This window comes from Equus quagga, chromosome 6 (assembly GCF_021613505.1).
Source record: "Equus quagga isolate Etosha38 chromosome 6, UCLA_HA_Equagga_1.0, whole genome shotgun sequence".
Lineage (NCBI taxonomy): Eukaryota > Metazoa > Chordata > Mammalia > Perissodactyla > Equidae > Equus > Equus quagga.
In genome coordinates, this window is record NC_060272.1 from 59622816 (window position 1) to 59674014 (window position 51199).

At 38.0% G+C, this 51199-nt stretch overlaps 1 protein-coding gene across 1 annotated transcript; it reads left to right on the top strand.

The window, feature by feature from the left end:
- The first annotated feature begins 12148 nt into the window (after positions 1–12148).
- On the top strand, positions 12149–38524 carry ITM2B (integral membrane protein 2B). Its single transcript, XM_046664090.1, has 6 exons — positions 12149–12417; positions 32463–32591; positions 34047–34253; positions 35762–35872; positions 36337–36487; positions 37606–38524. The coding sequence occupies exons 1-6, from the start codon at positions 12301–12303 to the stop codon at positions 37689–37691; spliced, it is 801 nt and encodes a 266-aa protein (XP_046520046.1). The 5' UTR covers positions 12149–12300; the 3' UTR covers positions 37692–38524.
- Positions 38525–51199: the final 12675 nt, after the last annotated feature.

Below are 51199 nucleotides of genomic sequence, written 5' to 3' on the forward strand. Positions count from 1 at the left end.
TTTTAATCACTTATCAAGTGCAATTTGGAATGTTGACATTGGTTTAACTCTTTATTTGGAAGAGCCACTTAAAAAAAATCAGAGAGAAATAAAAGAAGTATATTCTTATATTATCTTATAATATAAGAGAGGCAATGTAGCATAATGTATAAGACCATTCTGGGATTAGTTTGTCTGGGATCAAATCCTGGCTCTGCCAATTACTAGCAAATTACCAACAGACAACTTGTCATCTGTTAAATGGGGGTGATAATAGTAACCACCTCGTTAGAAGTATTATGAGGGTTAAATGAGCTAACATATGTAAAATACTTAGCCCGGTGCCCAGCCAACAGTAAATGCTGTTTAAGTGTTAGCCATTCCTAGCAGTTACATATTTTCACATATTCTCTATTTTGTTGCTTTCTTTTCTTTTCTTTTTGCATTAAGACATACACATTTTCTTTATTTTTATACTTAGTATCATTCAGGATTCTTTCCAGTACAATGACAAAAACTCAATAAAAATTGATTCAAAAAGGAACTAGCTTAACAAACTTAACAGTTCTGAGTAGGGCAGGAACTGAAGTTTGCCAGTATGTCATTTCAAGAACGTCATCAAAGACACAGGTTCTATCCAGCTCTTAGATTTGCTAGTATTGGTAGCAAAGTGGCTAAGTAATCTCAAGCATTATATCCAGATATGGGAAAGTCTAGAGGAAGAAGACAGGCCGTCTCCTCTTTCGATTATCTCATAGAAGCAAGAAAGTTTTTCTTCACAGACTTAAGTTCACTGGCAAAACCTGGGTATGTACCCCATTCAGAACTAAATCCCTTGCAATAGGATTGCAGTGGAATGGATGTTGGACCATCAACCACAATGTTCATTGAACACATTTTGTTTCTGGTAATATATCCCGTTTCATCAATAGTTCTGATTTCTTCTCTGACCCAGGTGTTCTATGCTTTCCAGGTGATTGGTTACTTTTAAACTCTACTTTTGTTATTGTATTGCAGAAAAAGTGACGAAATTGTATGGTCTTTCATGTTTATTATGCATCTTTAAATCTCGTTCTAGTTTTCTCAAGGAGAAAATCTATTCATGTCTCTCTATGTTTGTTAATTCTACTTTATGTCATTGTTAAGCTATGCAATTAATTAATTGATCTGCCATTTTGATAGCTGGATTTTAATGTCTTCAATTACAAATGTTTCTATTTATTTCTTTCTGTATTCCTGTATTAGCTTTTGTTTTAACTATTTGTTTGCTTTATTTCTTGGGACATTTAGATTTAATGCTGTTAATATTTTATATGGTAATACAGTTTTTACCATCAGATAGAATTTTATCTCTCACTTGTACTGTTTTGGTTCCAAATCTATTTTGCCTAATACCATAACAGTAACTTTGCTTCTGCTTCTCACTCTCTCTCATTTATTTTTCTTTTGTTTTTGGACAAACATGTTGAAACTCAGACCGTTCCTTAATAGCCTTCTTATTTATCATTTTGATAATAATGATGGCAATAATAACTGTTAGGTAGAAAAAGCACAAAAATAGCTATTGATTATATTTTTATTGCTATTCTAATTTCCTGGAAATTTGAGGGTCTACGAGGCCTTGAAATTTGCATTTTTAAAAAATTCATCTTTTACAAACTAATTTGTACTTATTATGGAGTATCATCAACATAGTTATGGTTAATATCAGATTTTCTTTTTTTTTTCCTTTTTAAAGATTGGCCCTGAGCTGACATCTGCTGCCTATCTTCCTCATTTTTTTTTTTTTTTAAAGATTTTATTTTTTTTCCCCTTTTTCTCCCCAAAGCCCCCCGGTACATAGTTGTATATTCTTTGTTGTGGGTCCTTCTAGTTGTGGCACGTGGGACGCTGCCTCAGCGTGGTCCGATGAGCAGTGCCATGTCTGCGCCCAGGATTCGAACCAATGAAACACTGGGCCGCCTGCAGCGGAGAGCGCGAACTTAACCACTCGGCCACGGGGCCAGCCCCTATCTTCCTCATTTTTTTGTTTTTCCTTTCCAATGCCCCCCAGTACATAGTTGTATACCCTAGTTGTAGGTACTTCTAGTTCTTCTACATGGGATGCCACCTCAGCATGGCTTGATGAGTGGTGCTAGATCTGAGGCCAGGATCCGAAATGGCAAATGTTGGGCTGCCAAAGCGGAGTGTGTGAACTTAACCACTTGGCCACAGGGCCAGTCCCTGGTTAATATCAGATTTTCTAGGAATGAAGGTGACCAGTTGGATATAAGGATACTGCTTCAAGCTTTTGCAAAAGTGAATAAGTGAAAAACATATGGATTACCTCTGAACAACTATAAACTTTTAAACTTCTTTTAAATCCTTTTAAAATAAAGATCTCCTTTATTTGAAACTTTTATAGCATTTGTAATCTACAACATTTGAAAATCCTCTGTCTTGTAGAGTTTCTATTTGTTTCACTTGTGTGTTAGTCTTGTCTTCCCAACCATATTTGTCTGTGACTCCAAGGCAGGGATCTTATTTCATACTTCTTGTTTTTGCTACTGCAACTATACATAGAGTGAGTGCTCAGTAAGTAGTTATTAATTAGAGCTCTCCAAGAGCCCAGAGATGACTCCCAGAATGGCGTGGGTATTGCATATAACCATGTGTGTGGGACAGAATGGAGTGTATGCCCATAGGATGCTGGATAATGGCCCCAAAGATATCAGGTCCTAATCTCTAGAACCTATAAATACAACCTTATTTGGAAAAATGGTCTTTGTAGACGTGATTAAGTTAAGGGTCTTAAGATAGGGGGTTATCTGGTGGGCCCTAAATGCCATCACAAGTGTCTTTATAAGAGAGAGGCAGAAGGAGATTTCAGAGAGAGAGAGAGAGAAAGAAGAAGAAGGAGGAGGAAGAGAAGAGAAGGAACAGAGAAAGATTTAACAATGTTGGCCTTGAATTGAGTGATGAGGCCACAAACCAAGGAATGTTAGTAGCCACCAGGAGCAGGAAGAGGCAATGGATGGATTCTACCCTACAGTATCTGGAGGTAGCGTGGCCCTTCCAACACCTTGATTTCAGTCTGGTGACACTGGTTTAGGATGTCTGTCCTCCAGATGTGTGAGACAATAAATTTCTGTTGTTTTAAGCCATCAAATTTGTGATAATTTGTTTGAGCAACCATATGAAATGAATACAATGCCAATCAATAATACGTTTTCAATTATTGCGAGATTTAAGAATCCTACATCTAGGGACTCCTGGAGCCCCGTTTTTCCTCCAATTCTGATCTAATGGCACCATTACCAGTCAATCACATTATAAACTGTGTAAAGGAAATCACTCTGCAACACCTTTCAATGCATATGTTATCAGCCACATTGAGTAATTTCTCAAGGAGGCTCAATAATACGTTGCTGGGCAGGCATTTCCACCCACTGCCCCCACCAGTTTCATGTAGGTTGATCTCTAAGGACCTGTCCACCTCTCAAATTCTCTGATCTATCAGGAGACTATAGCCTTTAGTGGTGTCCTCTGTGATGACAGCAGGGTTCCTGGATATAGTAGTAAGAGCCAACTTTGATATCTAATGTGAAGCCAAAGGACAGTATGGAAGTGACCCAGAGGTAAAGTAGGATGCTTTCAAACCCACAAGAAAATTCTGCTAGCTTCTTAAATAAAATTGGCTTTAATAAAGTAGTTGAGAAGAATATGGAAACACTCCAGTTTCAATAAAACCTGAGTTGAACAAACGTCCTGCCTATAAAATGCCAATTGAACGCAATCTAAAACTGGAATGCAGCTATACAGGTAAGGCATGTCATTTCTCTGCCCACAGAGATTCCCCCTTGACAGAGTGTCTTTGTGTTTGGGTTACTTTAGAACCAGCTGGAGGCCCCATGGGCACTGGAGATAGATGCAAGACCTTCACTGGTTTTCAACCACTTTTTTTAGCGGGGGTGGGGTGGAGGGGTGTTCTTTGTTTTGTTTTTAAAACCAGGAAAGTAGTCTGCATTTCCAAGATCATTAGCTCCCTCTCAGGTCTCTTCTTTTCACGACCATATTGTTTTGTTTTGTTTTAACCTAGGAAAAAACTCAGCCACAAATGTAATGTTTATCCTTCGAAAATAGCAGCTGAAAAAAGCACAGGATGTGTAAGACTAAAAACACTCTTTTGGTTTCCTCTCCTTTTTTTTTTGTGACTTTCCTGAGGTTCCTCCCAGAGGGAGCCTGCTATAAGTAATATTCTTCAGTTTGGCTTAGTGGAAAGTTTCCCCAAATAAGAGTAGCATCCCTTTAGGAACATAACCTTGTCCGTTCTGTGCATTTGGGCACGGGGTTAACTTCAGTTTAGCAAGGATTCTCCACCATCTTGTCTTCCTCCTGACATCATGACTTCAAGTGTACTCGTCTTGCCTCCCTTCTCAGTTGTTTGAAAATACCACTTGATCATGGATACCAGAGCTTCTGAAATATTGGCTTTCCTTGGTGACTCTGTAAGAAAAACTTCTTGGAAATCTGTCTTCAACCAACTGAGCTGTTGACTTTCTTTTTGGGCGCATTCCATTAGACAACGGGATTTATTAGTTCAAGTTCTTGCCTCACAGAACTACTTGTTCTTAATGACATGTGTCCTTTCTTCCACTTCTCATACCCCTCCCCCTCTTTGCTCTATTCTCTCTTCATTTCTGTATTTTTACAGTCTTCTGCAACCACCCACCTACTTGCTATTAACAAGAGACCTTTCTCACCCCCATTACTTTGGATGTGACTTTCATAAAGTGTGTAGCTACTGTGGCAAACAGTTTTTTAAAAATTGAATTGAATTGCTTTGATTAAATGCCTTTAAGACTCTTTGTCTACAGGATACATATGTTTGTTTCTGTTATATGCACTCTAATTCTTCATAAAATTAACTCTGGTGTCTCAGAATGATGCTATTTCTTGGTAATGACTATAACGCGATGTTTTGCCTCCAAAGTATCACCTTTCTCTGCAAAATGTCTACTTTCAGAAAGCAATGCATTTCAAAGTTTAACAATTGACTAACTCAAAGAAAGGAAAAAACTAGTTATCGTGTGCACGGAACAGCATGCTCCATAGGTAATGTGACCCACAGTAATGAAAGACAATGCCCTGAAAGAGTCAAGGACAAATGGTCCTCTTCCGAATAGTACATAGCCCCACTGAAATATCACCCCCCTTTCAGTGACTGAAGGGGCTTTAACTGAGGCTAGACTACTTTAGGGATGTTCCTAAGTGTGTGGGCATTTCTTGAACTACTAGCAATGTTTGTTTCTTTTCTATTGACTAGAGGTTTATTTGCAGTTCCACGCAATTTGTTCTTTCAGGGAACATCTTATTGTGTTTTTTCCTTCAATTCTCCTATGCCTAAAGAAATGGCCCTGAGTGAGCACTTAGAAAAGGGAAGAAGATAGTGCTTTTTATCTCATTGCTGTTTTCACTGATGAAACCAAAGGGAGACCACTTCCTCGGTATATCTTTTAGCATCTTATCAGATTTTCTTTCATAAATTTTTTTCTCTCTGTGTGGTCTCTTAAAGCAAACGGCAGTTAAACATGCTGTTTCTGGTTTAGGTCAGGTACTTTCTCAAGATGGATTTTATAGGCCTTTTATGTAGTGTGATCAACCAGCCTCAAGAATATCCTAACGAGAAACTTCCATGTTTAGTATACTTAACATGCCTGAATTTCCCTTGGTCTTCAAAAGGTATATCCTGGCTCTGCTCTTACTTTATCTGTCTGAAACATCCTTTAAGGGAAATTACAAAAATAAAAAAGAGTTTTTTACATAAATATTTGGGTCTTGGTTCTCTGGAGTTTTAATAAATCAAACTCCTACCCCCTCCCCCTTTTCTTAAAATAAGCCAGAAGAAAACTAGATGAAAGATTATACAGAAACAGGCTCTTTAGATGCTTTCTGACTCAAAGTACAAACAATTTTTCTCTTGGGTCTAAGTTCTCTCTGTTATGCAATGATTCAAATCACAAGGAAGTTGATTACAGCAGATTCAAAGTAAAATTCCAAGTAGATTTCTCCTGTTTTGGTGGGCTTATTTGCATTTTCCATATTCCTTTGCAATTTGGTTAAAGTGGTCTGGGACCCAGGCAGATTTGCCCAGCATGGATTGGGAAATAAAATAACTCCTTTTGTATCTGAGTGCTTTGTAGGGAGCAGTCTGTAATGTGGAGGCTCTTAAATCACTTCTTTAAGACATCTTTTAGTCCCTGGCATGGGTCACATAGTATAGTTCGTTTCTTATACTTTTATTTCACCTGGAGTTCCTTTGATAACCTCCCAATTTGCTCTACATCTCACTAAAGAGAGACATATTTTTAACAGTCTCCTCTTTGGCATCAAGACAATCTTAAAAAATTTGTAAATAGAGAGTATTGGAGCAGAACCCAGGAGAAGGAGCTAGCTCATTTCACCAGCCCAAAGATCTTGGAATTATCACCAAGTTTGAGAAGCATAGCTCTCAAGGACGTGCTCTCCCCCTGCTTGCCCTGAGAGTGGTAGCAAGGAGTCTGATCTGGGCAAAACAGGTGCCGGTTGGTTCTAAGGGTTTACTTGTCAATAATTCATTGTAAGGCCTTTCCTAAGTCTTTGTATCCTCTAAGGGCTGGCATATGGGGGACAGTTTTAGCTAGCCATAGACTGTCATGGTGATTTAGGAAATGATCTCTGAGTCAATAGGAAATAGCCTTCCCACCAGTACTACAGCTGAGTTTGGGTTGGTCTACCCCCCAAAAGTCATGAAGACTAAGTGTGGAATAAAGCCCTTACTGTTTCTATTCCATTAATTATGCTGCTTTATAAATGTTTTTCTTGCCTAATAACTATTGCCAGATGCAATGTATCTTGGGGTTCCAGATGGAAAGGTCACTTTAGTGACCTTTGACCACAGTTCCATTGACCACAGTTCTGTAGGAGACCAAAATAGTTCGTTTTTCTTTGATTTCTGAATATTTTTGCTTAGCCAGCATAAGAAAAGTAATTTTGTTGTGGCTTTAAAAAATAAGTCTGTCTAAATAAGCATGACCTTCTCATTAGACTGAATTGCAATCTGTTCTTGGACTCGGCAGAAAATGAACTATCAGAGGACTTCTTGAAGTCTTTTTCCAGGACTTTGATTCCATTAGCTAGAACATTGTTTGAACACAAGGCAAAGTCCTCCAGCTATTAAGTCTGAGAACATGAGACTTCACATTTATGGTTTCCAAAAATGTGAGTTTCCCAAGCCAGCCAAGTCTGGTTTTTGATTTCCTGCCCAGCACTTTTTTTTCTATTTGACTTAGATTTAAATTGCACATTATGCCTTAGATGTAATTAATGAGTATATATGAAAGATAAGATATAGTATACGAAAATATTTGGAGATGTGGTTTATGAAACCATGGTTAAACTCTCTCAGTCATTCTCATAAAGGTCTAAACAAATTAATTTAAAAGTTATTGGCAGTTAAGTTTATGAAAATATTTCTAGGAGATAATGTATGTTACTGTGTCCCATTAATGAATGTATCTACACTTTAAACAATATTTTTAGAATTAGGGTTAGGTGATACTCTTTTATACCATTAAAGTGTCAGAAAGTTAAATAATTCACCAGAACTCACATAAGGTCAGCATGGTTTTTGTCCCAGCTGTGGGGAAAAGTTTAAAAAAGTAAGGAAAAAAATATTTAGCAATGACATGGAGACTTTTAATTAGATCCTGAGGTAATTAACACATTTTTAAAAATCAGTGTTAGATGGACTCTGCCTTCAGTTGCTCTATATGTGTCCTACTATTTGTATTAGATTTATCTGATTTTAGAAAAGTGTAAAAAAGAAGATGGTACTAACTCCATCTGGAAATTTAATCAAGCATCTAAGAAACTCACTGAAAAAATTTCTTAGTACTAGCTTCATATTCCTCTTTTGTTATAATAAAATTGGATTTGAAATGACAAACTACCAGCTTTCTCTGTATTAATTAGAGTAATGATTTTGATAAAGATTCAAGCAGGGCAAATTCTTATATTGAAGGCTGGCCAGGATAGAGTGGAGAGAGTGCACTGGGGACCCAAGGTTTGCTTGATGATAGAGGGCCTTGAAAAGCTTAGATTATAGAGATTATACGTATACACCCTGACATACATTTTGGGGTGAGAGGGCATGCATATATGCAGTCAAGAGAGAGAATTGTTAGTGTCTCCCCCCACAATCCGTGTTGCCAAAATAATGGTTATGACAACAGCAACACTTCTACGCCACTTGCCCAGGAGTCCTGAGCCTCCCTGGATGAAGAATGGTTCAACACTTGGTGAGATTTAACTGGAGTAGGGCAGACTTTTTATGATATTTGGTCAGCCTTTGTGCACACATCTTTTACCTTGTTTGACTTGTAAACACACTCTCTCTGTATTCTACATTATAAGTAATGTTGATTTATATGGTACCCTTTCTTCTAACATAAATAAAAGAGCATTAGAAACCGCTCTCATTATCCTCATTAAAAAAAGAGGGAAGCTGTTTCGACAGTCCTGAAAATTCTCTGTCTTTGGTGTTTTCTTGTTTCTCATTCACCCAGAATGCCAGATTAATCTTTACAGAGCGACTCTTTTTTTTTTTTAAACAAGTTATTTGCAGAAACTTTCAGCAATCCCCTCAGGAAAAATTCCGCACTACTTATTCTAACTCAACATGGAGATTTATGGCTCTGTCCTCCCCATCCAGCTGTTATTCCCCACAATTATTCGGCGTATACCCTCCGCCGGAGGCTGCTCTTCTCCTTGCTTAGTCCTCTCTTGAGGTCTTGATGTTCTTTTTCACACTGTTTCCTCCACTCAGGCTGTTCTTCCTCTTCCTGTCTCTTCATCCAAATCCTTTCCATTCCTTCAACTAAAATCCTGCCTCCTCTATGATACCTTACCAGGCCACTCCAGATCATCTTAGACTCCAGTATCATACTATAAACAATTGGTTTATTTATTATTACTGATAAAAATGAGCCATGGTGAGGTTTAAGCAAGACTGGGGTTCAGGTCTTCTAAACTGACTCTGTCCACTGGACTGTCTTTTGTCTTTTCTTTGTGTCTGTCTGCCATTTCTCTCACTCTTTTTTTTTTTGATTTTTCTCATCTTTTCTCTCTTTTTCTCTCCCTCTCTTTTAAACATGAAGAGATACATCCTAAGCATGGATGCACTTGGAAGCCATGCTTTGGACAAGGGAAACCAATGGATGGCAACCACAAGACTAAAGCACCAACGTGGAGCAGATCCAGTCTTTCCACAACCAAAGCAAAACAAAACAGAAATCCCAAATGCCACAATCAGTCAAATCAAAAGAACTGCATTTATTATTAGGACAATCCCCAAAGGGTTGGTACATTATACCCCAAGATCCTGTGAGAAAAAGAAAACCTACCCAAAAATTCATTCAGCCAGTTCACCAAGTGTAATAATGACATGGTATAAAACAAAATAATTGAAAAACACATACGGTATCAAGGTGGAGGTAAAAAATATAAACTTGGGAGATAAGAAATTTAGAAACAATAAAGGATACCTAAAGTTATGAAGAAGAGAGAAAAACAGTGCTTGCTTAAGTCTAAAGAGAGGCAAGTGGAAACTTTCACTTCTTGCCTAGAAGAAACACTTCTTTTACAAAGCTGAGACAAAGCCACAAGATGCCCAGCTTCAGCCACACATCGGGTTAAGAGGGAATGCATCAAAAGTACATTTCAAAGGACATATTCAGTGATATTGTTTCACCAAGGATCCCATATTTGCAAAAGTGTTTTTCCCATCATCCTGCTAAACCTCAAGAAATTTCTCTGAAGGAGAGAGAATGAACAGAAGGAATGCAGCTGTAAAGAACCTGAAAAAAAGTCCATCTTCAAGCACATCACACAAATCTAAAAGATCTAAGATTCTTGAATTTAGTTCCCTCACTCCATTTTTTCCTCTCTCCTGGTTAAGCAGAAAAATAAAATTAGAAATCAAGGTGAAATGTAAAGCTTAGGATCACTTTAAAAATAGTCTTCTTCCTCTCAAAATCAATGTGAAAAAGCAAAGCAAAGGTCTCCTAAGATTCCCTCTACATCCAGTAGTTAATGGTAACTGAGACTCTGTTTTTAACTTCTTTTGTTGAGTCATGACTCTCCTCCCCCACTCCTTAGTTTCAAGGGTCATTGGGAAACTTTTTATAAGTCACGAGACTGGATTTGCTATGTTTGGTTTTGATCCAGCTTCTTTATTATCTCTGCTGTTGTGCATGACACAGTTCTGTAGGCACACCAGATAAAATGGAGAAACAAAACCAGGAGGTTATTCCCGGACTGTTTGCCAGCTGATTTTGCTGGTACACAAAATAATGAATGGTCTTTTATTCTGAGTCTTTTAGAATAGAAATCCTGGGGGGCAGGGGGTTGTAATTTCCAGTTCTGTCAAACTCCTTTATCCTTCCTTTGCCTCAGTTTCCTAAGTTGTTTAATAGTCTTGTTCAAGAAGAATTTGTTTTCTTTTCTTCCCTAAATCTATCTGGTGCAAAATGCCTTGAGTATTTTTCCAGCATTCCATCATAACAAAAAGAGAAGCAGGAAGGATAGATGCATAATCATTTATATAATCTTGCGTCCAGAATTCCTTAGTGTTCAATTGTAGTGTCTCAGGAAATCTATGAAACTATACGAGTTCAGAGTCCACCCCACAGAGTTGACCCCTGGACAAGTAAGGCCCAGGGGGTTTAAATAAGTTGCTGGCTAGCTACAAGTCATATGACTGGCTAGGGTCAGAATTTACGAGAACTGGAATCCAACTCTTCCTATTCTCAACTGAACACAACTCATTTTCATTGGAATTTCAGAATGCCTTAGGAGACTCAAAGTCTGGACATGGATTCTATCTCAGTCCCCGATGGCCCTTGCAAATATACGATCTGAAAGATGCTGAGATCTTGAGCTGTTCCTCAGGGATTTGTGGTCTGATTCTATGGAGAGTCCTAGAGACCTAACTCCCTCCTTGAGCAGAGCCAAGACCCCAAGGACCTCAGACTCAACCTGCTTTCTTCAGGATTCACCCAGGGCAGAGCTGACACAGCTGAAACAGTCTAGAATACATCCACATCTCTGGTTGAACCAGGACAGAGTGGGGCGGGAGAAGGGTACAAAATCAACTATTTGTCCAAAGGGCTGTCTGTTGACAGTCATTAACCCAGCAACACTGCGGCTCAGTGTCCTCTCTCCCATTGGTTGTAAGTGAAATCTCTTCAAAATATGAGAATTTCACTTTATCCTTAATTATTTATTTATTTATTTTTGCACAAAACTGCTAAGGACTTATCATCGAGTACCTTGCTTTGAAATCACAAATCTGCCTGGTGTGCGTGTGGGTTTTGCCTAAATCTGCACAAGAATGGAACATTTTGTTTTAGGAATGTGAAATGTATGAAATGCAAATCTGCCAAGAGGCTTCCTCAGAAGTGCTCTGGGACTAGGCAGGGCAATGACCTTCCAAGGGAGGGTGAGAAGACAAGGCAAGTCTGAGCCAGGTAACGCCCTTGGTTGTGGTCCAGGGAAGATAAAGAAGTCAGACCACAAGGATAGAGCACATGAAACCTTCCTGTGCTCCACTAACTCGGTTCCATAATGAAGTGAGAAAATGGAGGTGTGGACGCCCCCAAATTCCAAGGCCTTTAGACTCGGTGGGGGCAACGGGCAGGGAGGGGCCTGCCTGGTGCTGCCAGAGGATAAGACAATGCAGGCGGCGAACCCAGGAAAGTTCACCTGATTTTGCTACACCTGCAACATTGAGGCCGGAGGTAAAGTGGTTGGAAGCGAATTCAAACTGGAAAATCCAGGTGGCTCACGGGGCCGACCGGCCCTCACCCGTAAGTGCCCCTCCCTACCCTTCCCGACCGGCGTCGGACCTGGGGCGAAGGCAGGGTCTAGCGCGGAGCCAGGCCCCGCCCCTCCCGTCTGCCCGCCTCCGGCCCCGCCTCGTTCCCCGCCCCCTCCCGGCTCCGCCAGTCCCGTCTGCCCGCCTCCGGCTCCGCCCCCGCCCCCGGCTCCACCAGTCCTGTCCGTCCGCCTCCGGCCCCGCCCAGCCCTCAGGGTGCGCGAGCCGCCTCCGCCCTCGCCCCGGAGCTGGGAGGCTGCGAGAGCGGTACCGCAGTCGCTGCCTCAGCCGCTGCGGAGCTGCGGATCCTCCTCAACCGTCGCTGAGCCGCGCCGGAGCCCGGCCGAGGAGGCTGCCGCCGCAGCCAGGACCCCGCAGCCCCCGCCTCCAGCCCGCCTCCGCTCCCCGAGGGCGCCCCAGGCCCCGCCATGGTGAAGGTTACGTTCAACTCGGCTCTGGCCCAGAAGGAGGCCAAGAAGGACGACCCCAAGAGCGGCGAGGAGGCGCTCATCATCCCCCCCGACGCCGTCGCCGTGGACTGCAAGGTCCGAGGGCCGGGGCGGTCGGGGAGGGGCGCTCGGGCCGGCCGGGGCAGCTGCGCGGGGCGGGGCGGCTGTGCGCGCCGACGGCCCCCGAGAGAGCCGAGCTCTCCCTTCCCTCGGGCTGCTCCCCTTTCTTGTCCGGCCTCAGCTGCTGCTTTGTAAGGAAGTGCGTGTGCAGGAAACGGTGCCAACGCGGGATCGGGGGCTTGGGAAGCCCGGAGAGAGCAGGATTGAAGAACTGTGCCGAGTTCACGGTCCCTGGTGCAGTCGAGGGAATGTGCAGGGGACCGAGACTGGGTTCGTTCGCCCTGGGGACCTGCGGTAACATGCAAAACAACGAAAACCGCCACAGACTTTGGCACTTCCTTCCCAGTATAAATAATGTGCCTAAAATGGCTGACATCATTACAAGCCTAAACCTCTGCGCTTCCTACTTTCGTTTCTGGGCTGAACAGCGCTTGGACTAAGTCCAGCTACTGTAAGCCTCTTAATTTTAAAAGCATTTTCTTCTTTACCTCCTTTTTCCACGGGCCTTCGGTTTCGGCAGGTGAACTTCACGGTGGGGTCTGGAGAGGAGGCGAGGGAGCGGGTGAGGGGAGAAAGCGAGGTGACGGTGCCTTCAGAGTAGGTTCTGGCTGTTGATTTTATAATTAAAACGAATATTCCCGGTAAAGATCAGTAATTACTGTGTGGAAGTTAGTGTAAAACTGACAATTGGCTTTTAAGTTATATCACATCTTTATGAGGCCACCTAACGCTAAGTGAAACTAACCGTAAGAAACTTGTCCCTTATAAAATTCTCTTTTATTTTGCAAAATCCTCCTTTTAGATCTAAGTAAAAATCAAGAGTGGAACCATAATTGTGCTAACTTTAGTGGCTTACAATAATATTCGTTTAAAATATGATTGTAATTGTCTCAAGTTAAAAAGGAAAGCCTCACAGCCTTTTTCTACCTGATCTTTTAGGCTGCACAAATTCAATCCTGTAGAAATTAACTGCAGAAGTTATTTACGTTGCTTAAGTTATTTTTTCGTTAGCATTTTTCAAGACCTATTATGTAGGGTAAACTTAGTTTTAACTTAAAAAAACCCAATAATTTGTGTGCAGCTATGAGAAATAAGCATTATTTTTTATATAGTGTAATGAAAATTACTGCTGAAAAATAGGCCACTATTCTACTATAAAAATGTTTGAGAGTATAATCTTAACCTACGTGCCTGTACTTATTTTTTGGAAATGTTCTAGTTCCCTTAAGGGCGTTATGCTAAGTGAAATAAGTCAGACGGAGAAAGACAAATACCGAATGATTTCAGACAAATCTAAACAAACATACAAACAAACCAAAAACAAATTTATAAACACAGAAAACAGATTGGTGGTTACCAGAGGGGAAAGAGCTTGGGGCTGGGCAAAAGGTTCACGTGAAGGGGGTCAATCGTATGGTGATGGATGGTAACTAGACTTTTGGTGGTCATCACTTTGTAATGTATACAGATGTTGAATTATAATGTTGTACACCTGAAACTTACATAATGTTGTATTCCAGTTTTACCTCAATTAAAAAAATAAAGGGAAAAAAAGCCTTACAGACATCAGGGGTTGATTTTTAAATGACTGCCTTGTCTTGAAAGAGAAACAGTAAACTGATTCCCTAAAGGGATTAAGAGTTTGGGTATTGGTATTGTTTTCCCGAATCCATTGCAAAAGTCTTGGTCTTAAAAGAAAATGTTTGGAATGCAGAAATGATAAGTCCAGTAGCAAATTATTATCTTAGATCTGTGTTTATCTAACATTCATTGTACCTAAAATAGATTGATAGTCAAGTGCCCAGTCACAGCAATCTCAAATACATTTATATATAGAGAGAGAGAGAGATTTAATCCTATTATATATCTTTTAAAAATCTGGTGAGCAAATATAACTCCCCCAGTTAAAAAGAGAGAGGGAGAAAGCATCGGATGATGTCACTGCAGACAGCTTTTCTCTGTTCCACTGTAGTGAAGGAGATTTGAAACTCAAGACAAAAAACAATTAATTTGCTAAGCAGCTTTAAAGCTGACTTTTGACATTTTCTGTCATTTCTGAAATGGTGACCCTGTTTTCAGATTTTCAGGATTTCTCCTATTTTCACTGTATTCAAATTTTGTGCTCATAGCAGTGGTTAAAAAGTAACCATTCATAGCTCTGTGCTTTGTTTTCCATTTCTATTTTCTCGGATCCCCATATCCAAAGAAAAATACTGGAGCTAAGCTGTGAGGGCCAGAGTCTTCCTTTGTAACCACACAGCAGTCATGGATGAATTGGCAGATACAAAATGACTAATTCTTTTTCGAGCTATAGGCTCAAAGACTTCTTTTCTTCAGTGAGTGACAAAATATTGCTCTACATTAAAAGTAGCATTCTTATAATTAGTCACTTAACGCTAAATGAAAAACTTAACGATAACAGACATTTCTGAAAGAACAACTGATCTCTTCATCTTAGAGCTTAGGCAGTGATTACATAATGTTCTCTGTCTCCTTGGGGTGACTGTATGTACGGTAACCACCGAGTTTGCCTGGCTTCTGCACAGAATCAGTCTTCGTGTGTTTGCCTGGGGCATTTCCTTGCCTAGTTGGTTGAGAGAATCAAGTAAAGCTAGTTATAGAGCAGAACTCCTGAACAGGAATTTTTAATACCTTTAACGCCTCTAGACCACAATATCCCAAAGACCAATGTTTTTCAAAATGTACCCTTAAGGGTCACCTGCCCTGGTATCATCTGGGATTCTGGTTTAAATGCAGATACTACTACCTTATGCCACAAGAATTCTGATCACTCCAGTCAGCTGGCTTATGTAACACGCATTCCAGCACTTTTACACTGCTCCTGTCTTGCTGTTTCTTTAGCGCTTTTCTCACTGCAGGGTGAGAACCCTCTGGAAGCAGTTCCATTGCCCCATTTTTCAGTCGTGTCTTTTCAGTAACTGTTAATCCCAACAGCCGTGTCTGTTGATTGTATTATCTCCCCTAGCTTGCTATTTATTACTCTTTTCCTACATTTTCCCCTTAACTATTTTCACCTTCCTCCACCTGTCCCAATTGGCACAAAGCTCTTATAGGTATAGACACAGCAAAGAGTATGACCTATGTTTTGTATAACAAATTTGAAATTATGTGCACGTTTTATGTTATAGGCAGCAATTCATTCACTTATGTTTGTGTCTATAACTTTGAACTTTGGGAAATTGTTTTATATGTGCAAATGACAAAGAAAATACTTAATGGACAGAGTTGGAAGTCCCAGTTTTGTCATTACATAACTGGTTGATCTTGGGCTTAAGTTTTGAGTTTTCTTTCTCTGTAAGATGAGAGGGTAGGACCAGATGGTCTGTAAGGGCTCTTCCAGTTTTAAAATTCTGTGAAGATGCTGGGATTGCATAATTGTATTTGGCAGGAATTAAATTGTCTTAATAGTGAAAGATAACAACTACCTCCTCACCCTAACCAGATCGTTGCCTTTCTCCCTCCCCATGTTTAGCATGTTGCATTCCTTCCTCATATTAAGTGGCAGTGGGTCAAAGAGAAAGGAGATGGATAGAGGTATTATGTAATAAGCCATATTTTCATTTTGGGTTACCTCACTGTACAACAGTAGTTGTCAACAACTCTTTTTGTTGTAATGCCTAATTGTGAAACACCTTTCCCAATATCAGACCTCAAAAAAGCTTAAGTTTGCTTCGTAGGTATCCCCACAGGCTGTTTGCTGATGTGTAGTGTTGCCTCTTCTCTATCCCAAGTTGTAGTTGTAGATGTTCATAAAAGGGAGAGAAAAGTCTGATGCTTGTAAGGGGGGAAGCTGGGGCAGGATGGAAGCGAGAGAAAGTGAAGGACCCCTAACCCAGTTTAAGTTCTGAGTTACCCATCACAAAATGGCTGTTTGGACCCTAGTTCTTTACACTTTCTGGCATTTCCTGTTTGCACAAACAGGACTGAAGGGTTTGGAATTTAGCTTAGTGGTGGTGGTGGTGGTGGTGGTGGTTTTTTGGAGGGGCAGAGAGAAAGAGGAAGATAAAATATATGATGACATTTACTGAAATGTGTTGATCTTTAGAGAAAGGATTGAGAGCTTGGTTCTCTTTAACGTAAGTGCATATCGTTACCTAGTTGTGTAATTTACTGTTTGGAAACGTTGGTCAGTAAAAACTTTACAGTCATTACATTTTGGTTCTCCATGAGGGTGTTGATATCTGAAATGAGGGCTTAGTACTGGGAGATGAATTAATTGTCCCTGTGCATACCAAGTGAGTTGGCAGGACCTCCTGTGTGCACATGCCCGGTGGGATGCAGAGGGTGGACAAGGTTACCTATTATGCACTTGGATGATAAATTACCTGCATGGGGTCTTCCCAGTGTCAAAATAAACATATTTTCTTCACACTAGACAAAAGCAAGCATACTATCCTTGGCCTGTAAGATGTTAACAGAATTCGACTCTGCCATTGAGGAGGTTTAAGTAAATAAAAGTACTTTTTTAACCAGAAATATCTCTTGGAACACATGGTACAGGCCTATTTAAATTGATTTAGAATTTAACTTAAGAAGTTTTCATTATGTTTTGCTACAGGTTGACTTGCTTTATAAAGTAGTAGTTATGGGACATTGTATTTCTCTTAAGTTCTGTCATACAATAATTTAAATATCTGGAGTGTCTATTTAAAAGACATTTTCTTTTTCCTAAAAGCAATACTTCCTGAATTCATATTATAACTAAAGCTTCTTGGACTGCTTTGTATATTGTAGTGTCAGTAGAGGAAAATACTGAAAAAAATTGTGTCTTTTCAAATATGATGTTAATGAATTCATCCTCTTAAACTTTTTGGTAAACTTGGCACTTTTTATTACAGCTTAGACTGAAGGAGTTAAAGATTTTGCCATGAAAGGACGTTTTCAGGCCGTAGCTAATGCCTGTTAAAGGATTTTACAATTCTGAATTTCTGAATGAGGTGGTTTTTGTCTAAATGATGTAGAAAATAGTAACACTGGAGCTATGTTTTTAAGAAGCTTATGTGTAAAGAATTATTTCCCAGCTCTCTTATTTTCTTTGCACAAAGCTTAACAATGAAAATCTTTTACAGGGTAGACAGATGAAAGTTGAAAATTAGAAATTTTATTACAGATATGACCCTAAGAACTTCATAAAAAAATCATTTAATTGTGATTATCTCCTTTAATGAGTATTTATGATACACATTCTTAATATCTTTAAGGAAATCTTTAAACACATAAAATCTTTAATGTGTTACTGACAATTGAATGAACAAAATTATTTTAAACAGTCGACTTTTTTTTAAGCTCTTTAATTGATTAGAGGGAAAAAAGGACTTTATGAAGTATTTCTGTAGTTCGGCCATTTGGGGGAAAAATCAAGTAAGAATGAACATAGACTTTTTACTGTTAACCAGAAGAGTTTCATTCTTGAGTTACAGAAATAAAAAAAGTTTCTCTTGTTTTTATGATAGAGGAATATTCTGATTTTTCATTTCATGCTTTATGTTTAAAAGCCGATGAATTTCCAGCAGAAATTATATGACTTAGAGCTAATGTATATATGTCAGAAGAGAAATTAATGTTGAAATAAAATTTGTATAATTTATAAAGTTTACTAAACATTTTCAAGTTAAATATCTAGGGAATTTATTTGGGAAATTGACAATAAGTATGGTGTTAGGTATTTAATACTTTGAGATTTAAAAACATTTGCATATACCTTTTTTTGGCACAGTTGAATTTCATACTTTAAAAAACAAGAAAGGGCCCGGCCCGGTGGCAAGGCAGTTAAGTGCGCACGTTCCGCTTTGGCAGCCCAGGGTTCACCAGTTTGGATCCCGGGTGCGGACATGGCACCACTTGGCAAGCCATGCTGTGGTAGGCGTCCCACGTATAAAGTAGAGGAAGATGGGTGCGGATGTTAGCTCAGGGCCAGTCTTCCTCAGCAAAAAGAGGAGGACTGGCAGTAGTTAGCTCAGGGCTAATCTTCCTCAAAAAGAGTAAATAAAATAAAAAACAAGAAGTTTTGATGGATTTTTGTATATTTGAATGTTTAACTTTTAATGCCAAAATTATTTTTAAAAATATGTCTATTTTGCAGACCAAGGTAAGAGTAAAGCTTAAATGTTAAATTTTCTCTGCTTTAAATATGATTATAATGTTTAAAATTGTTTAATCTAAAAATCAAAAGGTAAGTTGCATTGTTAAGTAAATAACTTGAATCACTGCAGCATCCAAAAGAAGACCCATCTTCATGCTGAAAAACATGATTTTAAGAGGCAGTCCAAGTCTGCATTTCTTAAAATGCATTTTTTCAAGCCAACCTCTCTAGTATTTCTGTTCTGCTGTATATACTACTCTTAGCAGTTTTTATCTTTCATTTAATAGCCTTCTCCTCAATTCATTTTTTCCTTGCTTTCCTCTTAGTGCTAGGAAAAGCACTTCCTGGCCTGTCATTTTCAGCTAGGGCAGCACGAGGTGTTTTAAGCAGAGAACACTGCCTCCTGGGCCCAAGCAGATGAATTGGTGAAGCTGGGTGTTTCGCATATTTAACAGGTTAGAAGTCTCCATTTTCATTTCAAGAAAGTAGATCCAGTGTTGCTTGATCTTCTCATTTTTAAAGGCAAGCTAGAATCAGGGTTTTTATTTAAAACCTGATTTTTAAATATTAACTAATTCATACGGGAATTTCAGGCAAAAACCCTGAAGGCCTGACATGGGCCACTGTTATACAGCCTCTACGCTGTCCAGATGTGCCCGTAGCTAAGGATGATTTTTACATTTTTTAATGGTTGGGGGGGCAATCAGTCAGTTTCTCCCTGTTGTCCCCGTCCCTTCACTCAGTAGAGGAGTACAGTTCAGGAAGCAAAATTGTCTGCTTATTCAGAGCCCAGACTATGAGGTTATCCTTTAGAGTTTGTCTTGTGTATAGCACTTACTGTGACATTTGGGTAAATTACTTCAGCTCTCTGTGTCTCGATTCCTCTGTCAGCAAAATGGCAAATATGATAATCTCTAAGAAGTTTATCACAATGCCAGGAACAGATAAGAGTAAGACTCAGTAGATATTAGCTGCTATTATTATCGCTGCTACTGCTATTACTACAACCACCACTCTGTCACAGCGTTTGTCATTCATCAGATTGTTAAACAGTTAGATGATCTGGGACCAAATGGAGCATCATCTAGTTTTCCTTTTTGCTTTGGTTCAGCTTTGCAGATGTTACTTGTTTTGAGTAAATTTCTCTTAAAGATTTCTAGAAGTAGACGACTTCAAGATAGAAGTAGAAAATTAATGAAGCAGAGCAATTTTTCATTTTTGTTTTGTTTTTTATAGACTAATGCCTCAAACCTAAAGCCGTTTTCAGATAGTGTTTGATCCCACTGGCAAAAGATAATATTGTAAGCTAGACCTGATAACTTGGCAAGTCAGGAAACCTCCCAAGCCTCAGTTTCCTTATTTGTGAAGTAGTATGGTGGTACCACACCTATAGTGTTAGAGTGACAAAGTTAATGTCCCTAGTACATAGAAACTCATTAAATGTTAGTGCTTTTCCTCTATCCTCATCTGTTATAAAGCCCCATTTTCACCCCCTCATCGTTCTTCTTTTGGAATATTACTTGTGGTATTATTACTGCTTAGCCCTCCCTCACCTGTCAGTTACTTAGTAGTAGTGTTGATAAATCACCCCCCTCCAGGTTTTCTGGTGAGGGTTCGTTCCTGCAGCAGCAGGACTCTTAGCATTCAGTAACTATAGCCATTTTCATATAAAAGTCTGTATTTCTCTATTACATAATAGGTGTTGCTAGAATCTTGTAAATTTAATTTTGGGTTTTACCAAAGTAATACTTAGTCTTAAAATGCAAATAGTCCTGCCCTATCTCAGAGGAACCCACTTTTTAAAAATTGCACTATACTTATGTATAGTAAAATGCACAGATTTTGAGTGTACAGTTAGATAATTTTAAATGTATGCACCTGCACTAACTACCCAGTCAAGACAGAGTATTGCTATCAACTCAGGAAGTTCTCATATCCTTTTGCAGTCTGTCCTCCTCTCCACTTTGAGGTACCCACTTATTCTAATTTCTATCCCTGTAGATTAATTTGAGGCAATAGCACTCACTCTTTAGCTTCTTCTGGTCTTTTTTTATTAGGGTGACCACTAGGCTATGCCGTGCCTTTCTGCAAATTAGAAAAAGGTACCTTCTGTGCGGTTTTGGTGAGCAGAGCATAACTGGATTCTGGCCCCACTGATCCCCTTTGTCTGGCATCCTTGTACTCAGAACAACCTGGCCAACTGTACATGGTGATCCTAGCTTCATATTTCTGTAAATAAGTGGTTCTCAAACATTTTGGTCTTAGGACCTCTTTGCACTCTTAAAAATTGTTGAGGATCCCAAAGAGCTTTTGATTTATGTAGATTGTCTCTATTAATATTTACTGTATTAGAAATGCAAATGTATTAAGATAATAAATATATAACATGTTAACATAAATAACATTTTTATGAAAAATAAAATTTTCTGAATAACAAACTTTTAAGAAGAGTAAGAGTAACATTGTTTTACATTTTTGCAACACTCTTTATTGAATAGTTTGGTAGAAGACAGCTGGATTCTCCTGTCAGCGTCTGCAGTCAGCCTGTTGTTCTGTCACGCATTTGGCTTCTAGAAAACTCCACCGTACACTAGTCAAAGAATGAGAATGAAAAAAAAGTGTCTTAGTTTTATTACGAGCATGGTTTTGACCTTGTGGACCACCGGAAAGGGTGTCCCTGGACCATATTTGGAGAACTTCTACTCTAGATACTTGCTTATACTGCTGTTTTGTGGTTTTGTTTTTTTGCAATTTTAGATTACCTACTGGCTTCCTAATATGGAAAGGGAATGTTAGCCTTTTCTATATATTTGCATCCTACACTCATATTCTTCTGGTATAGTTACAGTAATTTCTGGTTAAATTGATAAGGCTTTTATTATAAGTGACATAAACATTATTTACACCTGAGTAATATAGTATGACTTTATTCTACTTCCTTTCTCATACAAAACCATTTTATTTTGCCTGGATTTGATGATTGCTGTTTGGTCAGAGAGGGAGAGTTGCTTAATTTTCTATATATTTATTGCTAATTCATCCTCAGACTCTCTGACAACCCTTCTGTATCTACAGACTTACCAGATAACTTATCAAGTTTCATATTTTTCTTGGCAGTATCCCACTTGTCATTCTTCATTCTTACCAGCCAGACTGGTTGCACTCTAGGCACGTTGCTATACAGATGTCCTGAGAGTAATTACCATCCTGGAATTGAATTACCTTGGCCTCCGTCCCATATTGGATTTGCAGTTTTATAAATCTGAGAAAAAGTATCTGAGATCAATTTTTTTAAAAGCTTGCCTGTGTGAGAATGTTTGTTCTGTCCTCACATGTAATTGTTAATTTATCTGGGTATAAAATTCTAAGTTAGCAGTAATTTTCTTTCAGCATTTTGATGGCATTGCTCCGTTATCTTCCAGTCTGATGCCATTCTGATTCCTGGTTCTTTGTACATAACTAGTTTTGTTTTGTTTTATTCCTCTAGAAGCTTGAGGTATTTTACTTATGTTTTTGGCTTTCAAAATTTTTATTGACAATTTATCTGTTCTCATTCATTTCCATTTTCTAACTTAAGGTTTATTTATTTGTTTATCCCTTTACTGTCTGTTGCACTTTCAGGAGGAAGTAAAGATAACCGTTTAACTGGAAATCAATAGTATGACTTTCAACTCAGCTATCTTGATAGCTTTTTAAAGATTTATTAGACTATTTGCTTTAACATTAAAAATGGACTTAATGATTAATAATAGATAAAAATGGTAACCATCTGCATTATTATTAGCACTAGTTTAAGGTCAGACAGTATGGCCTAGAAAGATCTATGAGGCCTCTTCTGTTCTCCCTCTTTAATGTTCCAGAACTGTCTCCTTCATGAGTGATTTTAGAGACAACTTACTCACTACCAACTTTATGATTTTGCCTTGTAGCTTTATTACTCTAACTTTTCTTAGGTTTCATTTTTATATTTAGTATCTTGCCTTTCTCATTTATCTTGAATTGCTTATATGCTGATGTCTCTGACTTACTTGCCTTTATTGTTTTTGCTTCATGTGCATATGATTTTAATACTTTTTGTTACTGTCCTTTGTAAGTTGATGAACAATAGAGAAAAATCCTGTTTTGTCAACATGTTAATAATAGCTGCACTACTGTTGTAATGGTTAATATATAGTGCTTATTAGGGGCTGGCCCCGTGGCCGAGTGGTTAAGTTCGCGTGCTCCGCTGCAGGTGGCCCAGTATTTTGTTGGTTCGAATCCTGGGCATGGACATGGCACTGCTCATCAACCCACGCTGAGGCAGCGTCCCACATGCCACAACTAGAAGGACCCACAACGAAGAATATACAACTATGAACTGGGGGGCTTTGGGGAGAAAAAGGAAAAAAGTAAAATCTTTAAAAAAAAATATATAGTGCTTATTATGAATGTGGCTCAATTTAAGTAAACCCATTAAGATGGCAGAATTCTGTAGAAACTCAGACTGTGTCATTTCTGGTTGGGTATGAGTATTATCCAGTTGTGACATGGTGTCACTTCACTTTCTACCAGAGTTAATTTGCCTAAGCTATCATTTATTCAGGTGGTTGATCTAATAGCTCCATGCTTTTCTTTCCCTAAGATGCACGTGGAGTCAGATGATATTCAGGCCTTATTAGTTCTATGATACTACACACATAATTTTACTTAACTTCTCTGGGCCCCATTATATTTATCTGTAAAATGATGTATTGGACTAAATGACCTTTCGTGGTCCTTCCACAGGGGATCTTTTCTTTCTGAGAACTATACTGATCACATATATGATCATTGCATGGCCAAACACTATACTAGGAATTTTAAAATTACTAAGCACCCAAACCGTCAAGAAGTACCTACTGTAGCTGAGGAAGACCAAGTATGATGTAAACCAAATTAACCACAACCTACTTAAATGTCTGTATCTATGTTCACAAGAAAACAACAGCCCTGGATCCAAGAACTAGGAGAGTGGTGGAATAAGGGAGCAAGATCACATGACTCCAGAGTATTTCTTGTCCATGCATTGGTGTTAGGCATAGGTTCAAAGCACTCTTTATATGTTTGCTATAGAGACACAAATATCTCTGATCTCAAGAACTGGAATAATAATAATTCTTATTATTATTTTTCTTTGGTGAGGAAGATTGGCCCTGAGCTAACATCTGTGACAGTTTTCCTCTGTTCTTTCTCACCACCACAGCGTGGCTTGATGAGTGTCGTGTAGGTCCGTGCCCAGGATCCGAATCCATGAACCCCGGGCTGCCGAAGCAGAGCACACTAACCTAGCCACTGTGCCACTGGGCCAGCCCCTGGAGTTATTTTTTTATTGTCATTTTGTATAACTTTCAAAATTCTAAAGTCAGACAGAAAATATAATTTTCTGGATTTAAATTATTTTGTGCTTTTAGAAAAATATACTTGGAATTTTCTTACCAAAGTTCTGCATTTTAAATGGAATTACTCATATTTGAATATGAATGTGTAATTATCTTAGTGAGTGACATTAAAATCCAAGATTTATGCAAAAATGAGTCCAGAACAGGTTTGCTTTTTTTTTCCCTCTAATCTTGACACTTGTTTTATAATGAATTGTAGAGAGGAGAACATCCCTGTTGTACTTAAAATTCTTAGGAAGACAGTTGATATTCTAATTGGGAACAATATGAAGTCGTGATTCAGCCAGTGGCAGAAGAAATCTACATTAACTAATTTATCCGTCCTTGCTAAAGGCTGTCATGAACAATAAATAACATTTGTATATAATGCTGTTGTTTACAAACATCTGCCTGTTAGTGCTAGTTTGGGCTTTTCTTTTGACTCCCAGTACTTTAAATATCACCAATTTGAATTTGAAAATCTGACATTTCACTTCATAAAATATTATCACTAGTACAGTTCTCTTCAGTGTAGATTGAATAAACGTTGTATAGAAATGATGGTCATCTTTAAAAATATATAGAAAAAAGAATAGAAGAGTTTAAGGTATTCCTGTATTCATATTCTGCTTTGCACCAGATACTCTGCTTGCCCCTAATGGTACAAAAGTGATTAAGCTATGATCCAGCACTAAAAGCCTTTACAGCCTGATTTTTCTTTTTAGTTTTGACCTATTTTTTTTTAATCTAGGCCTGTGCTTAATATTATATAATGCCAGTAATTTGGTTCAGATTTCATAAATTTTTCGCAATAGTTAAATTGTTATGCAGTGGTTTTAAAATTTTAATTTTTTTGTTCCTGTATTACTGCTTGTATATATTGTCATAGGATTTGTTAAAAAAAAGTCATTCAGAAGAAATCTCTTCTATAGACATTGTAATTTTAGATGAATTTCTCATTTTTTAAACCTCTCCCTATTCCATGTACAAAATAATGCAGTAACTTTGTTATTCATGGAATGCCAATCACTTGGAAACCTGCTTCCTTTTTGTGTGTCAGATACAACGTTTCTCATGTGAACTTTGTCACCATAGTTGAGATAGTACCAATCTTATTTGAAAAGTCAAATCAGATAGCAAAATTCAGATACTGATTTAAATGAACAAGAGAAAATGGAAACAAATGTTTGGTGCCTTGATAGATTTTAGCTTCTTAGCCGTAGATTTTGTGTTTTACATACAGCAGAATGCATTTGGTGATCAGTGTTGTTAATAACGTACAGATTGCTGGATCGTGCCTTTTTGATGCTCCCACACTGGGGAAGGAAAGCTGATGTGGACGGCAGGTGAACAGAACATGCACCAAGGGTAAATGAATAGTACTGGTATTTACATGACAGTAATCAGTTGGAGCACCACCTACATAGCTTTTGTGGTTCTGAGAATATAGTTAGGAAAGCATTTTGAAAATTTTTAAATTAGGTTTTAAATGATAACCAAGGTTTGTTTTTGTTATTTTAAAATTCTTATTGGAACAGGAAGTGATTTAATTTTCCTCTCCAGCAATGTCGTTTCCAGTTGGCCTTTTCAGTATTCTGCTGTAGATTGCTTTCTATTGGTTTCAACCCCAGCACATACTTGTTCCAGCCTACCTTTCCCAGCTGTCAGATGGTGGGGATAATAGCTGTCATTTATTAAGCACTTACTGTTTACTCTGTACCAAGCAATGATCTAAATGCTTCACATATATTCCTCATTTAATCCCCACAACAACCCTATGAGATAGGTGCTATTGTGAAGCCACATTTATGATGAGGTAATTGAGACAGAGAAGTTAAATACCACTTGTCCAACTGTTTCCCATCCTCCAAAATGTGGACATTTCTTCTCTGCTATCCATCTTTCCATCTTTGTCCTTCTTCTCTTTCTTACAGGTTTATGTCTTTCTTTTTCAGCTTCTTTAGGTCATTTGATGAGGTCTTAGAAAAAACTGTTTTAAAATGTACGTGTTTTGTGCTACTCTGAGTTGAATAAATTGTATTGGTTCTTTTCTGCATTTCTGTCTTGTTTTTCTACTTAAAGTGTTTTTATGTCATTGCTTTTTTTCTTTTCTTTTTTTTGTAATGTATTTTTTAACCCTAAGAGAGATTTTCCTCTTTAGTATTCTGGTTCCTAAAGTGTCGCTGTTGCATTTGTTATCATAATGCAAAATGGTATATCTGAGAGCTTTGAAAAAAAAGTCTCTTCTGTTTCATCGTATAAAGATGGCTCAGACAGAACTACCCGAGGATGTGAGGTGATGTGTTAGTTGGGAACAGAGTAAAAGCTATGTGAAAACCCTTGCATTTTGTCTGAGTTAAGTTTGTAATTGAACCACATTTACTGAAGCCTCTTAGGGAACTGATTGAGGTGACCTAATTCTTGACGAATTGAAGTACCAAAATTTACCCTTCATTTTGCTTAAGATATAATTGGTTAAGGAATTTTACTTTATCAGATGATGATAATATTTGTTTGAACCAGAAATTAGTGCAGTGCAGGAGCGAGAAAGCTTTTGAAAGCCATCTTTCTACACTACCGTTGAGTGATTATAAGGCCAGTGTGTCTCAGTGTCTTCATTTATAAACTGGGGTACGGACTTGAGGTTTTAGCAAGATTAATGAGATGATAATTGTGCAGCCCCTGTGGGAGTTCTTTACCTTTATCAGCATAATTTAAGGTGCACCAGTTTTATTGCAGTACAAGGGGAAGAAATGTCTCTGTGGCTTGTTTCAAATTAGGCCAGGTAAGGTTATATACCCCAGTAAAGGAGCTCTTGTTGATGAGTGATTTTCTTTTTTCTTGTTCATTTTTGTTGTTGTTCTTTATGAAACAAACCAAACATACAAAACACAGAATCTGTAGTACCATTTTATATATTTTTAAAGTCTTAAACATTGCATACTGTATTATCCAACTTGCTTTTTTTTTTGGTTCAACGTTATGTTTCTGAGATTTATTTCAAAATCAACAGTACCAGTTGGTTTCATTTTAACTATTATTACATGAACCTGTAATACTTTGTTCTCCACTTGATGGACATTTAGGTTATTTCCGATTTTTTTCTTATTGACAATTCTGCAGTAATCATTTATTGGACCTATTTCTTTATGTACGTGTTCAAAAGTTTATCTAGGATTATATTCCTAGGAATGGAATTGCTGGGTCATAAGATATATATAGCTTTAATTTTATTAGATACTGCCAAATTGTTCTGCAAAGCAACTGTACTAACTCCTGTCAACTGTATGAAAGTTCCCAATTCCCATTGTCCCACACTTTTGCCAGCACTTGATGTTGTTAGACTTTCTTTTATTGCCTGGTATATAGGAACCCAGTTGATTTTTCCCTCACTCCCCATATTGAAATATAATTTACATGCAATAATATTCACCCATTTTGTGTGTATAATTTGATTGAATTTATGGTAATTGTATAAAATCGTATTTGTACCACCACAATCAAGATATGAAACATTTCTATCACCCTAAAAAGTCTCCTCGTGTCTCTTACCTCTCCCTTTTGCCAGTCCTTAGCTATGGCAAGCTGCTTCTTGTCATTAGTGTTTTTGCTTTTTCTGGAATTTCATAAAAATGGAATCATGCAGTAACTCGTCTTTTGTGTTGGACTTCTTTCACCAGCATGTTTTGGAGATTCAGTGTGAATATACCACAATTTATTTTTTCATTCCTCAGTGGATGTTTGTGGTGTTTTTAGTTTGAGGCTAGTATGAATACTGATGCTATGACTGTTCATGTATAAATCTTTGACTCAGTTGATTTTTTATCTTCAGCAGTCTTGCTGAACTGTAATTAGTTTGAATAATTTGACTTTCTCAGATTTTCTACATAGACATTATATTGTTTACACATAATGACAGTTTTGTATTCTTTTTCTAATCTTTATATCTGTTCTTGTCCTTGTCATTTGTGTGCTAGTTAGGATCTCTAGTACAATGTTGAATGGAAACAAAGAATTAGTTTTAATGGGCATCCCTCATATTCCTGACTTGAAAGGGTATAGTGTAAGTCTGAAGTTTCACCATTAAGTATGAGGTTTGCTGTAGGTTTTTGATGATTAGGCTTATTCACGTTAAAGAATTTCACCTCTTCCTAGTTTGCAAAGAGATTTTATTATGAATGGGAGTTGGAGTTTGTCAAATGCATTGTCTAAATATTTTGAGATGTCATGAGGTTTTTCTTGTTGAGTCTTATATGTATGGCTTTTTCTTTTTTTTTTTTTTTAAAGAATTTATTTTTTTCCTTTTTCTCCCCAAAGCCCCCGGGTACACAGTTGTATATTCTTTGTTGTGGGTCCTTCTAGTTGTGGCATGTGGGACGCTGCCTCAGCGTGGCTTGATGAGCAGTGCCATGTCCGCGCCCAAGATTCGAACCAACGAAACACTGGGCCGCCTGCAGCGGAGCGCACGAACTTAACCACTCGGCCACGGGGCCAGCCCCCATGTATGGCTTTTTCTTTTAAGCTTGTTCTTTCAAGTGTTAAAATCTTATCATTTAAAATTGACTTTTAATAAATCGCTTAAATTAAAAACTTTTCTGGGGCCGGCCCGGTGGTGCAGCAGTTAAGTTCACACGTTCTGCTTCGGTGGCCCAGAGTTCGCTGGTTCAGATCCCGGGTGTGGACATGGCACCGCTTGTCAAGCCATGCTGTGGCAGGCGTCCCACATATAAAGTAGAGGAAGATGGGTGCGGTTGTTAGCTCAGGGCCTGTCTTCCCCAGCAAAAAGAAGAGGATTGGCAGCAGATGTTAGCTCAGGGCTTGTCTTCCTCAAAAAAAAGAAAAAAAACTTTTCTGTCTTGAATATACTTTAATCCCTTCTCCATGACTCAGATTGTGATATGGAACATCATTTATGTCTGTCTGGCATAATGTTAATTTTGACTGTAAATTGCTTAACATGTGAGCCATGTCTTAGTCATATTTGAATTTCCCACGGGATCTAGCATAGTACATTGCAGATGACAGGCCCTTAATGAATGTTGCGCCGGGCTAAGTATGTAGGGCTGCTGTTCTTTGCTAGATGGCCTCAATCTGTTGTGCATCAAGAATTCTTATGTTGCCCCCACCCCTCATTATCATGCTGGCTGCTGAGGTAACTCTTCTGGGTCATTAAAAAAATCAGTAACTAAGCTTTTTAAGAAAATATCTAAATTTCATTCATTCATCAAATGTTTGTTGAGTGCCAACTAAGTGACAAGATTGTCCTTGAGCTACCAGTAATGCAAAATGAAAATGAATGGTTACTCACAAAAACCCTATAGCCTAGTAGGGAGAGAGAAGATCTGTATGTGAATTATTTTAACACAAGGTAGAAAGTGATTACTAGGAATTTAAAGAAGAAAGAGGTTAGATGGACTTTGAAGACCTGATAGCTCTTTTATGAAGTTCGTGACTGTGGTGCATGGACTTTGAGTCTATAATGGCTGTTCAAAGATTCATTTATTTCCTGATTCTTAAGCCATGGTTCACGTTATTAAGGTGCTGAACAAGTGACCTCTGGCTAAGTGAAATATTTTACACGTTGAATTCTTTGAGAAATTTTAATTTTTTGTTTTATTGTCATAGTCCCGAAATGTGATTTTTGAATGAACATGAGAATTCGAACTCCATGGCATGGTATACAAAGGTCCTTTGTGATCTGCCCCAGTTAGCTCTCCATCGCATCTCTTATGCCCTCCCCACCACACAGGGTATTCCAGCCATGGCACGTGTGGTTTCAGTCTGTCTTCTGCCTGAGTATTTGTCCTTCAACATTCCACTCCGGTCTTTTCTCCCCTGAGAAGTCTTCCCCAGATGCTATCATCCCTTCTTTCGTTCTCCTATTAAAGCCCATATCATACTTTTGTTCTTTTTGTATATTTATTTTCCAGGTTCATCCGAATGAGCTCTTTCTTGGCAGAGAGTGTATATACTGAGTGCCTAGCACAGCTTTTGGCACACAGTAGACATTCATAATTTATTCAGAAATTATTGTTTGTTGACCAGTTAGAAATGATATATCAAAAGACCTGGAAGCTTGTCCTCAATTTGACAGTTGGGACTGCATATTCTTCTACAAGTGCCTGCCCATGCTCTTTGGCTATTCATTTATGTGCTACTAAGGAGGAAAGCCTGCCAAACAGAGTGGGTGTTGTACGCACATTTGACTGTCTCAGCAGCTGATACCAAATGTTTAGAAATGACTATTCCATCTGTCAGTTTCATCGCCCCACCCTGCCTCCACCCTAAATAATTATGCTAGGAACTATTTCTTATCTCCTTAGATATTTATGTCAGACAAGGACTCAAACAAAACACTATATACTTTGTCATTCAAGTTTCATAATACCTTATGTCTCCATGGAATTCCTGTAACTTTCTACTCACAGATGGGATATCTTGTATGGCTTGATAAATTCCTCTAGGTGTATTCTCACTGCATACTGCTTCCTTGCAGTATGCTCCTCGCCTCATGTATACCTTCAGTGCATTGGCAAGGACGCCTGCCACAGCAGAGTGTGAGGCTCCCGTTTGAGCTAGTCCTCAGATTGAAAGGCGTTTGCTCTACAGTGTTAAATTCCGTCATTAAAACCTCAGCCAACCTAGGCACACACTATCTGGCTTTAAATTGTTCTTGGTTGGCTAGGACATTTAGGATTGGGCTTTTCCCTAATAGTAGCAATTTAAAATTCATCAGCTTAGAATTGAAAATATAACGTTAGCTTTCATTCTTTCCTAACTGAATTCTTGCTTCATATCCAGCATTGTTCATACAGTTTTTCTTCCTTTTTATTTATATCCTATTTATCTGTGGAGGCATAGGTCAAGTCTACTTTCTCCCCTAATCCATCCCATATTGAGTTTTCCAAGTAAAGGATAGAGTCATTTACTTGAGAGGCTGTAAATGCATCCTGCTAACTTTAGCATATCTTTTATTATGTTGGTTTCAAGTTAGTTGGAACCTTTCTTTTGTTGTCCGTACAATTTCTTGAGCCACTAGTTATATAATACCAGCAGCAAATCTCGTTTGTTTGATATCTCTTTTCACATGAACCCGGGCGCAAGTCAGAAATGAGCTATAATTCAGAAGTGACAGAGTAGAGGGACTGAGTTAGAAGGGCAAAGGCAGTCCCCAAGGACTGATTGTCATCACCCCGGATGACACGTGATGCTCAATTATTTCTTTGAGGAGATCGAAATTAAAATTCTACCAATTTTGTGTTAAGTTGTATGTCTCCTGACTTTATAAATGTTTTTCATATTGAATCTTTCTTCATGTTTTTCTACTGCTTCTATCTCAAAAATGAAGAACTTTGTCAGACTGGGATTCTTTGAGGTGGGACAGTGGATTTACAGGATTATTTCTGGATAAGTTTGTCCTAATTTTTTGTTTGTTTGTTTGCTTTTGTTTTGTTCTGTTTTGTTTGTTAAAGATTTTATTTTTTTTCCTTTTTCTCCCCAAATCCCCCCAGTACATAGTTGTATATTCTTAGTTGTGGGTCCTTCTAACTGTGGCATATGGGACACCGCCTCATTGTGGCTTGATGAGCGGCGCCCTGTCCGCACCCAGGATTCAAACCGGCGAAACCCTGGCCCGCAGAAGCAGAGTGCGCGAACTTAACCACTCGACCACCGGGCCAGGCCCTGTTTGTTTGTTTGAGGAAGATTACCCCTGAGCTAACTACTGCCAGTCCTCCTCTTTTTGCTGAAGACGACTGACCTTGAGCTCACATCCATGCCCAACTTCCTCTACTTTATATGTGGGACGCCTACCACAGCATGGCTTGTGAAGCAGTGCCGTGTCCGCACCTGGGATCCAAACTGGTGAACCCCACCCCACCAAAGCAGAACTTGCAAACTTAACTGCTGCGCCACCCAGGCTGGCCCCAAGTTTGTCCTATTTTTTGAGATTCTAATTGTTTAAAAAGTTTGTTTCATATTGTTTGTTCTGTCCTTTATTTTCCTCTTAACTTTTTTTTGTGTATTGTTAGGAATGGCTTTATACCTGGTATGAAATATTAACTACCTGCAGCAGGCTAACAGATAATTTTACAAATAATCTAATATACCCTGAAGTTGTAATATACAAGGCTCAGCACCATGATACTGCATGACAAAGTTGTGTTGTAGCCTTTTCTGTATTTTTAAATGTTAGAAGAAATTTTAATCACCAAAAATTGTGCACAGAAAATAGAGATTATGGAATATGTTATTGCCCCAGAGATATGGGTAGCAGGTGGGATGTTGAGAATTAAAAGGCAGAACTCTCCCAAGGGACTGATGTCTTAGCTTAAGAGGCATTGTGCTGAGTCCTGGCACCACCACTCAATCATTCCTGAGTTGATCTTTATTAGGGACCTGACTCCTTTGGTCTTTATTTCTTTGTTTATAAAATGACAATCCTTAAAGTTCCTTTCACTCCTGACCTTTCCGTGATCTTGACTGGAGATAGATACTGACCGTCAGTCTTTTTCATATTCTAGGACCCAGATGAAGTGGTACCAGTTGGCCAGAGAAGAGCCTGGTGTTGGTGCATGTGCTTTGGGCTAGCATTTATGCTTGCAGGCGTCATTCTTGGAGGGGCTTACCTGTACAAATACTTTGCACTTCAAGTAAGTGGAAAAATGCTAAGAACTTTTTTGCCTTGCCTTCGTGTGTATTAGAACATTGGCCCAACTTGTCCTAGCCTGCACTTTTTGTCTGTGGTCTTTAGCCAGACTAGCGGTCCTGTTTTAAAGCTGTGTTTAAAAATCTTCTGAATAGAAGTTTGCTGAGCCTGTTAGACAGTCAAAAAAGCAGAATAATGTAGTTTTGGAATGATGCTTACTTAAGGGTATAGATTGTTGGGTGATTTTTCAAAGTTGACTAACCTTCATTTTCCTACCATAATTAGTGGCTAAGCTATAGTGTTATCAATTGCCAGTTGAATAAATACATCAGCCACAAATGTCATGTTGATAGACTATAGCTTGCTGGCCAGGTGGGGCTCCCCAACAGTAGCCTTTTGCTTCTGGGCCCAGAGTACACTGGCACCACTTCTCTCTGCCCCTTTCCCAGTCCATGGTTTCTCCTAAGAGCTCTATGACTTCAGCAGTAATGTCGAAGTTCCTTAGGGTGAAAGTTCTTTATAACTTGAGTGTTTAATAGTAATCTCAGTGGGTTAAGACATAAGATTTTTCTTCAGATTATAATTATGATTTATGGTCTCTATTTTGTGATAGATTTCTCTTGGCAATAATTCAGTAGGTTTATTTTTTTAACATTTTGACATTTGCAGAAACTGTTGACATAGATTTATTAAAATAAGAAACACTACCAGAAGATGTATAAATTTTGTGCTTATTTTCTATATTTTTTGAGATGATGGCATGTTGATAGACATTATTAAAATACTAGTCATTTTTTTAATGCAATTTTTTACAAGAAATATATTTGATACAGAAAAAATCATTTGCAGTTCCACTGTTGCCTTAAGGTTTTGTTCTCTACTCCTAGTCTTTATTATATATGTATACTTCTTAAAAATAATTTTTATAATAATTTGCTGTAATCTGATATTTTCTACTTAGTTATGATATATTTTAAGGAAAAATCATAACTACCTCTATGCCTGTGGAAATTTCAGGAAAGCTGTCCCTCTTTTGGCTAATAAGAGAAAAATCATTTAATCGGTAAATCATATCAAAAGTTTTAAAAGTATGTTCTTTCAGAAAAAACATTAGTTTCTGAATATATTCTTTTATAGAAATAATGCCTACAGGTAGGAATAGGCCTGTGTGTTTCTTGTCACCAGATGGATAATTGCTTTTATATTCTATTTTTGTCGACCACAAAAGTAAAGAGAAAATCAACTGCTTTTCTCCTTCTGAAGCTGTTTTTTTACAATACTTCAAAACCTGATCTTAAAGAATGTATTAACTCTGTAATTAAACTGTCTGACTTGTCGTCTAAAAGTAAAAGTTTGCAAGCAAAATGCTATTTAAATAGAGGTGGCAGCTTAAGTAATGCTTACATTTAAAAACCTGTCTCCTGCTGACTTGCTGAAATGGTGTTTAAACTCTCTGTAGCCAGATGACGTGTACTACTGTGGAATAAAGTACATCAAAGATGATGTCATCTTAAATGAGCCTTCTGCAGATGCCCCAGCTGCTCAGTACCAGACAATTGAAGAAAGCATCAAGATCTTTGAGGAAGACGAGGTTGAATTCATCAGCGTGCCTGTCCCAGAGTTTGCAGATAGTGATCCTGCCAACATTGTTCATGACTTTAACAAAGTAAGCCAGGTGTCCCGAACTGTAAAAGGAATGCGAGCTCTTTAATTTATGCTTTTTGTAGTTTTAATTTCGGTATTTGCTAATTTATTCTATTTATAGTTTAGTTTTTACTTTAAGAAAAAAAGGACTTGGGTTTCTTCTGCCCTACAAGATAAACTGTCCACATTCGAAGGGCTCTTTATCTGAAGTGGACTCTCAGTGAACCTGGCCTTCCCCCATCTTACCTCTTTTTCCCTTGCCTTGGATGTCTTAAAGCCCACCTTATGGCTGTTCCTCCTTTGCTGCTAAATGGCTATTATTTCCTCTGTGCCCCCCATTTCCTTAGATAAGAGGTGATTTGTTTTCCCATTTCTATGTAGCATTCTCAGAAATCAGTAATTTTAGTTCTGCATCATTTTGTTCATCTGTTTTTAAGCTCTCATTCTGCATTTCCTCCCAGCTTTTGAAAATTGTTCGCAATGCAGAAAAGTTGAAGTAAAAATACAGTGACTACTCCAAATCCTCTGCCTGGTTCCAAAATTTTACATTCTTCATCTCTTTTTCTCTTGTTTGACACTTGATCCCTAGATACTTAAGCTGTTATCTCTTAAGAATGAAGACTTCATCCACATGACCAGGTCATTATCACATCTAAGAACATTAACATGATAATATAGTATTATTTAATATCTAGTTGATATTTAAATTCTCCCAGTAATTTTTGTCCCTTCAAACCAGGGTTTTGTTTCTTCCAATCGGGATTCAGACATTTGGAAGTTCAGATGTTACCTGTGGGTTTTACATCTGTGTATAAGTTTGCCATGTTGAACATTCAGACATATCATTGAAGTTAGCTTTGTAAACATTTCATGCCTGATACACATCTGATGAGTGTTTATAAACCTGTTTGAAAAATTACTTACCTCAAGGTAATAAACCTCATCCAAAGCAAATAGTACATTATAATAGCTAACACTTACTGAGCTCTTAGAAATCTGAGTGTTTACATGGTTTGGTTTAACTCATATTAATCCTTAAAACTCTGAGACAGACTTTCTCAACCAGCATCTCTCAGCTGAACCACAAGAACACAGAAAATCATTTAATAATTGACTGTTACTTCAATTCTCTAAGGATAGTTGTAACTAGTGCTATTCTAGATGCACAGGAGAGAAGTTAATTTTTACATAAGATGTATTGATGCCGTGGAGGGCTTTAGGGCTTACAAGTGAGGGAACTAAATCTGTTAATCGGATGATAGGTTATTTGCAGTTTATTTTAATAGTTTATTATTGTCATTTATTATAGAAACAACCCCTGATAAGAATTTTGTTTACTAGTAGCAATAATTTTCCTGTTGCATTACTACTTCCATTCCTATCCCACCAAATTCTTGATTTGTTGAAATGCCAAGTGAGTTACACTTTCTAAAGCCAGCCCGTTTTAATGGTACAAATTATTCTTAAAAATCCAGTTGATGCCTGTGTTACAAATATTAATCTAATGAAAATGTATCTTTTTCTTCCCAGAAACTCACAGCCTATTTAGATCTTAACCTGGATAAGTGCTATGTGATTCCTCTGAACACTTCCATTGTTATGCCGCCCAGAAACCTACTGGAGTTACTTATTAACATAAAGGTATAAAATTTTCAAATATTTCTTATTAATAATGCTGTTATAGCATCTTGGAATTCCCTGCTGAGAAATTAGCCTTATAGGAGCCCATCTTACTGAACATATAGCTAAAAATTTTAGGAAGAAACTAAGACTTGCAGTTTGGGTTTTTTCCTTTTAATATTCTATATTTTGAAATTAAAATACAATTTCTTAAATTATATTTGTTTTCCTAAAGGGCCAGAGAATAAATAGTAGGCTTGCAAGAAATAAGATGTCTGCTGCAACTTATTCAATTCTATGTTACAGACAGTAGGTAAACAAATGGCATGACACTCTTCCAATAAAACTTTATATATAAAAACAGATGGTGGGCAGTAGTTTACCAACCTCTGCTCTGCATTGTAGTCTCTAAGAGTTTTGTCTATTTTCTTCATCTGTTTAATGTATCTTTTGAGATATTCATGTCTATTCCTTTCCAAATGTAGGCTGGGACCTATTTGCCTCAGTCATATCTGATTCATGAGCACATGGTTATCACTGATCGCATTGAAAACGTTGATCACCTGGGCTTCTTTATTTATCGACTGTGCCATGACAAAGAAACTTACAAACTGCAACGCAGAGAAACCATTAAAGGTAATACTTTTTAATGTTAAAGTGTTGCAGAAAAGTTTGTTGTTTCATTTCATTGTGTTAAACTAGATTTAGATGTAGGCTAGTCATTGTTGCCAGTATGCTTGCCATGAGTGAGAAAATAAAACTATATTTTATCACAGTAATATCTCTAGATTTCTGAACAATCATCTGAATTCTAAATCGACTCTTTTCAGATAGAATAGGTGAATGTGAAATGGCATTGCCTGGGGATCCTGTTCCCTCATTTTCCATACAGTCGCCCAGTCCAACTTTCCATCCTAGCACCTTGGTTTGGCCATACTGTGCAAGGGTTCTTCTTATCCAGAGGGTGTCTAGAGGAGCTCTTCAGGTGAATGCTTAGAGATCTGGATTCTAAGCAGAGTTTGCCTTGAGGATCATGTTGAAGATAATCAGAGTCAGATGAGTTAGAAAGGAATTTGGCTGAAGAATTAAGAGCACTGACACAACTAATGTAGCTTTGCCAAAACACTTATCCTTTGTTTTCTCACCTAAAAATTAAGGATGAGGGTATCTCTTCATTTCCTTTCCAGATTACTGTACAAATAATGAAAGTACATGTGACAGAGCTGTAGAAAGTAAGAAGTGCCATTCTAATACACTGTGATGTGATTTCTTTGGAACTGTGGCATCCAGTACAAGTGCTTTCTTGGCTTTTTGTTAGCACTTTTAATAATGCTGTTCTCTCACCTCAGGGTGATCAGTCACCTGAAACCTACTGCTTGATTTCTTACATTTTAAAATTGTCTTTATTCTTCGTAACTTTTTAAAAAGCCAGACTTATACATATAATAAAATTCACCCTTTTAAATGTGTAGTTCTGAGTTTCAACAAATCACCACCACAGTCAAGATATAGAACATTTCCGATAGGTCATAAATTTATATGTATAGTATTGTTATTGTTAATAATATTCGTTAAGACACTTAGTTCAGAAAAGAGAAGACAATTATTTTCTCCAGTGTTAAAAAATCAAACTATAGAAGTCCACGGAATATAGAGTGAAATATTTCTATATGTCTAAATAATAACTGTGAAGATTAATATGAATGTTTATTGCTCAAGAACCAGAAATTAAAAGACTTTTCCCTCCCAAACAGGTATTCAGAAACGTGAAGTCAGCAATTGTGTTACGATTCGGCATTTTGAAAACAAATTTGCCGTGGAAACTTTAATTTGTTCTTGAACAGTCAAGAAAAACATTACAGAGAAAAGTTAAATATCACAGCATAACCCCGCCCTTTGTATTTTGTGCAGTGATTATTTTTTAAAATCTCCTTTCATGTAAGTAGCAAACAGGGCTTCACTATCTTTTCATCTCATTAAGTCAATTAAAACCATTACCTTTAAAAAAATCTTTTCTTCTTTCTAAGTGTGGTGTCTTTTATCTTGAATTAGTAGTTGTATGAAGTCCTAAACAATAGTACACTTCACCATAGATCTTAGGTATTAGGAAGAATTTAAATTTCTTTAAATCATTTAACCAGATTTTTACGTTTTAATTATGCATTTTTTAGAGAAGGGGTTATCTAAAGAATAATCACATATATGCATACGTAAAAATGGACCACAGTGACTTATTTGTAGTTGTTAGTTGCCCTGCTACTTAGTTTGTTAGAGCATTTGAGCACACATTTTAATTTTCCTCTAATTAAAATGTGCGGCATTTTCAGTGTCATATTTAACTATTTAGAGTATGATTTCCACCTTGATGTTTTAATAACCTTGGCATCTGCTGTAATAATATTTTAGAAAATGTTTGGAATTTAAGAAATAACTTGTGTTACTAATTTGTATAACCCATATCTGTGCAATGGAATATAAATGCCACAAAGTTGTTTGACTAAAGGACTGTGTGTTGTTTTTCCCATATAATAAAACCAAAGAATAATTTGGTTCTTCATATCTAAAGATAATCTATGTAAAAGAAGAAACAATTTCTTGAAAGTCCAGTTCTTTATATACTGTGGGTGAAATCAGAGATTTTTTTTAAAAAATAAAAGTAAGCTTTTAAAATAACGAACTACATTCTTCATGGATACTATTAAAGTACTCAACTTTGAAAGATGCTGTTTACGACGTTTTAAAATAATGCTTTTGTATTTAATGGAAGGGCTATTCTTAAACCTGAAGTTTCCAGGGAGCATGAAATAGAGTGCTTTCCGAGAATGTCTCCCTCACAAGTGGAACATTTTGAGTTATAGTGGTGATTCTTAGACTTCTAAGGTTGCTTGCTTTCTGAAATAATTCAGAATCCACCACCTTTAAAATGTCCAAGAGTAATTTCACTGTAAATTCCTAAGACAAAGAAAGTTCAATTCTGAATTTAGGAAGTCAGAATTTTTAAAGCTTCACAGACCCATAAAGGATTTAGTCTAGGAACCAATTCCAGTCCAAAAATATATTAGATTCCTGGCTCTAGTTTCATTTCAGTAAGACTTCAAGAGCTTTAGGCTAGCTAGTCAGATATTCAGAGATTGAGGATTTATTTTAGAAGAGAATATATTCTGATAAAATGAGAATTGCTTTTCCCTACCTTCCAGGTTCTGAAATTTCATGATTTGTCAGGGGGCTGAACATTTAGTAGCACATTATTCGTTTATTCAGCAAATACTGATACTTACTGAGCATCTTTTATCTGCCTGGCACATAGCATTAAGCGTTGAAGATACATCTGTGAAGAAGAAAGACAACTGCTGCCTTAAAGGAGACACACAATCTAGTGAAAGGGACTGATGAATAACCTACTAATTACAGTACGGTTGTGATCAGTACTGTAATGGGGAAGAATAGCTCCAAGAGCTTTGGGAGTGATTCGGAGGGACAGTGAGATTTTTAGAATGTGAAGTGCATGGGACCAGGGCATGGAGGACTTTATCTGCCATCCTGAAGACTTCATTCAATAAACCATGGGCTGCTATTGAAGGTTTGTATTTTGGAAGGAGCATTTTAGTTTCTGTTTTCCCACTGATAATAGTAATGCTGTATTCGTTAGGATAGATGAACGGCTCTAATAACCCCAACATCTCAGTGGCTTCAGACAGCGGGTGTTTGTCTGATTACATCATATTCCAATGTGGCAGGATTGCTTCAGGCTCCCAGGGACCCAGACTTTTCCATCTTGTAAGAATGCCATCTTTGAATCCTTAAACTTGCCATGGAAGGAGAGGAGCTAGAGTGGTAGATACTGCAGGAGTTTTATGACCAGCCCTGACAGGCACACAACACTTCTCCCCATTTCCACTGGGCAGAGCCCAGCCATATAACCCCAGGCCAATGGTAAGGGAGGTGGTGAAATGTATTCATCATGTGTATCTAGGAAGAGTGTCCAAATGGTTTGCTGAACGCACAGCATTGTCTTTACTACAAATGGACAATTGAATGAATGAATGCATGCATGAAAAAAATCACTAGAAAATAAAGCTCATCCACAATTCCATCACTTGGAAATAATGAAATCCTAAGATTTTCAGTGTGTGTGTTTAAAACTTGTGTTATTTTACTACGACAGCAACATGCTTTTGGTAGATTTGGAAATTATATAAAAGCACAAGGAAAATAAAAGTTGTATATTCCCTATCAAGGGCTCTCTGACTTTTTTTGTTATTTTGGTGTGTACACTTGACTACTTCTGTGTCTTTACTGTTTTACAGTCTTTTCCTCCCCTTAATATATCATAAACACTTTCCTATATCATTGAAAATTCTACATTTTAAAGGCTGTATTATATTTATCATGGTTATACCATAATTTCCTAAAAAGTTCTCTCTTGTTGGACAATTTGGTTATTTATGACATTTTTCCCATTAAAAATGCTGAGATATGTTCCTTTTAGTAAGCTTTTATGTACATATCCATGATTATTTCCATTTGTTCTTGCAATTATTTTTCCTTTTGCATTTCTCTTCAAAAAATTACCCAGTAATAAATGTAAATAGTTAGAAATCAAACAATATCAAAGGGAACTTTTCTTTTTAAAAAAAGGGCAGTGTCCTTCCCTGTGCCCAGATCTCTTTTAACTGTTAATTCTGATACTTATTTCAATATTTCTCCTCATACTTACAGTGCTATTTTTAATATCTCTTTATGTCTTCCTCCCTAATCTGTACCTTTTATTTCCGTTTCTTGCTTTTCTGCATTAGCAAGGACCTCCAGTACAGTGTTGAGAAGTGGTGAGAGGCAACGTTCCTTGCCTTATACCTGATATTAGTGGGAAAGCTTCGAGTTTCTCACCATTAAGTATCATGTTAGCTGTAGGTTTTTTGTAGATGGTCTTTATCAAATTGAGGAAGTCCCCTTTTATTTCTAGTTTACTGAGTTTTTATCATGAATGGGTGTTGGGTTTTGTCAAATGCTTTTTTCTATCTGTTGATAGATCATGTGATTTTTCTTTAGTCTGTTGATGTGATAGATTACATTAATTGATTTTCAAATGTTGAACCAACCTTGAATACCTGCAATAAATCCCACTTGATTGTGGTGCTTAATTCTTCGTATACTTTTTTGGATTTGATTTACTAATATTTTGTTGGGGATTTTTGCAGCTAGTTCATGGGTGATATTGGTCTGTTGTTTCCTTCTAATGTCTTTGTCTTGTTTTTGTATTAGGATAATGCTAGCCTCATAGAATGAGTTACAAAGTATTCCCTCTGGTTCTGTCCTCTGAAAGAGATTGTATAGAGAGAGTTGGTATAGTTTCTTCCTTAAATGTTTGCTAGAATTCAGTGAACCCATCTGGGCCATGTGTGTTTTAGAAAGTTATCATTTATTGATTGCATTTCTTTAGTAGATGTAGACCTATTCAGATCATCTCTTTCTTCTTGTGTAAGTTTTGGCAGATTTGGTTTATTTCTTCTGGGCTATCAAATTTGTGGGCATAGAGTTGTTCATGGTATTCCTTTATTCTTTTAATTTCCATGGGATCTATAGTGATGGCCCCTCTTTCATTTCTGATACTAGTAATTTGTGTCCTGTGTCTTTTTTTCTTAGTTAGCCTGGCCAGGCACTTAATGATTTTATTAATCTTTTCAAAGCACTAGCTTTTCATTTAGTTGTTTTTTCTCTATCAATTTCCTGTTTTAAATTTCATTGATTTCTGCTCTCATTCTTACTATTTCTTTTGTTCTGCTTACTTTGGATTTAATCTGCTCTTTTTCTGGTTCCTAAGGTAGAAACTTAGATTATTGCTTTTAGGTCTTTCTGCTTTTCTAATGTACGCGTTCAGTGTATACATTTCCCTCTAGACACTGCTTTTGCTGCATCATGCACATTTTCACAAGTTGTATTTACATTTAGTGCAAACTATTTTTTAATTTTTCTTAAGATTTCTTCTTTGATCCCTATATTATTTAGAAGTGTGTTGTTTAATCTCCACATATTTTGGGTTTCTCCAGTTACCTTTCTATCATTGATTTCTAGTTGAATTCCTTGTGGTCTGAGAGAACACATTGACTTCTGTTCCTTTAAATTTGTCAAGGTGTGTTTTATGGCTCAGAATGTGGTCTGTCTTGGTGAGTGTTCCATGTGAGCTTGAGAAAAATGTGTATTCTGCTGTTGTTGGATGAAGTAGTCCATAGCTGTCCATTATATCCAATCGATTGATGGTGGTGTTGTGTTTATGTCTTTACTGATTTCTGCCTCCTAGTTCTATCCATTTTTGAGAGAGGGGTATTGAAGTCTCCAACTATGATAGTGGAGTAATCTGTTTCTCCTTGCAGTTCTATCAGTTTTTGCCTCATGTAAGTTTGATGTTCTGTTGTTTGGTGCATATATGTTAAGAATTGTTATGTCTTGGAAAATTGACCTCTTTTTCATTTTGTAATGCTCTCCTTTATCCGTGATAACTTTCCTTAATTTCAGGTTGACTCTGTTTGAAATTAATAGAGCTACTCCTGCTTTCTTGTGATGACTGTTACCATGGTATATATGTAAGTGCAGATATCCACAGTCCTTGGATATTCTGTTTTGTCTTTTTTTCCCCAGTCTTTGTTCTTTTTGCTTTTCAGTTGTTGAGGATTCTCTTGGTATATCCTCTACCTCATAGATTTTTTTCCTCAGCCATTTTCCAGTCTACTAATAAGCCCATCAAAGGCATTCTTCATTACTGTTACAGTGTTTTTTATCTCTAGCATTTCTTTTCAGTTCTTTGTTAGGATTTCCATCTCTCTGCTTACATTTCCCATCTGTTCTTGCATGCTGTGTACTTTATCCATTAGAGCCCTTAGCATATTAATCATAGGTTTTAAAAAGATTCTCAGGCTGATAATTCCAACATCCCTGCCATGTCTGGTTTTAATGCTGACTCTGTCTCTTCAAATTGTGTTTTTTGCCTTTTAGTATGCTTTGTAATTTTTTCTTCATAGCCAGATGTGATGTATGCTAAAAAGGTAAAAGGAACTGCTGTAAATAGGCCTTTAGTGATGTGGTAGTGAGGTGTGGGGAGGGGAAGTGTTCTATAGTCCTGTGGTTAGGTCTCAGTCTTAGGCTGTGCCTCTGGTCTGTGAACTTCACAAGTGTTCCTCAGATTTTTTTCTCCCTCCCTCTACTGAAACACAAGGGGATTTTTCTCTGATGTTTACTGTGGGAACCTGGTTGAACTCTGGGAGGTAAAATTCACAGGTTATAGGGGCTCACCCATAACTGGGTCCCCCTGGAGTTTCTAACTCTCAAGAGTTGTCCACACGGAGCCTCCAGCACGTCATCAATTACAGTGCAGGTTTGTCCCCCTGGCACTGGTTTCCACCGGTGAGTCTCTGCTCCAGGAAGTGGTGACTCTGCATTCACCTGTCTGACTCTGACCTTGGGGGCAGCAGTTTGTCCTGCATCCTCCCTTCTCTTATAGATCTGGGAAGAGCTGTTGATTTTTCATTCTGTTTGGCATTTTACTTGTTACTTCAGAGTGGCTACTTCCAAGCTCTATTTGTATTCGAAACACTGATATATTTTTAACAACATCATCTTCTGTTACAACAAGGTTTTATTTATACATCTACTCGTCCTTACATGCATGTATATGTACATCTATATACAGGCCTTCATCTTCTCATTTTTGCAGTGCAGTTGCAGGACAAATTTTAGTTTAATCAGTAATCACAATTTACATTACTATGACTTAATATTCAGCTCAAAGCTCAGAAGGGGTACTATGGTTACACTTCCTTTTTTTTTTTTTTTTGATTAATTGCCTTTTCCACTCATAATTTCTAATAAATCTAAGGATAAGAATTCCAATCTTCTCTATCAGATTGGCTACCCAGTAATCACTAGTTTTTATTTTTCAAAATACTGAAATATCAATGATCCCCTTTTTGGAGACCTCCCTCAGAACTCTCAGTCTTGCTTCGCTCTGAACTGAGAACTGTTGTAACTTGTCCCACGTGTCATTCTGGCACTTTATGGCTTCCCCCATGTGTTTGTTTTTCACTTTCCCTTTACTAGATCCAATATTTTCTCCTCTTGTTTTTGGTCTGGTATGTATTTTCAATTACCTTGTAAGAAAGTGTGGATGAGAAACACATCGCTGATGTTACTCAGGTTTTCAGTCTAATGGATGGAACCTATTTTTTCATTCTAGAACTTTTTGGGATCTTTACGCCTTGTGTTCTGATCCTTCACAATGATCTACCTCATAGGTCTTCCTTCATCTTTCAGTTTATAAATTATTCTTATTTCTTCAATAATTTCTTCCACTCTTCATTCTTGTTGGAATTTCTGTTAGTCTGTTGGACCTCGTAGATTGATTCTCTATGCATCTTTGCTTGCCTGTTTTCATATCTGCTTTACTGTTCTTTCCAAGAGATTTCATTCCTCAGAGCTCTTTATCCTCTGTTCTGGCCTCTGTCTCTAAATATTAGTGCATGTATTGTTGTTGAAACCCCTATTAGTATCCACAGGTCTTATTTTCTGGAGTCCTTAGATTACCAGATGCAAGTTTTTCATTCTGCCTTTTGCCGCCTGCAACTGGAATTTTATCCTCCTACCCCAACTACCTGCCCATGTAGATTTAGGCTGCCAGCCATTTGGATCACTTTTCTAACTACCTGGCCAGCATGGACATCCTTCCCTTACACCCCTGAATTATTAAGCTTTAAGGTTATCATTGCCAATAACTGAATTAACTACTTAAATTGAAAAGGCTTATACTTTTCTATAACATAGTGGTTTCCATAGAATTTTTAAAGGTTTTGGTATAATCATCTTAATAAAACACTTGACATTTCAAAACATTTACAATCATTGGTTTGACCATTTGGTTTACCATGTTACCCATGATTTTACTTCATTTCCATCACTATGAAAGGAAGAGTCTTAATTCAGAGTCAGTTGAATAGAGATGACCTGTTCACCCACACTTGGTCAGTCAGGTGTCTCCCAGGAATTTCAGAACTCCAGTTCTGGGTTGTACCCTCTGAATTCATGTGCCGTGCCTGTGACTGCAGTTTTGATGTGGCATGGACTTGGAGAAACCAGAGGGCGAAGGGTGTGAGTGAAAAGGTGGCAGAGAGGACTGCCCAGTTTCCTGGTGGGTTGCAGGAGACTCAGCTCTATTCCCTGTCCCTGAATTCCATAAGGCACTCCATCTTGTGTGTGTCTGTACCTTACCTAAGAGAGTTCTAATCTGGCTCTTTCCAGCAACATCTGTCCCTCTTGTGCTGGTTGAGAGAAGAGCACAGAAATCAGAAGATTAAAATCTTGGCAAATTGTTAGGGCTCTGATCAAGACCATTGATTTGTGACACAGCAGTGAGAATCTCTGTCTCAAAAGGAGACAAAATAGTAGATGTGAAAATGCTTTGTACAGCTTTGTACAGTTGGCAATCAATGCTTTCTGTGGACCCTGTCGCTGCTATATGTTAGCAAGTAAACAACTCATATTATTTCTTAATGTATGTTCTTTCATTTCTGCTTTTCCTGTATCCCCTTTAGATTCTCCACACCTCTGTTAATAAGTGGAATGCAAAATAATGATAATAATAATACACAGTGTTCTAAATGGTATTTATCTGAAATAGCAGAAGTAGAAGTGTAGAATGTAAAGAAACTCAAAGGCAGTTTAATAATGTAAACGAAAAGCAAATGGATTGTTGGAGTGAAAAGGTCCGGATTCCATATTTGAATGTGGTTATGAGTTGGCTGAATCTATAAGATTCTGCTAAGTGCACATTTAATAGTTTACTAGACAGCCCCTCTTCCACCCAGTGAAGAGTTTTTTGCCCAGAATTATATAAGTCCTACTCCAAGTGTTGGACACCAACCCTTGCATGTTTAATTCTTTAAGACCTAGCTTTCTAGATAAGTACTTAATGTGTATCTGTTTATAAAAAGTACAACCCTTCATCTCCACAAAACTACAGAGCTATCAGCCTGTTGATTGTTTCTTCCAAAGTCAATGCTGGCTTGCTTCTCCCTGGGTCTTTCTCATTAATGTATTACACGAGGAAGAAGCATGGTTTAGTCTCAGCTCTCTTAATATTGATCATTGTTAGGCTTTTATCTTACTGGGAAAATAATCACAATTTAAGATTTTTTGGAACTATTTCCTGTCGATCCCACACTCTTAATTCTGCCAGCCTTCTACCGTAGATTAGTCCTGAGAAGCAGAAGCGGTGGGAATGGGCTCTTGAGGCTCAAAATCAATGCCTAAGTGGCATAAAACAAGACAGTCCTAGCTCTCGCCTGCTTATATTTGTAAATAATTTGATGGGACTTTTATATTCACTTTAAACTTATATTTGTATTCACATTTTCATTGTAAAAATCACATAATATAGAAATGTTGACAGTAAAAAGTGAATGCCCTCTCTTTCTACCATCCTCCTCTCCAGTCCTATTCTCCATGGGAGACCACTGTTTACAATTTAATGTATAACGTAATTTTTAGATGACCTGGTTTTTGCCCTAGTAAGATGAAAACGCCTTCCTCTGGTCAGAGGGCTTGGTCTTACCTGTCATGAACTGAGAGTGTGTTTAAGAAGCCCAAGCCAGAAACCCTAAATACTCTGCACAGTCCCAACATCTTCCTGGTCTTCTGCAGTCATGGTTTAACCCCTCTCACCACATCCGCTTCTGCACCCCTACCATCCATTCTACACACTGTGGCCACAGTGATCTTTGCAAAACATGAATCTGATGTTTTCTTTATCACATCCCCTGCTTAAAACACTTTCAGGGCCTCCCCTGGCTCTTAGGATAAATTCCAAAATACTTAATGCTGCATGGTCCAGTTCCAACCCACCTCTCCAGCCTCATCTGAATCACACTCCCCTTTGCTCTTTGCATCCTGCCACACTGGCTACCTTATAGCTACACGGTAAGTCCTATTCTCCCTCCCTTAAAAATTATTCCCATCCGTGTCCCACCATGCCCTTTAGTTAGTTTCTAGTCAACCTTCAGAATTCAGTTCCAAGTCCCTCCCTCAAGCGAAAACTTTCCTGAAGCATTAGGAAAGGTTCTCTTGTTTCACGATTTCATAGCATCATATATTTCTCCTTTGTGGCATTAAATATGATTAAAATTTTGTATTTTGCCATCGTTTGATATATTTCCCCTGCTGGATTCCTCAGTGTCTTAATAGGGTGCCTGGCACATAGTTGGAGCTCTTAATTATTTACTGAGTGAATGAATCACCCCTCTGTACCACCCTTGTCACTCTATTCTGGATAATATCACATTTCCCAACCAGTTGTCTAGATGTCTCTTTCAAAACCTATGCCAGCTTTCTCCTCAAATCGATTCACTCTGGATCTGAGTTGCCTTAAATATAAATTTGATCGTGTCTTTCTTTTATAAAATTCTGTAATGGAGTTCTGCTGCACTTAGGCAAAAAAGCCAAACTCTTTCCAAGCCCTAAAATTGTGCCCTCACTAGACTCCTCTCACCACTTCTCTGTTTTTATCCATCCTCTTTCTGTTCTGGCCTTCCTATAAGCGGGTGGCCCGGCCGGAAACAGTTCTCTCTCTCCCTGCTCCCCCAACCCCCATTCCCTCAACCTAAATATTGTTAACTCCTACTAAACCTTCAAATCTCAGCTGAAAAGTTTCCTCACAGAGGCCACCATAGCTCTCTTTATTTCTTTTAACTTCCATGTTACTTTATTATCTGTCTCCCCGAAACCTTCCGCTAGGCTATCAACAAAGCGTACTCACCACTCTGTCCTCTCTACTTGGCGCGTAGTATGTCTTAACACTGGATAAAGGAATAAACTAACTTCTTGGTCAACTGTAGCTAGAAAAACAAAAGAGTTCAATATCAACTTCATTAAAACCAAACTATTTTTTGGCAGACAATCTCCAGCCTTCAAATGGACAATTCAACTAATATTTGTGAAATGAATGAACTACATTTTTGTGAATCAACTCATTCAGCTGCTGAGGGTTTTACTTGGAGGCTGTTTTATCCTGGGAGGCTCACTGTTCAAAGACATAGCCTTGTTCTAAATAAAATGTTCTGTGGGGGCCGTATTAAGATTTTTATATGAAAGAGGTGATTGATAATACATATCCCCAAATGTTTCAAACCAAGATGACGTCTTTTTGCACACTCTACAGAGTGGATTTGGGGCCAGATGCTCTTCCGCATTCAAAAGGATACCAACATTCTTTTAAGGCTCAGTGATTATCAAAGGGGGTGGCGGTAAGTTTTAAAATGCAGGGGGAATATTTGGTTGTCACAAGAACTGGAGATGCTATTTGTATTTAATGAGTAGGGCCAAGGATTCTAAATGTCTTGAAAGTACAGATTACTGCACAACAAAGTATTGCCCTGCCTAATTTGTCGATTAAACTCCTGCTGGGAAGCATGGACAGAGACTCAGAAGTGAGTTTCCTGAACGCCAGGGATAAAGGCATCCGTGAAACTCCCGACTAAGTAGAGCCAGGCACAGGCGTGGTTTTCCATTCGGGCATCAATATGGCAGTTTCTTGGAACATTTCTTATAACAAAATATATAGTTAGCCAAATACAAATTTAGTAGCATGTCTAGTTTTAATCAATTCTAGAGAACACTTTTGTCAACCCCTAATTATCTGATATCCAACTCATGTCACAAACCCAGCAGAGGCGTCCAAGGAAAGTGAGCCTGTAAAATCTGGAATGAGACTCTGGATTCTATCCCCATAGCCAGTTGGGACTCTTGAAAACTCCTCCACCTTGAATGCCTTCCTTTAGCTCCCCATAGAAATGCCTTCACGGAACCAGGACTTAATATTACTCTCTTGACTTTTGTTGAGGATTGATTGAAATGAAAATGAACCTTCAATTTTTAGAAAAGTGCTAGTGGAAATATTATATAATATCTAGTGTTTCTTATCTACATATTCTGAAATTTAGTGTTAGGAAAATTCTCTCTCTTCTGATACATGCTGACATTAGACAATAGGGCAAAATAACTTATTTGTTTTCTTTGTGCCTTGGCTGCCGGGAAGCTCGGAGTTAAACTTTTGTTCAATTAGATTAATTACTTTTAGTCTAGATTTTTTTGTATATAGCCCTTTAACTAGTTGGCTCACATTTTGTTGTGTATTTTAGATAGAATTTACATGCGATAAAATGCACACAAGCGTTCAATGAATTTTGACAATTTTATATGTCCGTGTTAAGAATCATCAGAACATTTTCATCACCCCACAAAGTTCCCTTGTGCCCCTTTCCAGTCGACATCCCCTCCCTCTGCTGCAACTGCGTTCTGGTTTCTATGGCTATAGATTAGTTTTTGGCTGTTCTTGAATTTTATTTGAATGGAATCATACAGTATGTAATCTTTTGGTCTGGCTTTTTTCTCTGAAGATAACATTTCTGACATTCTTCCATGTTGTTGCATGAATCAGTAGCTCTTTCTTTTCACTTGCTGAGTAGTATTTCACTTTTTTAATATGCCACAATTTGTTTATCATTTTTCCTGCATATGTACATTTTGGTTGTTTTCAGTATTTGGCTATTATGAATAAAGTTGCTAAGAACATTTGTGTACAATTCTTTGTGAACAGCTCATTTTTTGAAATCTTTGTTTAACGATTTCATTGTGAAAGCATCTTTATTGAAAACCTCCTATTTTTATGAGGTGAGGAGTGAATAAAATATAAATAATGAACACATGAAAATATAGCAGTCCCTGTGTAACTAGATATATAGTCATAACAAACACTAAAAACAACTTGCAAACTTTGGTTTCCCATTGTATTAGAATTGAAGCCCAAGCCAAATAAACGTCTGCAATTTGGATACCTTCTTCTTTAAATTCCCCCTAGGGCATAGGCTGCTAGCTTTTCAAATCTCCATTTTCCTTGTCCAACAGTCATATCAGACTTAACACATTCAAAGCCAAACTTGATTTCCAGTCTCCAAACCTGCCTTCCCATGGTTTCCTTACCTCAACTCTTTTTTCTACTCATTGTCACTTCATTAGATAGGTCTTGCCCGATCCTCTTTTCTGAAGTGAGTGCCACCTCCACCCCCAATGCTGGAAATGTCTATTTGTGTCATATTCTTACTTAGCCCGACCCAGGCCAGACCATGAAGACTGCTTCAAGTTTGAGGATGGGCAAAAATAATGACTAGAATTTGGCTCAAGATTCCTGGTAAGCAGTGCAAAGAATAACCAAATAAGAAAGTGACTGGGGGCACTTTCCCACAGGCTCCCTTGTCTTCTCATGGAGGCTCCTCTGGGATTTGGTGGTCTCCACAGCCCACCTGGAGTGAGATGTCCACCAGGATAGAGGAGCATAAAACTGTGGGCTCTGCCTCACCCCCTCCAGCCCCCAGCCATTCGACAACTAGAAACAACCTGTACTGTCTTCTCGTTCTGCTGCGGAGCGAGACGGGTCAAGGAGGCCTTGTGCCTGGGTGTTCTTGTGGCTTTGACAATATCCCCGTATCTACGCCTCCACTCCAGTAGGGCCTGTGAGGTTTCTACTCTGCCCCCTTAGGTGCTTTCCTGGCCATGACCAACCACAATGCCTTATTTTCTCCATGGTTCTTTTCATCACCTGAACTATTATGTATTTATTTTCGTACTTGTTTATTGTCTGTCACCCCAAGTAAAATGTAAGTTTCCTGAGAACAATTTACTTTTTTTTTTTGCTTTTTCTCCCCAAATCCCCCCAATGCATAGTTGTATATTTCAGTTGTGAGTCTTTCTAGCTGTGACATGGGGGACGCCACCTCAGCATGGCCTGACGAGCGGTGCCATGTGCACGCCCAGGAACCAAACCAGTGAAACCCTGAGCCGTGGAAGCGGAGCACGCGAACTTAACCACTTGGCCAAGGGCCGGTCCCAAGACTTTACTTTTTTTGTTCATGTTGTATCCCCAGTACCTAGAATAGCACCTGACACATAGTAGATATTCAATAAATATTTGCTGAATTAATTTTGTTCAATGTATTTAACATGTTTCTATGTAGTCTCCTTCTAAAAAATTGGCATTATTGTGTAGATGTCAGTGACTGCTGATGTCAAATCAAAGCAAACCTCCCTTTTTGTTTTTCTTTCCTTTTAGTTTTAGAATTTTATTTAGGGGTTAGAATGGCCATGGGAATGCAAGTTGCATATATCTCAGATTTGGTACTAATTTTGTTGCCATGTTAAGAAAGTGAGCTGGGCTTTGCATCTTTAGTAGCCAGCGTGTAAGAAAACCTGTTTTCTTATTTTAATATCTAAAGTTCAAATTACCTCTAATATAGGGATCCCCTGAATCTGATA

What these genes read in the sequence shown, in the direction of transcription:
- ITM2B (XM_046664090.1), top strand. Translation starts at nt 12,301, where the DNA reads ATGGTGAAGGTTACGTTCAACTCGGCTCTGGCCCAGAAGGAGGCCAAG. An exon ending in CCGTCGCCGTGGACTGCAAG is followed by an intron (nt 12,418 to 32,462) that starts GTCCGAGGGCCG and finishes TTCATATTCTAG; the next exon opens with GACCCAGATGAAGTGGTACC. An exon ending in AGTTACTTATTAACATAAAG is followed by an intron (nt 35,873 to 36,336) that starts GTATAAAATTTT and finishes TTCCAAATGTAG; the next exon opens with GCTGGGACCTATTTGCCTCA.